Here is a 72,089-nt window from a genome sequence, read left to right as displayed (position 1 = left end):
TTACATTCTGTACCCACAAACTTTTATGCCTCAATAAAAAAAGAGATTTACAAAAAAAAAAAAACGTGTGTCTGAATTTCCATATTTGTTTGGTTCGTGATGTATGTCAATTCTATCATGATTATTTGATCTAAATGGACCATCTTTTTGAGTATGATTATAAGAGGTATATTTTTTATTGAGGTGGTAGGTACGGCTTGTTTGTTGGAATAGTCATACTTATCTCTTATATATTTTTTTATTTTAATATGCTTCGTGTCTATTTCAACTTTTTCTATTTTACTTTGTATTAGTATGGAGTTTTGTTTATATGCCTTGGTCTCAGTGAATGGTAAAAGTTTTTCTTTGAGATCATTGATTTCTGCATCTAAAAGAGACAATTTCTTGCTTTTTTTTAAATGAAAGTTTCCATGAGGCCAAGGGTACAAAATTCAAGTTTACTATTCCATTCTTCCATAAATTCTAGATCGTCTTGATCAGAGGTAGGTAGTTTAAGTAGTCTTAGACCACGAGGGGTTATTTGTTCATCAATATATTTTTTAAGGGTAGCTATTTCCCATTTTAGCTTTATTTCTGAGCTTAATACTTTTTCAAGTTTAGTAAATAATGTTTCTTGACTTAAGCTAGGAAGACTGAAGTTAAGGGTGTTTGATGTCTCTTAAACTGGTTACATTAAACTCGCAGGGACTGAATCTCCATACAAAAGAGCATTTTTATATGATTTACTAGTTAAGAAAATATTGATGTAGCTCTAATACAAGAGACACATTGGAAACTAAATCAATCTCTATTATGGAAATATAGTAGATTCCCATATATTTATTCATCTTTTTTAATTGAAAAAAAAAGAAAGCCGGTGTTGCTGTGATTGTTTCTAATAAAATTAAATTTGAATATATACATCATGATTCAGATAATGAAGGCAAATATATAATCTTGATTTGTTGTATTAGTGTGACATTATGTATACCCTTGTTAGCTTATTTGCACCATCTGAATATTCAGTCAAATTTTTAAATCATTCTATTGAAGCTATAAAGAAAATCTAAAGGTTTGTTGGTAATAGGAGGTGATCTAAATCGTATTTGTGATTTTGACAAAGTTAGAAAATCAGTTAAATTAATCAAAGATCGTAAATATGAAAATAATATTAGAACTAAGGCCAAAACATTCTCAAATTCTCTTTTTAAAAATAATCTTTATGATGTTTGGAGGGTCCATCACCCAGAGGAAAGAGATTATTCTTTCTATTCATCCCCGCATGGTTCATATTCACGAATTTATTTCTATTTATCTTGTTTTATATTTATTTGTATTTTAGCTCTCTTATTCTATCCCATTTTGTAAGTGTACCTATCTATTGTAGACCTATTTAAGGCATCTCTTATCTTAGGTTATAATATTCTCACCAGTGTCTTTTTAGAGTGGCGCTAATCCTCTACACTTTTTTATATTCAATATATTGTTATCATGACTCATTCCAACTCTTCTATATGCTAGCTTGGAAGAGAAGGAAGGAGACTAATCTAGACTAGTACAATAGGAATTTGTGAGCCATACTTATTATGCTGGTCCACTCCCAATCTATTAAAAAAAAAAATGCAAATCGAGGGACACTTAATAAAGAACATTATATCATCAGCACATAAAATTAGAAAGAGTTATAACTATAATAAAATTTTTACTAAACATACTCCTATCGAACTTTTATTTCTATATATCAAAGATTTAGATTGAAGACTGTGGAAAGCAGTAGGTATTAACAGGCAGGGAGATTTATTTAATTTAGATCAAATTATGTTATTTCCTGATGTTGTGAGAATATTTGGTTTACCTACAAAATAATTATTTAGCTATATCAGGATCAAAATTTTTTCCAAGTAAATTTTATATCAGACTTAAATATATGGGACGACAGTATTGATGTACAATCCACATAAAATCTAGTTTCAAGGGAGGAGTCGGGCAACTATAAGCCAGTAAGCCTTACTTCAGTAGTGAGGAAAGTAATGGAAACCATGTTAAAGGATAGGATTATTGAACATCTAGAATCACATGGATTTCAAGATCAGAGACAACCTGGGTTTACTACAGGGAGATCATGCCAAACTAATCTTATTGATTTTTTTGATTGGGTAACTAAAATTATAGATCAGGGTGGTGCAGCAGACATTGCTTACCTAGATTTCAGTAAGGCTTTTGACACTGTTGCACATAGAAGGCTTATAAATAAATTGCAATCTTTAAGTTTGGATTCCAATATTGTTGAATGGGTAAGGCAGTGGCTGAGTGACAGGCAACAGAGGGTTGTAGTCAATGGAGTATATTCGAAGCATGGTCTTGTCACCAGTGGGGTACCTCAGGGATCTGTACTTGGACCCATTCTCTTTAATATTTATTTGTGATATTGCAGAAAGTCTTGATGGTAAGGTATGTCTTTTTGGTAAAGATACTAAGATATGTAACAGGGTTGATGTTCCAGGAGGGATAAGCCAAATGGCAAATGATTTAGGTAAACTAGAAAAATGGTCAGAGTTGTGGCAGCTAACATTTGATGTGGATAAGTGCTAGATAATGCATCTTGGACGTAAAAACCCAAGGGCAGAGTACAGAATATTTGATAGAGTCCTAACCTCAACACCTGAAAGGGATTTAGGGGTAATTATTTCAGATGACTTAAAGGTAGGCAGACAATTTAATAGAGCAGCAGAGGAAATGCTAGCAGAATGCTTAGGGAGAGGTATTAGCAGTGGAAAGAGGGAAGTGCTCATGCCATTGTACAGAACACTTGGAGTATTGTACCCAGTACTGGAGACCGTATATTCAGAAGGATATTGATACTTTAGAGAGAGTTCAGAGAAGGGCTAATAAACTGGTTCATGGATTGCAGGATAAAACTTACAAGGAAAGGTTAAAGGATCTTAACATGTATAGCTTGGAGGAAAGACGAGACAGGGGAGATATGATAGAAACATTTAAATACATATAGGGAATCAACACAGTACAGGAGGAGACTTTATTTAAAAGAAAAAAAAACTACCACAACAAGAGGACATAGTATTAAATTAGAGGGACAAAGGTTTAAAAATAATAATGGGGGGGCGGGGCCTGGCAACCAAGATGGCCGGACGTGCACTCTAAGTGCTCCTGCTCACATGCCTCTGAAATAAGTTTATATTGTGCACAATCACACCGCTGGAACCCTAATCCGAATGCGGATAGCCAGGAACTGAGTGGGACCCTGTGGAAACACAATCTGGGATGTTCTGCGTCCTTCTGATACTGCCAACACATGTGGCCTAATCTGGCTGGCGGCCTGGCGACGGGGGGATGCGGCCGACCCCCCGGCGCGAAACCAGCTCAGCATGACAACCATTATGCAGCCCCACAACCCCATGGACCGGTGGGGGATATCCCGGTCCCCACTGGAGGCACTCACCGCTCCCCTGCTAAAGAATCTCGGAGTGGTCAAAACACTGCATGGCAGGCCCAACATGGTCGCTGCACCTCAACACGCTCCCTTACTGGAGAGCACATCACTTCAGACTTGGAGGGAAAACTTTGACACACGCTTTGAACAGCTATGTCAAGAATTCTGGAGGCGAATCGAGAGACGAAACTCTGCAATCACCCTGTCTGTGGAATCTCCGACCCAGACCTCCAGACTGGAGCGCCGACCCCACTCCGTGGTGGGAACCCATGTGGAGGCACTACCTACTGATAGCCCGATCCCACGGCGTGCTCTCTGCACTCTGAAGATCTCACAGGTCCGCAAACCTACCACACGCCGCAGGAAGATCCCTTTAGATGCTGATAAAGCTCCCATTAAAGCATGGCATTCAGGAGCCACAGAGCCCGGGCACAGCATACTACTCCAGACAAGCAAGCAGGAAGCCTGGCTGAAGGGAGAGCACAACATGGAGGCACATACCGATACTAGTCCAAGCAGGGTTACAGACTATCTAGCATGGCCTATATGTGGTGTGGGGTAGACCTGAGACATAGTCCTCCTGTCAGGGCTGCCATCAGAATTTTGGGGCCCCTGACAAAGCACAAGGTCTGGCCCCCCCCCCCTCCACCCCCTTCCTCCCGGGCCCGCCCACGCCCTACCTAGTCCGCTGACAATGATGCGGGACTGAATGTGGTGTGTATTGTGGAAGTGAATTAGAATGTGTGTAATGGATGTAGTGTTTGTGTGTATTAGATACTGTTTGTGCAGTGAATGCAGAGTGTGTGTTTGTGTAGCAGATGCAGTGTGTATAGTGAACGCAGAGTGTGTTTGAGTAGTGGATGTAGTGTGTGTACAGTGATGTAGTGTGTGTTTGTGTAGCGGATGTAGTGTTTGTATGTACTAGATGAAATGTGTTTAGTGGATGCAGTGTCTGTAGTGGATGCAGTGTGTGTATTAGACACAGTGTCTGTGTATAGTGAATGCAGAGTGTTTCAATTTGTGGTGGATGTAGTGTATGTACTGTGAATACAGGATGTTTGTGTAGTGGATGCTGTGTGTACAGTTAATGCAGAGTGTGTGTCAGTATAGTGAATCCAGAGTGTGTGCATAGTTTAGTGAATGCAGAGTGTGTGTTAGTGTGTAGTGAATGCAGAGTGTGTCAGTGTAATGAATGTAGTGTTTGTGGGTTAGTGCAGTGAATGCAGAGTGTGTGTAAATGTGTAGTGAATGCAGAGTGTGTGTGTTAATGTGTAGTGAATGCAGAGAGTGTGTTAGTGTGTAGCGGATGCAAAGTGTGTGTTAGTGTGTAGCGGATGCAGAGTGTGTGTTAGTGTGTAGCGGATGCAGCGTGTTAATGTGTAGTGAATGCAGAGGGGGTGTTAGTGTGTAGCGGATGCAGAGTGTGTGTTAGTGTAGTGAATGCAGAGTGTTAATGTGTAGTGAATGCAGAGAGTGTTTGAGTAGTGGATGTAGTGTGTGTACAGTGATTTAGTGTGTGTTTGTGTAGTGGATGTAGTGTTTGTATGTACTAGATGAAATGTGTTAAGTGGATGCAGTGTCTGTAGTGGATGTAGTGTGTGTATTAGATGCAGTGTCTGTGTATAGTGAATGCAGAGTGTTTCAATTTGTGGTGGATGTAGTGTGTGTACTGTGAATACAGGATGTTTGTGTAGTGGATGCTGTGTGTACAGTTGATGCAGAGTGTTAGTGTAGTGAATGCAGAGTGTGTGCATAGTTTAGTGAATGCAGAGTGTGTGTTAGTGTGTAATAAATGCAGAGTGTGTGTTAGGGTGTAGTGAATGCAGAGTGTGTCAGTGTAATGAATGTAGTGTGTGTGTAAATTTGTAGTGAATGCAGAGTGTGTGTTAATGTGTAGTGAATGCAGAGAGTGTGTTAATGTGTAGTGAATGCAGAGAGTGTGTTAATGTGTAGTGAATGCAGAGAGTGTGTTAGTGTAGTGAATGCAGAAAGTGTGTTAGTGTAGTGAATGCAGTGTGTTAATGTGTAGTAAATGCAGAGAGTGTGTTCGTGTGTAGCGGATGCAGAGTGTGTGTTAGTGTAGTGAATGCAGAGTGCTAATGTGTAGTGAATGCAGAGAGTGTGTTCGTGTGTAGCGGATGCAGAGTGTGTTAGTGTAGTGAATGCAGAGTGTGTTAATGTGTAGCAAATGCAGAGTGTGTGTCAGTATAGTGGATAAGTGAATGGGTTAGTGTGTAGTGTATGCAGAGTGCATGTTGTATTGGTGAATGCAGTGTGTGTATTGTATTGGTGTATGCAGTGTGTGTGTGTTGTGTTAGTGTATGCAGTATGTATGTTGTGTTAGTGTATGCAGTATGTATGTTGTGTTAGTGTATGCAGTGTGTGTGTTAGTGTATGCAGTGTGTGTGTTAGTGTATGCAGTGTGTGTTGTGTCAGTGTATGCAGTGTGTGTTGTGTCAGTGCATGCAGAGTGGGTGTTGTGTTAGTGTATGCAGCGTGTGTTGTGTTAGTGTATGCAGTGTGTGTTGTGTTAGTGTATGCAGAGTGTGTGTTGTGTCAGTGTATGCAGAGTGTGTGTGTGTTGTGTCAGTGTATGCAGTGTGTGTGTGCTGTGTTAGTGTATGCAGTGTGTTGTGTCAGTGTATGCAGAGTGTGTGTTGTGTTAGTGTATGCAGAGTGTGTGTGTTGTGTTGGTGTATGCAGAGTGTGTTGTGTCAATGTATGCAGAGTCTGTGTTGTGTCAGTGTATGCAGAGTGTGTGTTGTGTCAGTGTATGCAGAGTGTGTGTTGTGTCAGTGTATGCAGAGTGTGTGTTGTGTTAGTGTATGCCGTGTGTGTGTTGTGTCAGTGTATGCAGAGTGTGTGTTGTGTCAGTGTATGCAGAGTGTGTGTTGTGTTGGTGTATGCAGAGTGTGTTGTGTCAATGTATGCAGAGTGTGTGTTGTGTCAGTGCATGCAGAGTGGGTGTTGTGTTAGTGTATGCAGCGTGTGTTGTGTTAGTGTATGCAGTGTGTGTTGTGTTAGTGTATGCAGAGTGTGTGTTGTGTCAGTGTATGCAGAGTGTGTGTGTGTTGTGTCAGTGTATGCAGTGTGTGTGTGTTGTGTTAGTGTATGCAGTATGTATGTTGTGTTAGTGTATGCAGTATGTATGTTGTGTTAGTGTATGCAGTGTGTGTGTTAGTGTATGCAGTGTGTGTGTTAGTGTATGCAGTGTGTGTTGTGTCAGTGTATGCAGTGTGTGTTGTGTCAGTGCATGCAGAGTGGGTGTTGTGTTAGTGTATGCAGCGTGTGTTGTGTTAGTGTATGCAGTGTGTGTTGTGTTAGTGTATGCAGAGTGTGTGTTGTGTCAGTGTATGCAGAGTGTGTGTGTGTTGTGTCAGTGTATGCAGTGTGTGTGTGCTGTGTTAGTGTATGCAGTGTGTTGTGTCAGTGTATGCAGAGTGTGTGTTGTGTTAGTGTATGCAGAGTGTGTGTGTTGTGTTGGTGTATGCAGAGTGTGTTGTGTCAATGTATGCAGAGTCTGTGTTGTGTCAGTGTATGCAGAGTGTGTGTTGTGTCAGTGTATGCAGAGTGTGTGTTGTGTCAGTGTATGCAGAGTGTGTGTTGTGTTAGTGTATGCCGTGTGTGTGTTGTGTCAGTGTATGCAGAGTGTGTGTTGTGTCAGTGTATGCAGAGTGTGTGTTGTGTTGGTGTATGCAGAGTGTGTGTTGTGTTGGTGTATGCAGAGTGTGTTGTGTCAATGTATGCAGAGTGTGTGTTGTGTCAGTGTATGCAGAGTGTGTGTTGTGTTGGTGTATGCAGAGTGTGTTGTGTCAATGTATGCAGAGTGTGTGTTGTGTCAGTGTATGCAGAGTGTGTGTTGTGTCAGTGTATGCAGAGTGTGTGTTGTGTCAGTGTATGCAGAGTGTGTTGTGTCAAGGTATGCAGACTGTGTGTTGTGTCAGTGTATGCAGAGTGTGTGTTGTGTCAGTGTATGCAGAGTGTGTGTTGTGTCGGTGTATGCAGAGTGTGTGTTGTGTTGGTGTATGCAGAGTGTGTTGTGTTGGTGTATGCAGAGTGTGTTGTGTCAGTGTATGCAGAGTGTGTGTTGTGTCAGTGTATGCAGAGTGTGTGTTGTGTTAGTGTATGCAGTGTATGTTGTGTTAGTGTATGCAGTGTATGTTGTGTCAGTGTATGTAGTGTGTGTTGTGTCAGTGTATGTAGTGTGTGTGTGTTGTGTGTGTGTTGTGTCAGTGTGTGCAGTGTGTGTGTGTTGTGTCAGTGTATGTAGTGTGTGTGTGTGTTGTGTTAGTGTATATAGTGTGTGTGTGTGTTGTGTTAGTGTATATAGTGTGTGTGTGTGTGTGCATGTTGTGTCAGTGTATGCAGTGTGTGTGTGTGTTGTGTCAGTGTATGCAGTGTGTGTATGTAAATGTGCAATCTGGGGTGAGGGGGAGGGGGGGCATTTTAACATAATTAAAAAAAAAAATCAATTTAATTAAATTGTTTCTCCCCCCTCCCTGCTTACCTGTGTCTAGGGAGGGGGGAGATTCCATCCCTGGTGGTCCGGTGGCATGGTGGGGGCCCCCGGCTTCCCTGTTACCACAGAGGGGGCCCAGGCAGCACACAGCCTCTGCTCTTCTCTCCTCCAATAACTCTCGCGAGACCCGCGGAGCGTTGCCATGGCAACCGGGTCTCGCGAGAGTTATTAGCAGAAACGAGAAGAGAAGAGGCTGTGTGCTGCCTGGGCCCCCTCTGCGGTAACAGGGAGCCGGGGGCCCGCGGCTGCACACATAGATAGCGATATTCGCTATCTATGTGTGCAGGGAGGGAAAGTGGGTGTCACCCCCTGATGGCGGCCCTGCCTCCTGTTAATCACCAGCCACTCCCGTTAATGCAGGGACATATTGCCTCTCCATATTGCTTTCACCTCCCTGCCCTTTCTTTTCTGTTCTTCTCTTTTCTCTTTAGTTTAACTACCTGACTGGTGAGGTGAACCCCGGTGGCACTCAAGCTTACTAGCTATCGCCCGCTTAGTTTACAGCTGCTTAGTGTAGCTTAACACAGAGCTAGCTCATCATATAAATTAGTTCTTGAATACAATATCTCAGTAACATAAGCATGTTTCACAACCTACCTTAATACTTTTATTACCGTGTCTATGACTTTGCATAGCTCAGTATCTTTCTTAATAGTTAATCTAGACATGTTATGTGTAGCCTGTACTTTACATTACATTTAAAAAATTGTGCAGTATATCCAAATGCCCTGTAAATATTATGCTTTGTCGTAAACTGTCTTGCAAATACTGCTAGGGCATTGTACAACTGTCTGTTAATCATATGCACACAAAAAATAAAGAATTATAAAAATAATAATAATAATAATAATAATAATAATAATAATAGGAAGTATTACTTTACTGTAGGTTAGTGGATTCATGGAATAGCCTTCAATGCTGAAGTGGTAGAGGTTAACACAGTGAAGGAGTTTAAGCACGCGTGGGATAGGCATAAGGCTATCCTAGATATAAGATAAGGCCAGGGACTAATGAAAGTATTTAGAAAATTGGGCAGACTAGATGGGCCGAATGGTTCTTATCTGACGTCACATTCTATGTTTCTATGAATTTCAGCAATTAGGACAGCCAGCATGTTTCAGCCCATTCACTGCCAGTCACGTATGCTGAACCTGTTTTTAATCTTTAAAGATTCTTTTCTTTCAGGAAGTGTTCCGGAGGATTGGAGGAAGGCTGATGTGGTTCCTATATTCAAAAAGGGTTCAAAATCCTTGCCTGGAAATTATAGACCTGTGAGCTTAACTTCTGTGGCTGGTAAAATATTTGAAAGGTTATTAAGGGATAATATTCAAGAATTCCTTGAGAAGAATATGGTTATCAGCAAAAATCAGCACGGTTTTATGAAGCACAGGTCATGTCAAACTAACTTGATTGCGTTCTACGAAGAAGTAAGTAGAAGTATAGATCAGGGTGTTGCAGTGGATGTGATCTATTTGGATTTTGCCAAGGCATTTGATACAGTTCCACACAAAAGATTAGTGTTCAAACTCAAGGAAATCGGTCTTGATGAAAATGCTTGTTCTTGGGTAGAACATTGGCTTAAAAACAGAATACAAAGAGTTGTCGTTAATGGTAAATTTTCAAGCTGGACAGAGGTGGCAAGTGGTGTCCCTCAGGGGTCTGTTCTCGGACCCCTTCTATTTAACATTTTTATAAATGATCTTGAAGACAGCATTGAAAGTCATGTTTCAGTGTTTGCAGATGACACAAAACTTTGTAAAATAATACAATGTGAGCAAGATATTACTTTGCTGCAGAAGGATTTAGATAGACTGGAGGACTGGGCACTCAAATGGCAGATGAAATTTAATGTTGAAAAATGCAAAGTTATGCACTTCGGCGTAAAGAATACACAAGCAACGTATACCCTTAATGGAAGCGAATTAGGGATAACAACACACGAAAAGGACTTGGGAATTGTTATAGACAACAAACTATGCAACAATGTGCAATGTCAATCAGCAGTGGCCAAGGCCAGTAAGGTATTGTCATGCATGAAAAAGGGCATTCATTCTCGGGACGAGAATATCATTTTGCCTCTCTATAAATCACTGGTAAGACCACATATTGAATATGCTGTGCAATTTTGGGCACCTGTTCTAAAGAAGGATATCATGGCACTAGAAAAAGTGCAGAGGCGGGCTACAAAATTAATAAAAGGATTGGAACATATCAGCTATGAAGAAAGGTTAACAAATTTAAACCTATTTAGTTTAGAAAAACGTCGCCTGAGAGGGGATATGATAACATTATACAAATATATTCGGGGCCAATACAAACCATTGTGTGGAAATCTATTCACAAACCGGACTTTACATAGGACACGAGGCCATGCGTTTAGACTGGAAGAAAGAAGATTTCGTCTAAGGCAAAGGAAAGGTTTTTTTACTGTAAGAACAATCAGGATGTGGAATTCTCTGCCTGAAGAAGTGGTTTTATCAGAGTCCATACAGATGTTCAAACAGCTACTAGATGCATACTTGCAAAGACAGAATATTCAAGGATATAATCTTTCAATGTAGGGTAATAACTGCTTGATTCAAGGATAAATCTGACTGCCATTCTGGGGTCAATAAGGAATTTTTTGTCCTAGCTTGTTGCAAAATTGTGCTTCAAACTGGGTTTTTTTTTTTTTTTTTCTCTTTTGGATCAACAGCAAAAAACAGGTGTGAGGAAGGCTGAACTTGATGGACGCAAGTCTCTTTTCAGCTATCTAACTATGTAACTATGTAACCTAAATTGGAAAATGTTCCCAAATTAGTGTATTTGATTGGCTCTTCCATGCATTAATAGTGCAGTTAAGGTTAAAGTTGGATTGCAAATCGTATGTAGTGTGTTTTGTACAAAAAAGCAAGCATGAAATCTGTCATATGCTACTATGTCTATGGAGGTCATAATGATGTACATTACACAAACATTTTCACTTTTTTTTAGTTGATAAAAAAATTGTAGAAAAGACACTATGTCAATCAGTGTAAAACATGCAAAGGGGAATTTGACCCTTTTCTTCTATAAATATTATTCTAAAAAGCCTATCATCCTCACACAAGGCATTGCAAAGGAATATTACAAATTTGACAAAATACAAAAACCAACAACAAAGTGTAAATTAAACACTGTAATAGTAATGTTTTCTCAAATGTCCATAAGACTGTACACAGATCACCACATGTGGTCCATCTCACCAGATGATGGTCACCGCTTTCATCATTTTTTTTGTCTCTAGATGTTCACAAAAAAGAAAAAATTGCAAATCTTTATTATAACAAATCAACAATTTATTCAATAAATGTGCACTAACAAACATATGATTAAAAAAAGGAACACTCCAAACTGGGAGATATATAGACCCTAAATAGGGATATGATTGATAATAGTGATCATAGACATACACAAGTTGGGAATGTCATCCTGGCGGTGCTCATGGGTTGTTGGCGAACTGTGTGCTTCTGGATGCTCTCTTACTGGCAGAAAGGCTAAGAGTTAGTTAAGAATATGCTCCTTTAACAGTATTTTGAGGACTTCTCTATGGTTTCTCAGAAACAGGATAACAGGAAAAACAACTCAGGATGGTAGGACAGAGGCTCACGGAAGGAACAGTTCCGCAAAAGTCATTTGGGAGGTGTGATTGTGTGTTTCCTCCCCTTGGCACAGACCTCATAATGAACTGCTTATTAAATTCATTTACACCTTTATGCCAACACCACCCAGATATTCCCTTCACATTAATCTCCTACCCTCCCATAACAGCTGCCTCTCCTCGTTCTCTTACTGGATAACTGAACAATTTCTGAAATACACTCACTTTATGTTTTTCCTTCTTCAAACATTTGTTCTTTTTTGTCTAAAAGCCTTCAGTTTGCCAAAACACACGCACATATATGTTAAGATTTATATTTAAAAGTACATGGATACTTCCTGTAGCATATGTACATTAAAGGGACACTATAGTCACCCAGTCCACTTCAGCTCAATTTAGTGGTCTGGGTGCCAGGTCCCTCAGGTTTTAACCCTTCACAAGTAAACATAGGAGTTTCAGAGAAACTGCTATGTTTACATAGAAGGGTTAATCCAACCTCTAAATGCTGTCTTCCTGCCAGCCGCTAGAGGCACTTCTGTGACGTTGGATGTGAAATTCACATCCAACCTGCAGAATGTTCATAGGAAAGCATTGAGAAATGCTTTCCTATGGACTGTTTGTATGTGCGCGCGGCTCTTGCCGCACATGCGCATTCCGCTCCACTCGGGAGCTAACGTCGGCGGGGGAGGAGAGGTCACTAGCGCCGAGGGAGCCCGGCGCTGGATTAAGATAAGCTGCTGAAGGGGTTTTAACCCCTTCAGCCCAGCGGGAGAGAGACCCTGAGGGTCAGGGTCCCCCCCAAGGATGACATAGTGTTGAGTTTGTTTTCCTGACACTACAGTGATCATTTAACATTTAACACTCTTAGTATATCTAATAACGCAACAGGTTTTGTATAAAAAACACAACAGAAACATTAAATTGCATTTTTCTTATTTAATGAACATGAGAAAATCTAATTAAAATTAATTGCACTTAAGAGTTTAAGCACATTTTTCTTTTATACATTATATTACGTGGGCACAAAAATGTTGAACATACAATTTAAAAGTGAATGCACACAGTCAACAATGATACATATTTGTGACAAATAAATAATAACTTTCTAAAAAAACACTAAAAAAAAAACAATTTGACTGGCTTAAAACCTTATTTTCACATACAATAGATTAGCAAATGCAGTGTTTCCCATTTAATACCAGCATTTATGAGAACCTTATATGTTTGGGATGCATAGGAATAGGTCTGTTTAGCATTCTGTAATAAAATTAATCATTATTTAATTCCCTTTATTCTGGATGCTAGTGGATAAGACATTATGTTCTTGTGGATAAGACATTATGTTCTTTGCCAGCTCAGATACAGTCACTGGCTGACTATTTCAGCCTGAATTTTGCAATTTTCAAGTTCATCCTCCGTAATTCACTGTTTTTTAAAAAAGGAACAATGCCTACATTCTTTAGCACAGTAAGGCACAAAAAACTGTCCCTCTTGATTTTATATCTAGTTTGTGTGCTTAGCGATTTTGCCTATATGACATTTTCACCAAGTGATAACTGGTAGAGGTAGAAACGCCTAAAGAAAAAAAATCTATATATTTTTTTAAATGACAGAACATGTCAAATGAAAATACCCTAAACCCAGCAATTTCTAAATTAAAGAAACATTTGATATTAAACGTGTTTAAATGTCTACAAGTTGCAGTCTTAATGGACTACACTGCTGCACGCAACAGAAAGTCTTTGTTACATCAGCAATAACTACCGGTATCTAGCGATGTGTTGTATGGGTGGACCCCTTAATGACGGGTGGTTTGCAGATAAAGCTCTATTTTGGCAAATGCCACAACAACAATGTATGCTGTAGCTTATAACAGAGAAGGAGATGAGAAGGTGACATGACTGAAGAAGAAGCACGTAAAAAGATATGAGAACTTTTAAAAAACTGTATTGCTTTTAAAACGCTGAATGGTTGTGGCACTCTGTTACATGCATCAATATAAGATTTATTTTCATGAGGAAGTGCTTCTAGTGACTGTCAGTCAGACAGACACTAGAAGAGTGTTTTTAAATGACTCTCCACTACCTAAATACCCCCCCCCCAATCACTGTTTAGTATATATACCACAATGAAAACATGCATGCATTTAATTATGCATTTTCTTTTAAATTGGAGTATATTTAAAAACAGCCTCCAAAGGTGTAGATCTCTGGTTTGCAGTCTTTGCAAGCCACCCCCTTCTAATTCAACCCAGACTTTCTGTGGCTGTCCATTCACAGACTTCTTAATTCTTGTGTCTAGCACCACTGAGATAAACAACCAGGAAGTAATACGACTGGGTGTTTGATTGACAGTCAGGGGGTGCAACAACATTCATTTATAAAAGTGCCAATTACTATTGAAATCTGCACTTTTTATAAAATGAATAAAAAAGGACACAGTTTTCACACATAAAGCACTAAATCAAGCTTAAGTGCCTTAGGTGCCTGGAGTGTCCCTTTAACCCCTTAAGGACCAAACTTCTGGAATAAAAGGGAATCATGACGTGTCAGACACGTCATGTGTCCTTAAGGGGTTAAGGCAATATGTAGACAATGCTGTTTCTCTGAAATAGCAAAGTTTTACATTGCCAGAGAAAAGGGACGGGATCTATGCTCCAAAACCACTATATTAAGGCATAGTTGTTATGGTGTTCAAAGTGCCCCTTTAAAAGGAAATTGTTAAAGACCTAAGGGTATGTTAAAGAAACACTCCAATGGCTATACTGGGAGAAAATATAAATCACTGTTTAGTAGATACACTCCCAACGAATACATTTTTATCCATGTATTCATTAGGTGTATATCTTAAAACAGTTTGCAAAAGCTGCGGTTCTTATGAACTGCAATCTTTGCAAGCCCTCCTATTTTTCCATGGAAAAGATATTTAGGCTTCTCATTGAGCAAGATGAAGTGCCTGATGGGTGTGTAGTGGTCAGATATAGAGGCTTCTCATTGAGCAAGATGAAGTGCCTGATGGGTGTGTAGTGGTCAGATATAGAGGCTTCTCATTGAGCAAGATGAAGTGCCTGATGGGTGTGTAGTGGTCATGTAACTTGTTAACATGTTGATAATTAACAAGTGAAATGCACACCTCGGCAAAATTTACTGAGCTGAAAAGATAACAGAGAATGCTTCCAGTTTGGTTCAAATCGAATAAAATATGCAATCTTAGTAAACTTACTGGTGACTTCCAGTTCCACTCCACATAATAAAATCACAACCTGTGTGGAAAGGGGTAGACTCCGATTTGGTGGAGAAGTAATGATACCCATGCAGAAAATGGAAGAGATAAGGATAAGACTTGTATCAGCTCTCCATATCTGGACAATATGTCATTAAGTGATGGACACTTTGAAACATATTTTTTCAAGATGGCACTATCCCAGATATCCGTTAGTAAGTTATGAATCCTAAAGTCACTTGGGCAAATTTATTTGAAATGCGTTTTTGATTTAGTTTTGCATGAAAATGTAATTCCAAGGATCAGTAGTGGTAGTAGTAAAAATAATAATAATAAATAAAAATACATTTAAAAAAAAAAAAACAACAACTGTATTTACAATGTATAGGATTGGATGATTCCTAGCCAAATTATTTTTAAAAGGCAAGATTCCTCTCACCCTATTGCTGATATGTGTGAAACTCAATGATCTCTTTTCCCCTTATTTGGCATATTGTTAAATACATCCTTTAAACGTGAGGTCACATACTCTGTTTATAATCTAGGTATACAGTTCTGATCACTGCCCGCTGCCCAATCAAAATATTACTGTTTGACTGAGTCAACGACAGAATTCAATTTAAATAGGAAAAAAGATCCTGTGATTAAAAATTCATCTGTAAGTGTTGGCTTTCCTCTACATCACATTTATATTCAGTTTTTCTCTAATTTATTTCTTCATATCCAAGTTAAGACATTGCCTGAGGTTTTAATGCTAAAATAGATGAATATCAGTCTCTGTGGAACAGCACGGTTTAAACTCATCACATTCAATGATTTTTTTAAACCTATTACGGAATAAAGCAAAAACTCCAATTAACCTATATCTGCCTGGTATAATGATATTTAGAGTATAGATACGGCTAGCCTTATTACCATATCAATATTCAAAAGGTCTGTCTTGCTGTAATTCTGGCTAAGTTCATAAATACTCAGAACTAAACTTTGAAAGTGAGTAACAAAGGCTATAAAGAAGTTTGATGAAGACCGATAATTTACTCCTCGTGGTATGTTACATATTGAACCTTGAGATTAATTTTAGCTGTAGTTGACTGGTTTAATAAACACAAAGGTCAATTTCATGCATTTGGTTCAAGACCCCCAATTAAAGTTTGTTTCACCATACTTTGTATAACGATTTTATGAACGTCTGTAAGTATCTAAGCAGCTCCCTCTAGGTGATCTAGACATAAACTGCTACTCAAACCAGCCACATCAAAAACTATGTTAGGCTAATTCCCATAAAAATTAGTGCCTCCTCGATAACATTCTAGTAATATCTATAAGTTACCATAGTCAAGTGAATCTCTTCAAGATCATTTTACAGTACATCCGATAAATTGCAATAATCACACAGATAATATTACAACTATCTCCACTGATTATTATAAAAACAAATTGTGATGACCCTTTTCAGAACTCCTGGAATCTTAAGCAATTCTACCTATTTGCTTCATATTGTGTCTAGGGGATTAGAATTTGGACCATAGTTTAGAGTGTTCTTTGACATTGATATATCCTTCACAAGAAGTTCTTAACAAATTAGTGACCCCGAACAAGCTATTGGGTTGACCTTTTCTAATTGACAATTGGCACAAGATGTGAAATGTTCACTGTAAATGTACTTGTTCTGTTGGTTCTTAATTAATGTCACAGTTTTTGTTGCAACAAAGTTCTGTTCATATGTTTTGATTTTAGAATGCATGAAATTATCTCTACTTTGACAAAGGAGACTTAGTCCTTTGTGTCAGCATGCATTAAAAACACAATATAACCCTATGCAGTTCTTTCTGTGGGTTTTTCCAGTTAAGAAAAGGAAACATCTTGCTCACAGCCTAAAATAATTGACCCATGTGTAGGTTTTCCAAGTAGTAGGTCTATGTTCTGAAGTCAAATGCTCACTCAAATAATGACCTTTTCACAGGTTTGTTTTCCTTATAGTAAAGCACAAGAACTGAAACTTAAGGCATGTAGGAGAGCTCTTATTGCTCACAAATTATATTTGTGGTAAAATACTTTGCATGGCTCATATGTGTGGAGGATTAACATTGCAGTCTCTCATTTCAATTTTGCCACCTTTTTTATCCAAGAGCTATATTTACTAATGTTGGTATACACTCCAGGGTAGCCTTTTCGTCCACATCCGTACCCCCAAGATGTTATTCCTACAATTACCCATTGTCCATTTGGCCTTTGGCACATGAGAGGACCTCCACTATCTCCTTGACAGCTGTCCACCCGTTGGTCTTCCGAGAGATTTCCAGCACAGATCATCCGACTTGTAAATTTGCCTTTATATTGCAAAATACAAGACTCCTTGGGAAGAAGAGAAACCTCACCTTGCAAAAGCGTCCGAGAATAAGATGTTCCTACAGCAAAACAAACAAATAAAATAAGTAATAACAAGAAAGAGACAGATATGTACTGTAGTTTGGAGTAGTTTTGCTAGTCCAATGATAGAAATGCAAGTATTGATGTATCTTAAAATATATTTTATTTAGTGGACTTACGGTGTTTTGGAATGATGCCTGAGTTGAAATAAAAAGGGCAAAATATTGTGCAGATATTGACAGTCGTGGCGGCCAGATGTGTCCAGTAGGAGCTCCTCGCTAATATCAAGATTTAGGCAGCTAAATCGCTTTAAATGAATAATTCCACAACTTTTGGCTGAAATTATTCTGCATCCTAACACCACTCAACTCATTCTGTGGGACTTTGTCCATATATTACCAAAGCTCAGGTGCTTTGGCTGTGAGGCCTAGTACACCACGGGCAGAAGTGGCCAATTTCCTGATCTGGGGCCTCCTCAGCCTGGACTGGACTGTAAAAGTCATTATAAGTTGCATTTTCAATTGAATTTAGGGAAACCACTTGAAGCATTCGTTTTGTTGAGCTATTTCAATTGCTTTTGTTTCATTTGTTCAACTGAAAGTGTAATTACTGACAATAAACCAGCTTTTCAATAGGTGTTGAATAATTTAGATTACAACTATACTACCCTTGATCTTACATGACTAGGGTGTTCCTAAGTCAAAATGGATACCCAGTCGTGGGCCTTTTGCTTACTGTGATCTGTAAATTGTTTTGGACCTGGCCTAGGCTCCCTGTGTAATGGCACATTTAAGCTAAAATATGTAAGTAGGCCCTGGCATGCTAATCATTAGTTGTTTTTTTTTACCATTCCTACTATTCTCTGACACCCTGTTTTCACGTATGTCTATAATAGCCCTTTCTCAAGAGTGTGCTCCCATGGAAATAGCAAAAAAAAAAATAATAATAATAATAATAATAATAATAAGTTCACGATAAAATTTAATACAAAAGCCCAGAGAGGCCCAGTATTTGTAATATTTTTTTATAACTTGTTATCTCAAGAAAACAAATAGTTTTCTAGAGATAACAAGTCAGAAAAATATTAAAAACACATGAGCTCTCTGGACTTCCATCATTTAAACTATCATGATAAGTATAACATTGTAGTTTTACTAACTTAAACATATACTGGAGATATTTACATACTCCAAAAAAGCGATTACAGTGATTTCTAAATAATAAATTATACCTGTGTCTCCCCATCCAGTAATGAAGCATGTCTTCCGATGGACAGACTTTTCCTTCTTCTCAGGCAGACATATTGGTAGGACATGGTAAGTGAATGGCAAACAGTGCCCATCCCTGCCCTTTACTCTGATTAGAGCAATATCATTGTCAATGCTTCCCGAATGGTAGTTCTTATGAATTACAATCTTCTGCACAAGAAGCTCTCGTTCGAATTCATCTTCCACTCCAGTGTGGTAATCCCCAACTCTAACAGAGTAGCGATGGGCTTGTACACCAAACCTGTACGAGTAAAGAAGAGTCACAAAGTATCAAACAGGAACGTAAAAAGGAGTTGACCGCTGAGAAACAAATAGTAGGCTTGCAACGGGGTAATTATACATTTCCACTATGGACTACTCTAGTTTATATTATTAGACTAGCATCATCAGCATTAGTTTGCTATCCTACTTGTAAAATATTCCTATGTGGGGTCTTTTAGGGAAAAAAGAAATTGATGGTTTTTAGACAGCATTTTGTATTTTCTAAGCTAATTCCTTCTATTGTACAAGGTTGTTGGGTACTTCCTATAGTTGCCTCATGATCTGCTGCTCAGGGATATTCTTAGACATTATACAGTCTATTCTTTTCCTATTGTTTTGTATCCTTTTTTGGGTAAGCAAGAAGAACTGATTAATTTCTTCCAGGAACTTTGCTTTTAATTTGCTGAGGCTTAGGGAATTTGTACCGCTTTATAAGTCTGGTCATACTGATCTCCTTTTCTCCTCTGCAATGTATTGAGTTGGCTATCCACGATGCCTCCTGTGATTTAATACCATGGAACTGCTAACTAGCAGACTTGGGAGAATACCCCTTTTGTCTAAGCAGAAACAGTGAAGATGTCCCATTGATTAAACAGCTTCTTAAATTAGCTTTTTGCTTACACCTTCTGAGGATTCATGCACATTGAAGGATTGATATTTGACACTCCCTAGGGAAAATATTATTTACAGGGACTGACTGGTAGGGAGCAGGCACTAAGATTTCTACTAATTTCACGTTAGGTTTCCTGTCCTTTCATGTGTGAAGAACGAAGCTACCCATTAGTGAATTCTGATACTTTAGAAAATTATAGTAAACATGGAGCAAATTTAGAATTTTGTTGGACTATTGTATTGCTTATCCATTAGGTTTCTTAGAAAGCCCTTTCTTGTGAAAGACCAATACAATTGGAAACGTATATATAAACTGATTATGAATGGCAATATGCCCTGTAATATTATAACGAGTGAATACACGTTTATCTAGGCAATAAGTGCAAACTTAAAAAAACTCACTCAGCTAACCTGACCATTTCATTCTCCATTTCTAAGACATTGGATCATAAATATATACAACTTAAGTGGTCACTCCAACCTTCTATTAAGCTGTAAAACATAAAGTGTTCAATATGTCGTGCTAAAAGAACAGCCAAAGCACATACCCACAATAGATTTCTGTAGCGTCCTGACACCATCATCCGGTTTAATGACAAACATAAACCAGGGTTCTTAATGGTGCCTAACGGACATCTTTTCCTCAGCCAATCAATGCTACGTAAGTTGGATACAATTCACATTGATAATTTGGAAGTGTTAATTAAATATTACCAAATGTGGCTGAGGAAGAGGCAGCATCTGAGCACTGGAAACTTGTTCAAACTGTTTGTTTAGTTTAGGTCAAATCAGTTTGTCATCCAAACCATTTTGAAATTAAACAGAGGGATGGCACCAGTTTACCCAAGACAAGCAAACCATTACAGATGGTTATAGTAGTCATGTTGATTGCAGTTTAATTTTGTTGTGTTTGTTTTTGTGGTGAGACTACTCTGTCAATCTTGAAGAGCAACAATGCGAGAAACACAAGATATTTTGTTTACCTCTTGAAACAGTGAGCCGCTGTTAGAACCCAACAATTGCTTATCAGTGTTGCACCGCACAGTAACCGAGACTCTTTCGGGAATCCCTTTAGCCTCAATGAAGCCTGCCATGGCCAACTGCCCCTAAACAAGAGAAACATGTTTTTAGAATACGATACAATCGGAATATGAAGGCAAATGTGTAATTTGCAGATCTTGCCTCTAATATTTATTGACAGCACCAGTGTGTATCTTTGAATTGTCAAAAACAAAATTTTTTACTGCTTTTTGTACTTGTTTCTTTTACACTATCCCATATTTCTTGTAGCAAGAATATTGTCCCTGTATGTTATATGATTCATGTAAACAGTTATTAATATTTGTGGAGATACAATTTGTCTGCTATAACGTGTAACATAAACATGTTAACATGTTGGACTTCTTCCTTCTCCATTCTCCTATTTCCACCCCCGCACCTTCTATAGAAGGGAAAGGGAAACTGGTGGGTTTTTTTTTACAGTTTTGTCACTATTCCTTTCCTTTCCCAGGTCTAAGTGTACCTCTTTAAGAACATGGAATCAAATAACTGATAGGTATTGCAGGTTATTACAGCAAATTAGTAGCATCAGGTTTTCCAGAGATAGAATAAAGTCCAACATAGAACCAAAATAGGAAAAAACAGTAGGCTAGCAGTGACATAGTCTGCCTTAAATGTACTGAAAATAGGCTGGAGCCCAACACATGTTGCACAAATGAATTCAAAGAGGTGTAGTGAGCGATAAGGATTGCGCTAATAAACTACTTATGGTAGAAATTAGCAGGCTGAGGCTAATGGTATCGGAAGGCAGAAGTCTGAAGGCAAAATGTGAAGTACTAATATTTAATATAGAAAATTATGATAGGGAGAAGCTTTTTGGAACCTTTCATTTGATGAGGGTTAATGTAGTTTTAAAGTACTTGGGGATTATTTTGCCATACAAGCGTAAGGATTTGTATGATTTGAACTTTTCTCCTTTGATTAAACAAATTACTAAAGACTTGAGAAATTGGTCATTACCACAGATATCACGGTATGGCCGGGTAGCGGTGTTATAAACGAATGTCCTCTCCAGGCTGCTTTTTATGTTTCAGACTGTCCCAATTTGGCTACCAAGGTCTTTTTTTAAACAGATAAGGCATATTATTTTAGGATATATTTGGGGAAATAAGCCCCCACGCCTGGCTTATGTTTATCTAATTAGATCAAAAAGTTTGGGGGGGTCTGGGAGTTCTGGACATTTATCGATATTATCAGGCAGTTCATTTGACTCAGATACTTGACTGGTCTCAAAGGAAACCTAAAGGGTGGATAAGTATAGAGCAGGAATGTATAGGAGCTCCAATTAACACAATATCTTGGTTGAAGAATCCAAAATTTTATCTGAAGGAAAAAGATCATCCTACCTTGTTACCTATATTTTGGTTCTGGGAAAAATGTAGGACACTAGGTAATGTTATTAAATTTCCTAGCTTGCTGTTCCCTATATGTCATAATTTAGATTTTCAACCTGGCCATCACAATTATAATGTATTATTCTCTATTAAAAAAGAGGTATATTACTAAAAATGGCCGCACGGCTCCCTCAGTCCCTCTCTATGTGAAGGTAGAATCAGAGCGCCGTGCAGCACTAGTTTTTAAAAATTGGAATCAGATTAAAGATGTATTGCTATAAACTTACCATATATCCCACTGACAAACTAATGCCCCCAAAGTGTAACAATTTGCATCCTTTCAATCATTTATTATACGTGTATCCCAGAATACACTTGAATAAAATAGAAATCACATTCCATTCTTGCATTCAAACACTTACAGGGTTTTTTACTAAAGTGAAGATTCAAAGGGAAATCAAAGTGAATTCCAATTTTAAGGCCATGGTAGCCAAACTTAAAGCATAGCTGACTATTAAAAATAAATACCTTATTGATTTGGTTCCACCAACAATTCTTTTCTTGCGTTGAAGAAGAGGACTGATTCCACACACTGCGGATATACCTGTAAAAAGAGAAAAGTAGGATCACCACTTTTTTTTTTAACATTCTTTATTTTAATTTCCACATATATTATATATATTGCTTGTGGTTGGTTAATTTAGTGACTGTGAAATACCTTGAGATTGGTTTAAGTCAGTGTGGTGTGCCGAAACCAACGTAGGGGTAGGCCTGTAAAAAAGAGGCCCACCCGAAGGGATTGTATAGGTATGGAGAGGGTGAGGTGGGTGGGGATGATCAGCATACGTGACGGCAAAGGTAAGAAGGGGGAGTAGCGTTTTATAGGAACGCTAACTCCTCCCACAAATACAGGCCTGCAGCCATAAAACTTGTAGACAGTGGGAACACACAGTTAAAACAGTTCGGTTTAAAAAAAATTAAAAATAAAGGGGGATACAGGGGTGTTACAGAATGAAGATATTGTTAGTAGAGTCATATAACAGGGTAGTTGCATTATGTGTACATATTACCGTAAGCAGTAAACAGATTATAGAGTTAAATTATGCAAATACGGGACTAGTAATTATGACATTTGTTGGCATGGCATGGGTACACGCTATTGTAGGGTATGGTGAAGGTCGTCAAAAGTGTGGTTGCATGACACTCACAGGACCTCCTGTCTCAGGTTAGGGCATATTGAGTTCCATTCACCTGGTACTTGTAATATCTGCTCTAGGGTTTCACCTAAGTCTCTTAGCGAGCCCACAGTGTAGTATCATCACTTTTTAACTAAGCTATTAGATTTATTTTTGCATTGATAATGTGCGCAACAATATGTGTAGTCATAATATTGACCAACTACTTATATAATACATTTTCCTTAAGAGGACTCAGATTTTGAAATGATTATTCACTAAAGTTTGGGTTGTGGGAAATGTAAGTTGCTCAACTGTAAACAAAGCTGAATTGTTCTTCTATTTAGGCCTTAAATTTTAAATTCACTTTGAATTATCACAATTTTCTGGAAGACAGCCACTAGAAGTCTTTAACCCTGCAAAGTAAACAAGGCAGTTTTGCATTGCAAGGTTAAAGTGACAGGACCTTTGCATCCATTCCACCTCATCTCAATGGAGTGGTTTGCTACACTTTAATGGTCCTTTAACTAAGTCCTTTAATTATTTTTATATATAAAGTGCCAGCAAATTCTGTAGCACTGTACAACAGGTGGACTAGCAAACAAAATGTTGAAACAAGACAAGTTGAACGTACAGGAGCAGAAGGTGCTGAGGTCCATGCTTTTTTTTTTTTAGTTTATTTGCAGAAGGAGTGCTGGCTGGCAACAACCAGAACCTGTAAATAATTAGGTTTGAACAGAGTCTCTAACTGAGATAAATATTTATATTATCCAAGAACATGAGAGCCCACTTCAATATCTATTTGTCCGGCCTCTTGCTTAGCATATTGCTATCACAAATGTTGCACTTCCCCGTTAGCAATATAAGTTTTGTCCAACATTAGAAGACATTCATTTGTTGAGCATGTCAGCTGAAACACTCATCCAATGAATGCCATATAAAGATGAATTTGATCCAAAGTATAAGCAAGTGCAGATTCCACAATAACAATATGAAGAATGTCTGGCTGGTTGCCTGGTTTGTGTCTAACTGGAGTTCATCACCCACATAATGGGCACACTAACCTGTATTCTTTTTTTGGATGACTTTCTTCTCTTTGTAGTCACATATAACTCCAGCATCTTCATTGTGCCAGCAATTATGTATTCCACTGTCCTGCTTGTTGCATTCTGCCAAGGTGTTTTCGGACCCGCTGCAATCTACATTATCCAGGTGAATCGGTCCTTGTCCTTCACCGAAATATGCCATTGTTCTTGCTTTGGCAAGACCTCTGAATGAGAAAATCATAATGTCCCCAAAAGATACTGTCAACTTCAGCTTTGCCGTTAAACAAAATAGCCCCTACTTTGTCTCATTGTATATTTTATTTGCATTGAAATAGCAGTGAAATTCCAACAAAGTCAATACGAGTATTTTGTGCAGAACTTTTTATGCACCAATCAGAAGTTACAGAGCTCCTTTCAGGCAACTCATAATTATTACCCCTTACTATACAGCAATGAAAAAAAGGGAGACTATTCTAGTTTATAGCTAGGTGTGAAGCATGTTGGGGGTTCTGTGTAAAAATAAAATAAAAAATAAAAAACAACAATTCTGGGACAAAGTTCTAGTAGTGGTCCATTCAGCATGAAAACCATTTGTATATCTTTGCATCTCTACAATACTTTCAGAACTTTGCTGCATAGTTGCTTTTTATCTAAAATAAATTCTCACTGTTTTGAAAACTTGGTTTCAGGAACAATTCTCAAATACCACTTTTAGAACTGATATATATAACATGTTGCCATTATATCATTTAATTAAGGATCCAGCCAATAATATTAATCTTTGAGAAATTTTTTATCATTTACTCCTTCTTTGTCATTTTGTTGGCAAATATTTATACAAAAAATTGCAGTCACTAGTCAACAAATGCAATTTTGCCGTATTTACTCCACCTGTAACCAAGCTGTCTGCACACCACAACTGCATCATTGTCTGTCCAACCATCATCACATACACTGCCCCATTCGCCATCGAGGAAAACCTCCACTCTGCCTTCCTTCGTGTTTTCTCCATCCACCAATCGAACAGGAGGTCCTGGAGATTATTAAATTAGCATTTAGACATAAAAAGCTGTATTTTATTTTAGAACTATTTTATAATTGATCGATGATGTTCTAGGTATGGCATGCAATAAAACTGATGCAAAGACTGAATAAACAGTCTTACTAACCAATCCTGGACAATAGTTAGTATTGCCAGTGTTTGGATATTGACAAAATCAGCTAACTGTATCATCCCTGCTAGTCTCATTCTTACAATGATGCTGAGTGAGAGGGAAATTTATACCAACCAGTCTCCTCAACTCCCCTAAACTTTTTTTGGGTGGAAAGAAGGGTTTGAAGCATTGAGGACATTGGGAAGTCTGTATTCAGGGTTTGAACTGAACAAATTTGAATATTTTCGATGTTTGGTTTACACCCCGTGTCACATAAATATTGTCCCAAATCCTGACAGTGAATAATGACATAATAACTCAATTTAAAGTGTTGCTATGCTCCTTGTGAAATACCAAGGGGTGTCTACATTTAATAAATAATATATGACAGTCGCCATTAATCATATTGTAAAAATGCAGAAACAAAATGCTTGCCGAACACTGTGGCTGAAATAGACAGCAAAATCGATTGTGAAAATGTTAAAGTGGACCATGTGAGATAAGGAATTTTGTCTCATTTTCAACAATGTATATTTTTTCATGAAGGCAATGCTAACATTTCTTTAGTTGGAAATCTGAAATGGGCACATCCCTAATTGGTCGCCAAAAATTTCACAGACAATTTGAGACATCTGGGGCATGAATAGGTGAATCATATTTTACTATCTTTGTATATTTAACGATTGCCTTCTTGTTAGTGCATGAATTCGAAGGTTAGGCAGACAGCTGATTTGGTTTGATTGCAATCTACCTTGTGTTAAAAAGAAACATTAAAGTCTAGTAATACATTAACAAAAAGAATTTGAAAAATCATTCTCTGAGATTCCAGGAACATACTGGAAAGGTAGTAAACAAGATCCCTTAGAGATTGTTAAAATCCAATGTTTTGCACCGGAAGAAAATGTGCACAGTGGTTAACTTAGAAAACAATAATCCACCACTGACCCACTCTGAAGGTTTCCTAACTAGACCTTACCAGTATGAGACACTCATAGGACAACACGCTTTTAGATAATAAAGCCCTATCGGTCCACATTCTCTCAGCCACGCTTCACAGGAGCGCGTGGTGTTATTCATACTGTAAGACATACTGTAAGACAATGCTTAACTAACACGTAAGCCATAACGAGCCTCACAATAACACTAGATACTAAACTAAAACTAGAGAGTTTGATTGTTTGGCTTTAATATAAAAATAAGTGCAATGTTTTTTCTGATTTACTGTTTTACTGATATGTCTTGCAATCTACCATGTAATGGCATGTACATATTTCTATGCACTGCAAAAATAAAGAATTAAAAAAACAAATCAAAACAATAACAAGAAAATTATATAAAATAATGTAACGAATAAATATTTTGTTTTAATTAGAATATTACAGACAGCATAATTAAGCATCACCTAAGCACAATTTTTATATTACCAGTGGGCTCTTCCACGATCTCATTGTTGTCATTTGTACATTTTACTCCAACATCTTCAGAATGAGAACAGTCATGTTGACCCCAGCTACTATGTGAACATTCCAGAATAGAATGCTCCAGACCTGTGCAGACGACATCATCCAAAAATATGAAGCCTTCACCTGGGCCAAACTCTCCCTTTGATGCCACAATAGAAGGACCACTGTAAAGATGGTATTTGATACACTTTAGTACAATGTAGACAAGATTACTTATAACACAAGTAAAAGAGCTCAATTATATACGTGTAAGCAGTTAATAAGGTTCTCAAGGTCAGGAACATGTACAGATTATTTTTCATTTTTCTGGTTGTTTTCAGCAGACTTTTCAATAACATTTTTTTGGGGCGAGCAGTTGTTGTATGGAGCTTTCCTCCATTCTGACATACATTTGGAGTTGACCTTCTCTGTCATTGGCCAATGTTCCATCTTTACTGCTACTGTATTCTTATTCCCCTACCTAATGGTAAGCAGTGTTTATTTTGGCGAATAACAATTTGAGTCAAATTTTAGTCTACTAAAATTTTTTAGATTTTGTTGACTAAAACTAGACTAAAACTAAAACAATTCAGAGACCAAAATTAAGCTAACTAAATCCGGAGTACAAAAGGGGAATAAAATTCGGGTATACCCAGTGGAGTGGAAGCCAAAACCGAGAAAATCTCTTCATAAATAAAATGTAACTTTTAATAGATACTAAGAAGGAAAACCTATTTGAAAGTAAGATAACATTTAACATTGTTTAGGTAGCAGACCATGTTTCTAGTGGAAATTTTAAAAATTCGTTACATACTAACCGTAGTTTACCAAAGAGGGCATTATTAGCCATCTTTATCGTTAGGACTCTCTTGGCTCTATTAAAAGCAGAGATCCTTTCATATAAGTTTTCCTTCATAGTGAACCATAATTGTTTTTAAGGTGGTGGTATGAATATAGTGATGTTTGTGGTTTTATACTAGTATCTATTAAAAGATACATTTTAATTATGAAGATATTTTCTCGGTTTTGGCTTCCACTCTACTGAGTACACCGAGGATTTATCCCCCTATTTTACTCCTGACTTAGTTAGCTTAATTTTGGTATTTGATTCAATAGGAGTTATCCCCTAACAGAAGATATACACGGACCTACAGTCAATTTATTGTTAAAAACAATTCAGATGACTAAAATAAAACTAAAACTAAAATGGCATTTTAGTCAAAAGACTATGACTAAAACTGAATTGAAATTTGCCACCAAAATTGACACTGGCATGTGAAGGAGCCACAGAAGGACTGTGAAAGGGGCAAAAGAGACAGACCAGGGCTTGGGAGAGAGACACCTAGAGGACCTGGTAGGAAACAAAGAGACACAAAGGGGCTGGGGAAGGGGCAAAAGAGACAGACAGAGGTTTTAACTAACCTTATTAGATTTTAGTCATGTAAAAAAAAATCTCCAGTAGATTTAGCTGACTAAAATCTACTGGAGATAGGTCAACTAAAACTAGACTAAAACTAAAGCAATTCAGATGACTAAAATACGACTAGAACTAAAATTGAAATTTGACGCCAAAATTAACACAGCTGGTAAGTCAGTTTTTATTTTAAAAAATTGGGATTGTCCTGGTGTTCCAAGACTATATGTAAGAGCTAGAAAGTTTACTTGCAAAGCCAAGCTAAGACACTAGGTAGTGCCAGAGAGTTGTGTGTGGATCATAGTTCGTACATAGTCATTTATTCTTGAGGTTACAGACACAAAAAATAACTCTAGTAATAATGTTCTCCACTAAATATGGCCTTGATGTAATATTGTTGTACAAGCTTTCCAAATGATCTAATATTTTTGGATAAACTTTTAAATTGATTTTTTTGACATAAATAAAATATCAGAAAATATATCATACATATAAACTATGTCAATACATTTTTAAAAAATTACAATATTACAACATTTCAATATTTTTTTCACAATATTAAATAATTGTAAAAACGTATCTAAAAATATTAAATAATTTGGAAAGCTTATCCAAAAATGTGAAATTGAAGTCTACGTCACTACTTTATTTGCTGGAGACATTATTGTGTTGAAGACTATAGTAATAATTTTTATCTGCACCATCAGATGGCCATGAGCTTACCTAGAGTTATTTTGTATGGTTTTAGGTAGTAGCTAAAGAATAACACTTTAACCCCTTAAGGACACATGACATGTGTGACATGATATGATTCCCTTTTATTCCAGATGTTTGGTCCTTAAGGGGTTAAAATAGAGGCTAAATCAATAAACGCAATACCATATTATACTCATTAATGGTCATTTATATTCAGCATTTTTAGCAGCATAATTGAAACTTTGAAACACACCTGAATCCAAGCTGTCTGCAGATCACCTGTGCATTAAGTACTGTCCATCCATCATCACATACGGACCCCCAGTCACCTTTGTAGTATATTTGGACCAGACCTTCACCAGCATTGCTTCCTCTAAATAATCTGACTAAGCCATCTGCGGTCATAATGCAAAATATACTTGTCATTAGAAACAAGGTAATTTTCGAGTGTAAAAAGTGATTAAATTTTTTTTTTATATTTGCATTAAAATTTTATTAAAATACTGCTTGAAAACCGTTTCCTCTGTGGCATCCCAACCACCACTCCACTTCTTTACTTTTGTGGCAGTATTTACCTTAAGCGGGGGCCAGCCAGGGTCCTCAGCTCGAGCCATGCGTGGCTCAATCTCCTCTTCTCAGCAGGTCACGTGCACTGACTGCAGTGAAAGGTTATGCGCCCCGCCTCGCACTAGGAGCACGGCTGGTGTCATGGGAGTCATAAGTAGGTGCAGGCTCCTATTTGCCCACGTCATTTTGGCGCCCCCCACAAACATACATTTTGGGGGTGTAGGCATCACGTGGGCCAATGAAATGTTAAGTAAGGCTATTTAAACTCCCCTAGCCCTGTCCACTTTGCCCTATCGTGGTTTCTGTTTCAGTACCCTTTGGTGCTTTCCTTGATCTATTGTGTTTATTCTGGTATTTACCTTGGTTTTGTTCCTGACCGAGTTTATCTTTAACCCTATCCTGTCTTGTTTGCCCTTCTGACTGATTACCATGTACCTGACTCTGGCTGGTTCTCGTTTTCCCTGTCTCTCCATTACCCTGACCTCGGCTCGTGTCTGACTACGCTTTATCCCTAAGGCCTGGTAATACGTTAAATCCTTATCTTGTGGGGCGTGGCTTGAACGCTGATGGCGCCGGCCGCTTGATTTCGGAGCTCCGACCCGCGCAGCGATAATAAGGGCACAATCCGAAGCACAGACTCTCCAAATGGGGCGCACCAAACGCCCAGACGCTCCACAGACACCCAGGGGACAGTTACCCGCTTCACAGAGCGGACCGCTGGACGGATACCTCCGCACTCCGTTGCGACCGTCCCAAGCTGAACAAGGCCCCAAGATGGCCGACGGGCCGACCACGCCACCGGAGGGTGAGACCCTCTCGCTAGCAGACATCAGGGCGGACATAAGAGCCCTGACTACCCTGACTGCCAGCATGGTCACTAAAGCAGACCTAAAGGCCTCATCAGATACCTTACATGAGGCTATTCGTGCCGAGGTCGCAACGCTGGGGAATGAACTAGCAGCACAGGGCACCCGTATACAGGCCTTGGAAACAGCGGAGCAAACGATGTCGGGCCGCATAGAAGCTAACAACCTGGCTATAAGCAGACAAGGTACCATCCTATTACACCTTAGGAGACAGGCGGAAGACCTGGACAACAGGGGCCGCAGGTCTAACATCAGGATACGTAACCTCCCTGAACCACGCAACGAAGAAAACGTGGAAGCTACTCTCACTGCCCTATTCAGGGAGATTTTGGGCCCTGACTCCCCGCCGACCTTCCAATTCGACAGGGCACACAGAGCGCTCCGGCCCCGCAATGCAGACAACTCGCCCAGAGATATCATTTGCTGCCTACACGAATTTAAGGTGAAAGATCTCATAATGTCAAAAGCAAGATCCAGACAAACATGGCTATTTCAAGGAGCCGAAGTCGCCCTTTACCAGGACCTCTCACCCCTCACACTAGAAGCCCGCAGAGCTCTACGACCTGTAACGCAATTGCTCAGAAGTAGAAATATACCATATAAATGGGGATTCCCCTTTAGCCTGCTAGCTCGCCATGACAATGAATGGGTACCTGTGAGGTGGCCAGACGAGGTCCCCGTGTTCCTGAGGAGACTAGGCCTACCACCGACCGAAGTTGCGGACTGGATACTGGGACCCCTAGAACAGCGACCAGGTCCCGTCGCTCAGAGAGCCGCTAGGAGACGCAGAGAGGACTCACCACGCAGATCCCCAGCACACAGGCCGCGCAACCCGGCCCCGCATGCTGAGGACTAGCCGGGCGGTCTAGCTTGACAGGTGTGTCTCTCCCCCCTGCCCGATGGTCCGGGGATGATGCCGCACCCGATTATGGGACCCAGATGTCATTCCTCGCCCAGAAACAGATAAGTACTTTCAACCACCCCCATTTTGGGCCGCACACTGACTGATAACTTTCTGCGATAGACATACACCCGTCCCTCCCGGGACCTAGCCCACCGCGAGGTATGGCCTCTACTGATAGCATGCACCACACCCATAGTTGCAGCTAAGATAACGGTGACACCACGCACTGTATAGTCGTGGATGAGCACTCTCCACCACCCATAATGAGTCGTATACCAACTGCCACCCTCACACTTGTGAAAGTGACTCATCCCCTCCGGGGACTCTCTCCACCATGGGGCATAGCTTTTGATGGACACACACACACTAAGGAACATCATGATGCCATGTGGATACTTTGGGAGGGGGGACTGGGGATTCCCGCATGGAGACGGGGCACTGAGCTGAGTGGGGGGTGTTCTTCAGGGACCCTATCTATTTCAGCGTTGCAACAGTAAAGCGGAAGATTTATGGTGGGCCACACATACTGATGGCTGTATTAACGGATTGCACAAGAACCATGACATTGTTGGGTGGGGGCACATGTTGGGAGGGGTGGGGCTCCACTACAATGGGGACAAATGTGTCAATTGTCATCCCGATTATGTTGAATTATTTGGTTCACAATACTGATCGTTATAATTTGCCCTATGTATATGCATGATTCTTCGCCTGACGGGTGATCGGGGTTGTTTGACTGGGCTGGGTGGGGGGTGGGGGGGGGGGTTTATTCTTATTCATGTTTATGTACCTTGGTTCATATTTTTATGTTGCTTACTATGTTGCATTGTGGGAAGGTAGACCGTGCCCCCCCCGCTACCCCTCTGCCCCCGACTGACAAGCTCACTACTTTATCTGTATGCTTAGATGACCCTACCAGCTATCACGCCGAAAGCCCGGACTACAGGGGACAGGGGGACCACATTGGGGCGAGACACACCTGACGGACATCTCAGACCCCAACTGGAGAGTACGCATAGGCACCAGACCCGATCGCTATGTGCACACCTACTGACTCATGCTTAGCGGAACAGGAACCCGACCCAACCCATACGGAACACACACACCTGACCGTCGCCACTAGGCGAGAGCCACGACCCGACTTAGACCCGAGTACACCAAGACTACTGGGGGATCCGCGCTTGCTGCCGCTCCGGTACTCACCGTGTAGTGGTACAGCGTAGGCCGCCCACCCAGTTACAAGGGACTCTGCCTGACAAAGGCAGTATCGACCCCACACGTTGGGATACTCTGGGGTAAATACCCTCACTCATTAACACACATTAGGATACTAACACACGGAGAGCATAGTAGTTTCTGGTAGAGGACCGACACACACACCTTCGCCTCGCACCCTCCCCTCCTGGGCCCCCAGGCGACCGCTACCCCCCCCCCCCCGTGAACACCGCTCCCCCCCTCCTTCCTCAGTCTTCCTGTGCGGCTGGTGGTCCGGCGGGGCTGGGCGCCTGGCCCGTGCATTGGCAGATCGAAGTTGACACCCCCCCTCCCACGATGGCCTACTCCCCATCACCCTTAACCGTTCTCACGCAGAACTGCAGGGGACTCAATGCCCCGGAAAAGAGGTCCCATCTCTTGAGGACCCTCAGGAGCCAACGCATCTCCATCGCGCTCTTACAAGAAACCCACCTAAGAGCGACGACGAATCCCCTACTCAGGAGCAGGTACTACCCGAACAACTTTTACAGCAACCACCCCTCCACGAGAAAGGCAGGCACAGCTATACTGATCGCGGCCGATCTTCAATTCACGGTCTCCGACCAGATAGCGGATGCCGACGGTAGATTTCTGTTCGTGAAAGGGGAGATAACAGGGAAAAAATACACGCTCGCGAACATCTACGCTCCGAATGCAGGACAGGCGAGCTTTATTCGCAGGACACTTTTGAAGCTAACCAAATTTGTAGAGGGAGTCCTGATCCTGGGGGGGGACTTCAATGTCCCGCTGGACCCCCTGATTGACACATCCACGGGACGGAGCAGTGTGCCTAGCTCGACGATCAGGACCATCCTGAAAGCCCTCAGAGACCTTCGGCTCATGGATGCGTGGCGAGCACTACACCCAATGGAGAGAGACTTCACGTATTACTCCACGCTGCACCGTCGATACTCCAGAATCGACTATATCTGCGTACAACAGGAAGGACTGACCTACCTAAGGTCAGCTGCTATCCAAATGTCACGGTAATATACCCCAACACGCAGGAATAGTACAGATAGTCAGGAGACAAGAAACCAGGGGTCGTCTTACCGGACCTTAGAATGGCCGGACTTGACGAGAATAAGCAAGACAGAGTCTAGAACAAGCCGAGGTCAAGGGAACAGAGAGACAGCGTAACGTAGAACAAGCCGAGGACTGGTACACAGAGGACAAAACAGCGGATAAGCAAGCAAGGATAAAGAGAGAGCGGAGTCAGGAACAAAGCCAAGGTCAATCACCAAAAAACCAACTGAACGATACAAGCACTAAAGGGAAACTGGACAGAAACCACGATAGGGCAAGGAGCAAGGGAAACAGGTGAGTATAAATACCCTAAGGTTCACTTTGATTGGCCCCTGTCATATCCACGCCCCCAAAACGTGAGTGTATGGGGAATGTGGCCTGACAGGGGCCAATGGGAGACTGATTCTAATTTAGTCTCCCACTGTCCCTTTAAGAGCGCGCCCGAGACGCGCGGCGCGCTCTTAGTGTCGGGCGGGACACGTGACCGCTTCTCGCGGTCACTGCCCGCCTGACTGATCATATCGTTGGCTGAGCCGCGCGCGGCTCGTGCAGGAGCAGGACCGCGCGCGGCGAGAAGAGAGGACCCCAGCCGGCCCCTGGAGAGGGTAAGTACCGCTACACCAAACTACTCCATGGTCAGATCACAGTGCAGTAAAAGTGGAGATGGAGTCACCCTTATACCGCCCGACAAAAAGGACGTGGAGACTAAATGATGCCTTGCTCTTAGACGAACCGACGAGACTGCAAATTGCGGGGCACATCCGTCAATTCTTTGAGGAGAACGCGACTGAGGAATTAACGGACATGACGATATGGGAAGCGCACAAGAGTGTCCTCAGAGGTCACCTAATTCGAATAGCAGCACGGAAGAAAAGGGAAGAAGGACAGCAGATACGCGACCTTACCGAACAGATAGCGGCCTTAGAGCAAAGCCATAAAAGATCTCCACAGGATCAAACTTATAAAGACCTTGTCACACATAGGAGAAGACTAACTGACATCCTAGAACGCAAATATACGAGACAGTTACAACGCTCCAAAGTTTTCTTTTACAGGCATGCAAACAAAGGAGGTAAACTGCTGGCCCAAATGCTAAGAGGCCCACAAAATCGAGCCCAAGTCCACTCTCTGCGCACCAGACAAGGAGTACTGACGCAATTCCCCGAGGCTATCGCAAAGGAATTTGAGATCTTCTATACAAACCTCTATAACTTGGACAACTCACCTGAGGGCCCCGCTGCTTCCAGCAAACTAAGGAACACCATAGAATACCTGAGGGACTTCAACCCTGATGCACTCACCCCTGAGGAAGCTGAATCACTCGACGCACCGGTTACCGAAGAAGAGGTCAAACTCGCCCTCAAGGTGGCCAAGAATGGTAAAGTGCCGGGCCCGGATGGCTTTCCGGTGGAGTATTATAAGAAATTCGGTGAGGAGTTGGTCCCGAAGCTGGTCAACGCACTGAACAGCCTCCGGGAGGGCGCATCCTTTCACAAGGAGTCCCTGGCGGCAACGATAACGGTGATCCCGAAACCGGGTAAAAACCCGGAACAGGTCGGCAACTATCGCCCGATCTCGCTAATCAATGCTGACATCAAGCTTTTCTCTAAAGTCCTATCCTCTCGACTACGACAGTACGTGCCGCGACTGGTCCACCCGGACCAAACGGGATTCATCCCGGGCCGGGAAGCCAGGGATAGCACCCTCCGGCTCTTCGTGGTCCAACATGCGGCGAAACTCTATCGGAAGAAGCTACTTCTGCTATCTACGGATGCAGAGAAAGCTTTCGATAGAGTGGACTGGCGATTCATGATGGAAACGCTAAGGAGAACAGGCATTGGTGACCAAATGAGACACTGGATCGGGACGCTATACCACCGGCCGAACGCTAAAGTTCGAGTGAATGGGGCACTCACGGAGAGCTTTCACATAAGGAACGGGACCAGACAAGGCTGCCCACTCTCACCGCTTCTCTTTGCACTCACCTTGGAACCGCTCTTGGACAAAATACGTAAAAACCCCAGAATTCTTGGCCTTAGATGTGGGACGCAGGAACACAAGGTCGCTGCGTATGCAGACGACATGATGTTTTTCCTGGCTGAACCCCTTGAATCAATCCCTCACCTTCTGGAGGAATTTCAGACGTACGGGGCTATATCAGGGCTCAAACTTAATATGCCCAAATGCGAGATCCTAAATGTGACGGTGCCGGAGGAGGAATGTGGGCAACTAAAGCAACAATTCCCGTTCCACTGGTGCGCAGATAGTATGCAATACCTGGGACTCCAGGTTACCCCTGCAGCGAAAGATCTATACGCACGCAACTACACGCCCCTTCTGTCCGCAGTGTTGAGGGACCTTGGGAGATGGAATTACAACCACATCTCCTGGCAGGGGCGAATCGCAGTGGTGAAGATGAATATCCTCCCCAGGATACTCTACGTCTTCCACACGCTCCCATGCCCCATACCCCAAACCTTCTTTAAAACGCTCCGGACAGCGATACTCAAATGCGTATGGAAAGGGGATAGGGCCAGGATAGCTCACAGTAGGCTGAGCCTTCCCAAGTCATGGGGGGGACTCGCCCTGCCCGACTTCAACACATACCACCAAGCTACGGTGCTGCAACGTATTAGGGAACTCCATGTAGCCACCCCTCAGAAACGATGGACCACACTATGTAGAGACCTCACCCACAACCAGCTGCCTCAATACATCTGGCACGATGGACGCGATGCCACAACACCGAAGGGGGATGACTCTCCCATCACACATATGCTCCAACCATGGAACAGACTGAGGAGGACACCCTACATCTCCCCCTCCCCCAGCCCACTGATCCCCATTACCCATAACTCACACATAGGAGATAACCTCCCGCCATCAGCGTGGCCATTGGAGGCCCATGAAGGCTACATCCCGTTGCAACTGGCGCTAACAGATTCTGGATTGCGAACCATGCGAGATCTATCGACCGAACGGGACACCACTCCACTACACCAATTCCATTATGCGCAACTCAGGCACTTCTACCATAATCTCCCGAACAGAATCAAACTACACAGAGGCCTAACCTGGTTTGAAAACCTCTGCCTCCTGACGCCTGAATCGAACGGCTCGGTCTCGATTATATACCAAAAACTGATAACGGGAGGAAAAGACACAAACGATCTGTTTAAAAGGCAATGGGAGGATCTGCTGGACACTACATTCACGGAAGATCAATGGGCACAGATCTTACTGCGGCAGCACAAGAGCTCATCAAACACAGCTTACCAAGAAATGAACTATAAGTTACTATCCCATTGGTACCGTACGCCATCCCTCCTCCATCGAATTAACCCAAACATACCGGACACCTGCTGGAGATGCGAATCAGGAGTGGGAACCATAAAACATATCTGGTGGGACTGTACTGAGATCAGGCCGTTCTGGAACGAACTCGAAATGGAGATATGTGAAATTCTGGGAGAACCCGCAACCCTAACGGCGTGCCTAACACTATTACACCACACGGAAAGCTCACTGTCGACTTATAAGAGATCGATCCTCAGACACCTGCTGAATGCAGCTAAGGCTCTGATACCGCTGCTGTGGAAAACACGGACCCGTCCGACCATCGGACAGTGGAGACTTAAGGTAGAGGATATCCACAGAGCCGAGTCTACAATAGCCTGCCTGATGGGGAGACAGGAGAAACACGCAGAACAATGGGCGCCATGGTACCTATACTGCTCATAGGCCCTGACTATCACCTGGCTGGGGGACCGATCTGCCGATGTGGGGGTGTGGGGACGCCCAGAATCGCCGGACACAGCCCCCCGGGTCGCATCCAGAACCCCCGCAACCTACTGCTGAAGTCGCACTGGGGGCCTAGGGGGGCTCACACCCAATTTACATTTCACAGGGGTAACTAAATAAAACCCCAACATTGACAGCAGGGACATATCAGGGCCCCTGGGCGGAGATCGGGAGACGAATTTCCTAGCCACCAAAGCGAACACCATTCAGGCGCACTCCCACTCCCACGATCCCATCCCTGCTCCTGAGACCTTTACAATGAAGGGCCCCACTAGCTTGCGAAGCATACATCCTGCCTCACCAGGCATAGCATCAGCCTAATGATTACTCATATACCTACATAGCTGTTTGTCACAGGTGTGCACTAGAGATCAGGGAGAGAACAAGACGCCCGAGACAGACCCAAACCTACCCACCCCCTCCCCCTCCCTTTCCCCCCCCCCCCCCCAACCTGTGGGGGCTAGGATGTCCGCCTACCCTGATACTTGAACGAAGGGGGAATACCTAGTGGAGGGTGACGACGCCCCACAAGACTTACCGCTCCTCAGACACGACACCACACACACTGACTATCACAACTGGCGGCAACGCCATACTAGACACCAAGCTGATCATACTACCTATGCTGACACCGACAAGCATACACGTTTAAACTAATGTTTAGATATTGAATTTGCTATTGAAATATTCTTTACCAATGCCACGATTCTCATACTGTAGCTATGTTGACCCATACTCGTGGGGACCCACGGGTCCCGTAGTTAACTAACAATTATGTTGTTCTTAACTGTTAATGTATATGTATTAGGATTGACTGGTTCTTATGCACACCAGGAACAAACGAAGCAAAATGGACATTCTCACGTTATATTCACTCGTAAGCCTTTCTGATGTGGATCTGCGTATCCTTCATCCCCATTGCTGATGTGACTTACTTGGAGACCTGCGAGTCCCACCGCTAAAATGTTTGATACATATGTTTGCTCCTTTATTTTGTCAACTGACCACAATAAAAAGTAACTTTACAAAAAAAAAAATCCTTATCTTGTCCCTTTTTATCTTACACTATGCGTGTTGGGGTATTACACCGTGACAACGTTTTGTTGAACTTCATATACCACATCCACCCAACCTTTTATATTGATCTGTGTAGACATGGTACATGGTAGACACCTTTACTTGCGAAGCTGTATTACAATTATGACAAGGTCTCCTTTGTCTCTTTCCCACCACCCACGCACCTACTTTATACCATTTTTGTTATTTTTGTTATTCGTTTGATTGTGCTTCATATTGTTGTTTCATATTTCATACAGCCCTATGGAATTTTGCTGGCGCTATATAAATTAAAAGTTACAGAGTACCAGCCCTGTACTAGCCATCGCCTGCATTACTAAGTAAACCCAAAGAATGCTATTCCGTCTTTGCATGGAATTCCTATCATGCTTAGCAGTTCTTTAATACTAGGCTCTATTACAATTAATTAAAAAGAACTTGCTATTTATTTTACGTATGTAGTAGTTAGGGTCATCGAGCTGGAGTTTCCATAATGCACATCATGAATCAGTGTACAGTACACAAGCATATAGCTATTCTTCAGTATATACAAATGAATCCAGCTAACACTATGGGGCTTAATGACTTTACTTTGAATTTGGGAGACAATACAATGAAATTTGCACATTTAAAGTCAACCTGTCACTGTTTTTTTAATTTTTTTTTTATTATTTTTTTTGTCCCTTTTATGTATAAGAAAAAGTAAGGACTATACATACATACATATATATATATATATATATATATATATATAAATATATAAAATAAAATACCGGCACTCTAGGTCTTCCAAGCAATGGCGTTTATTTTCTGTTAATCCAAAGTCAACGTTTCAGCCCTAGTTCAGGGCTTTCATCAGGATACATAAAAACGCCATTGCTTGGAAGACCTAGAGTGCCGGTATTTTTTCTATTTTATACTATTTCTTTGCTGTGCACCAGGCCATATATGAATAAGTTGGAGTGCAGGAATTTTTTGTTTCACTATATATATATGTAGTAAGGCCCTTTGGCCTGTGTTTGTGGGAGGGGCGTATGACACACCCCTTCCCTACTTAAGGGACACCCCTTACCTGGCTCCATACCTTCGAGGTCAGCGTTGCATCACCCTCCCACCCACACCTCTTTATCAACTCCTTTTCTTACATTTCTTCTTGGTGGGCCCTCTTTATTTTCAGGCCTACCTCATCGTCGGTTCCGGCACACCACAACCGACTTGCTACTTTTATACCATCCTAAACTTATTAAGGTCTTATTTCTCTTTGCCATCATGAGCCCTTCACACAAATATATATATATATATATATATATATATATATATATATATATATTCCTCCTGCTCTCATCAAAAAAGTAATAATAAACAGCAATATGCCTAGGTGCTAACCCACGGTATCACGCTGTGCATAAGAGAGAAATACATCGGCAGCACTCAAATTACTTATCAAGCAATATAATGACCCCATGGGATCGAAACACTGATGTATTTGGGCATGTATATATTTGGGCATGTATGGGAATGGTAAAGTTTTGATTAATTTGAAAGTCCTTTGATTGCTACTGATTTATTTTCTTTTTTTTACTAACTTTTTCATTATATTTCATATTTTCTCATTACATTGAACAATATAATATTATGTAGTCCCCACTTTTTCTTATGTATAAAAGGTTGGATTTATATATAGTATTTAACACAGTTCAATACATGATTTTAATTATTTTAGATATACTGTTGTAAGGTAACATTTAAAAGCATACACAACAGTAAAATATTAGCGTTAAATGTCTTAATTGACTGAAAGTAGTTATTTTAATAAATGTATGTTGTTTTATATGTTATAAAACATTATATAGAGTAAGACAAATATAGGATAGTCTCATAGAATTCCATGATCTCAAAGAACGTGAGTGCAATTTTTAACAATAGCATTTTATGCAATCCTTGAGCTAATTTTAGGAGACTAGTTACCAGCTCTATTATTTATACCTAGACAATCCAAAACACATACCAGTAAAGGGATCACAAGAAACTCCGGCATCTTCAATATGGTCACAGTTGTGATGCCCCCATTCGTTCTTCTGGCACAAGTCCAGAGATGACTCATTTCCTAAACACTCAACTTCATCCAGGAGTATGGAACCAGATCCTTTACCATAATGAGCCCAGACCAAAGCTTTTGGCTTGCCACTGAAAATAACCATTCATAAATTATATGTAGAGAATGTTTACATATCCATGTCCAGACAGTGTGACCAATGAACTTAAATAGGTGATGGTATATATACAAAAAGAACACTATTTCAACACAAGTGGACAACAACTTATATTATGTTATTGGAAAAATCTTAACATGAAACTACTTTGCAGATGTAAGAAACATCATTTCAAATGTAAATGTTGAATGAAGACAAAAGTTAGTTGTCAGGGGTCTAGGTAAAAACCTTTTGCATGCAGTCTGAACAACTAAAAGATAAAGCAATTTGTATCTTACTTATTGTGTGTAATCTAAAATAAGTGGAGGACAAGTGTTTCACACTCATTGAACTGACACAGATCAATGAGATTCATTGCTGTAGAATTATTAAAGCAACTCTCTAGGCACCATAACCACTAAAGAGTGCAACCAGTAATCTATCAAAGCGTATACTAAATTTTTGACATTTACTTTGCTGTGTCGGGTGTCTGAGGTCCTAATGTGAGTTCTAACTTTTGAATGATTGAACCAACTCACCAGGTTTGGTCATTATTCAACTGTTTACGTCTGTTATGACTTGGTATGATAATGCAGAATTTTTGCTTTATTGAACTAACTTAGGCTAAAAGGATGGAAGGTGCCTGACATAGGTAAGTGTAAAATTATATAATATGGTTTGACAAATTAGCGGCAGACAGGACTTCTGGCACCACAGTGCAGAATCTGTAGTTTGAAACTTTAAGGGTAAATCCTTACTGGCACCTAAAAGATCACATCTAATGAGAACTGAGACTAATGAGAAGCACAAAGAGTTATCATAATTTAGGAAGAGTGCATTTTACAAGGAGGTACTATATTTAGGTTGGCAAGATGGAAATGATTAATTTATGGTTTGTATGCTATTCTGTGACGGGGAAATTGAAAATCCTTGGTGATGCAACTGACTGTAATTGCACCTTTCCCCACAGGCAATACTGACACATACCAACACACTTCTTGGAGCCTTACCAGCGGTCCTCCATTAGGGTTAACTGGCCTCAAAGCGCTGGAGCCAGCCATCAATGGGTGCCTACTGATATTTAGGTGTATGTCACTCTGGTGACTAGAATATTTGGGAATGTAACTTAGGGGTAAGTTATTAGGGGGTAACTTAGGAATTTTATCAGTCATGTAGTGCTCTTTTATACACCCAGCCACCAACCTCCAGTATACTCATAGGAATTGGCTCCCATTCCATCAGCCATTTGCTCAACATAGCCTAGATATCCTGGCACATGCCCAGCATGTTGCTGGTTCCCATTGCATGTTGTTGCAGTCTTCTATCAGGTTCTTGTACTTGCTTGTTTTGGCTTTATGTTGCACTCTGTCTGTTTATGTGGTCTTTAATATAGATTAATACCGGTGTGCCCCGAATTCCTATTTGTCTTTACTATGTTCATGTTGTCTTGTCCATGGCAGGACTAGGATAAAATCTGACACAGGGGTTTAAAGGCTGAGCAGCCTAATATGAGGGGGTGAGACTGGTGAAGATGTGTGTTGTGTCATCACCAATGAGATGTGCACTACCCCAAAGTGGTCTAGTGGAGCAGTTCTCTTGTCTGCACCTTTAGCAAGTGCAGCCTGCCACTTTCAGTCAGCTCTAGGTAGCTATCAGAGAGTTACTGTACGATCTGATTAGCAATCCAGAGCCTTGTATTTGGTCTACACCCACAGCAAGTGAAGACCACAAGCACACACTGGCTCCCTCGTCCCCACAGTGTAAAACAGGGGTGGCTTGAGAGGGAGTTCTTCCAACTGAGGTCTTTGGGTCGGTTCTCAAGACCACAACCCTTGGTCATCACAGTCCATCAGGCTTTTTCACAGTGGCGAATCTAGGCCTGGTCTTAATCCTTCACTACACATTGTCTAGTGGTTGGGCACAATGTTGGGACCTATTTATCACTTTATCCAGTAGTTGGCTAATGGTTTACCACTGAAAAAGCTCAGGCAGCTAGGTGATTAGTGCTAAATTAGCAGGATGCTGAAGAAGATTCTGAGGGTTCCAGTGTAGTAGGATTAGGTCTGGAGACAAAGTCAGGGGCCGGACAGAGTTTGTCTTCTTACACACAGTGTCTGAGAAACCCTGAATGGTAACCATGCTTTGCAGCCCTCACGTTCAGCAATGTGAACAGTGATTCTATTTGCATCAGTTGCATAACTACCCACTGCCCACCCATCCCGCTATTAGACCTTCCAAATTTGTCATGTCTGTCTCACATGGCTACAAACTTTGTTTTGACTTATTTGTTTCTCTCTCTGCAAACTACTAGCTTTGAGTATTGATTTCTGTGTCTTTAATGAAAAAATGAAAAAAGTATACTACCACTGAGAATAAGGAAAAAATTATAAAGAATAATATAACTCACCTTAAACTCAGTTGTCTACAGATAACTTCTGCATCCTTATCATCCCAGTGATCATCGCAAACTGTTCCCCACCTTCCTTGATAAAAAATTTCCACTCGACCTTCAAACCGTTCCTTCCCTCCCACCAGCCTAATCGGGGGTGTCAGACCTGCTCTTAAGAAAATGAAAATTAATTACAGCAAATAAATAAATACAAATAAAACAGTTCTGGTATTTTAAAGAAAAGTGCAAAAAAATTAACGCACTCTCTTTTGGCTGGAATCCTACTTGGCAAAAGACATGTTTGTGGGATGTGTCAATTTGAGATTTTCAGGAACATGGAGGATTGTAAATGTACAATCAGAAGGCAACGTCCAATGCAGTAGGTTTGAGCACAAATTCATAGGGATGCTTCCAAATTTTCTGGATAAATATGTTTGCAAACATCATAAGTCTATTGGCGCTGACTACTGGTTTGTTCCAAAGGGAGGCACCCCAAAACATTATTGTGTGTTAATTCTTCCAGTTTAACCTAACTGGAAGAATTAACACATGATAATTCAAAAGTTCTATTTCATTATGACCTGTGAGGCATCAAAAGGTCTCCAACGCAGTAAAAAAGAAAAAAAAAAGAAAAACAACACAGCATTCAAAGACTCCTTGAAGTGGCCATGTAGCTTAGACAATGTCCCTTTTTGTCATTAACAGAGCAGCAAATAGTAGCAGCAAAACAAAGTACTGCACACAAATGACAATCCTTATTAAAGGACCACTATAGGCACCCAGACCACTTCAGCTTAATGAAGTGGTCTGGGTGCCAGGTCCATCTAGGGTTAACCCTTTCTGCTGTAAACATAGCAGTTTCAGAGAAACTGCTATGTTTATAATAGGGTTAATCCAGCCTCTAGTGGCTGTCTCATTGACAGCCGCTAGAGGGCTTGCGTGCTTCTCACTGTGAAAATCACAGTGAGAAGACGCCAGCGTCCATAGAAAAGCATTGAGAATGCTTTCCTATGGACTGGCTGAATGCGCACACGGCTCTTGCTGCGCATGCGCATTCAGCCAATGACGACGAGAAGGAGGAGGAGAGTCCCCCGCCTGGCGCTGGAAAAAGAGGTAAATCTAACCCCTTCCACCCCCTAGAGCCCGGCAGGAGGGGGGCCCTGAGGGGGGGGGAGGGGGACCTAGAGACCCTATAGAGCCAGGAAAACGAGTATGTTTTCCTGGCACTATAGTGGCCCTTTAAGTATGGAAATGAAGTTCTCATTTGCTACACCTTGGAGTTACATATTGTATGTGTGTGCCAGTTTTATGAGTAATAGTGGCACTGTATTAGAATGTTGTGGACTATTTGGTGGACCCCCCTTGTCACTCATGTGTTCTAAAGATTTACCTTCAGGAGGAGAGCAGGTAACTGCAGCAATTGATCCATAGTTGCATTCCTTGTTCAGTGCCGGGACGTAACTGCAGTGCAGCAGAGCCTTCTCATCCCCTCGACAGTTTGCAGCTTGCAGGTGGACCGAGTTCATTAGAGAACCAAAACCAATGCTCTTCCTCGCCGTGCCAATTTCACTAATACCAGCAAGAAGGAAATGCAAAGCAACAAAGATGTATTAATGGGTATCTGTATGTTATTTAAAGGAACACTCCAGCATCATAGTGTGAACATTTTATTTTGATTAATTTTCCACAGTGCCCTATAAAAGCCGATTACCTCTAAACCAGCAGAAAGAGCAGTGACTGTCTCTTCTCTGTAGCTCCGCTGCGCCTCAAATCTGTTTTGGGTGAGCATTCAAAGCATGTGAGGAAGAGTATCCTCCCGGCAGCCAATCAGAGTGCAGTCCAAGAACTTTATAAAAGTGACAAATTCTCTAGAAATAAGCACCTTTATAAAGTGAGACAGAAAGGACACTCTATTAACCCCTAAAGCACTTCATTGTTTGGGGTGTTACAGTAAAGGTTTGGATTGTTCCTTTAAATTGCAGGTCCAGTATAAAAGAAGTTTGATTGATGTAAACAGTTAGAACAAAACCAGATATACCATTCGGCTTTTGACGTTTTCACGCAGTTCTACTGTAATAAATACTTTCTATGTCTTTTTTCCCTCACATCTATCTACTCTGGATACACAATGAGTGCTAGCAAAGTAACGTTGGAGGTTTGGAGTTCAAAGTCTATTATGTACAACCATGTATGAGGACTTGTTCCAACACGTATAACTGTGCGGCAGGTGTTAGCAAGTATTAGATCCGTTTGTAGATCTCCAGAGGAAAATGTAATGCTGTGGGAGGCTGACAATGATGTTATTCTCTGAACAGACATTACGGAAAGACATATAGTAATAAGAGAATGGATATGTTTCACTAGGAACAGGTACAAACGTAAGAGATCACGGTCCTCGTTCACATCAATGAGAGCTGCATTTTTCCATGGATGTGATCCACAGAGGAGAACATGGAATGACATGACTGAGGCACGGCATTCTTCAATTTCTTTACAGGGAGGCTTTGGAGGCTGTCATGATTATACACTACAGTGTGAATTGTCAAGGCAAGTTCTAACTGGGTTATTTACTACAGTGAGAATTGTGAATTTCAGATTTAAGACCTGCGTAGGCGTACTGATAATATAGCTAATATAGCTATAATATAACTGGGCTAGAGAATAATTCCAGTTCACCTATTTTGAAATATACCTTAAATTTGAAATTCACTTTTAATTCACTTTGATTTCTCACTTTAGTAATAAATCCTGTAAAAGTGAAATTGAAATTTTAGGCCACAATAGACGAAATGTAAAAATTCCACATCTCATGTTTTCATTTTTTTTGTTTCAGTTATTTTTGGTTAAAGTGTCTTAAATTTTTTCAAATGTGTCCACGTTCATTTTGAATTCCTAGCCACTCACACTTTACCCGGCCGTGCATGTCCCGTGAACTTTAACCAGCCGTGCATGTCCCCTGAACTTTACCCGGCCGTGCATGTCCCCTGAACTTTACCCGGCCGTGCATGTCCCCTGAACTTTACCCGGCCGTCTATGTCCCCTGAACTTTACCCGGCCGTGCATGTCCTCTTCATTGCCAAATTACTTTATATTGTATATGAGCAGATTGGATTAAGCACTAAAACAGCAAGTTAATAAAATTAATATAACATTGGTTTAGAAAATGTTCTTTGTATTCAAACCACTAGAAATATAGTATACATGCTGTTAATTTTTTTTTTTTAATTGTATTTACTTTGTTGCTTTGTTTTGGATCAGTATAAACAGGGCATCTGGGATGATTGAATTTAATTGATGGGAGTCTATTTTTCTACTCAGTTTAATAAGTAATTTCTATAATGGAATCCACAAGACTGTGATGGGCAAATATACTCTACAGCCAACTTTAATTATGACTCATTGATATACTAAACTGTAAAGAGACGTCCAAGACAATAACTGCCTGAAATCTACTAATATGTGAGTGTTCAAACAGGACAGAATAGGCAGAGCATTTGTTCCATAACTGTACATATATACCTTGCCCTGCATTTATATACCAGCATTTCATTAAATTAGAAAAATATGATCCTAACCTGATTCCAAGCTGCCTGCAGACCACAGTTGCGTCCCAGTCGGTCCAATGATTGGCACATATGGTACCCCAGAGCCCGTTTAGATACAACTCTACTTCACCTTCTTCATTAGACTTACCACGAACCAGTCGAAGAGCACCTATGGGAAAAGATAGATAGTCTTGTTTACTAAAAAATGTTAATAAATAAAAGACCAGGACCCAAAGAAGCCTTCTGGAAATACAGGTGGGAGTTATTGTAAAAGACAGATTAAGTGTATTTGGTTCTGTGTTGCCCCTAACAAATATTGTAGCAGGGTAATTAATATGTGCCATTTATGCATCCCATACCAAAACAGTATATTATATTGTGACTTACAGTTACATAGTCCATTGGTGCAATCAATTTTACCCAATTACAGAACTGGAAAAAAATATTTATTCATATATTCATTCATATATTCATTCATATTCACCAGATAGTTTTTTTCCAAATAACAAAAAATTGTTTACATTAAAGGGACACTATAGTCCCCGAAACAACTTTAGCTTCATTGAGCAGTTTTGGTGTAAATATCATATCCCTGCAGTATCACTGCTCAATTTTCTGCCATTTAGGAGTTACATTGCTTTCTTTGTGCAGCCCTAGTCACACCTCCCTGCATGTGACTTACACATCCTTCCTAAACACCTCCTGTAAAGTGAGATCTAATGTTTACACTTCCTTTATTGCACAGTCTGTTTCATTTAGAATTTCTTATCTCCTGCATTTCTAATAGCTTGCTAGACCTTGCAGCAGCCTCTTGTGTGTGAATAAAGTTAACTTTACAGAGCAGGAGATAAGAACTTCTAAAGTAAGTTAACATCTAATTGGAAAAAAAATTAATGCAGACATTTCATGCATTTTTTTTTCCATGCAGGCTGTGTCAGTCAAAGCCAGGGTAGGTGAAGCTAGGGTTGCATGGACAGAAACAAAAGTGATTTAATGCCTAAATGGCAGAGAATTGATCGGTGAGACTCCAAAGGCATGATATATATGCACCCAAACTGCTTCATTAAGCTAAAGTTGTTGACTTTAGTGTCCCTTTAAGTTATAAACGTCCATTCTAATGACCCATTTGGGGGACAAATGTTCAATATGGCACTCATCTCACTGACAATTTGGTCTACCTACTATAAAATCTGAGCATGTCCACTACACAAATTATCACTAATTAGTTCACATATGTTTAGCGGTCAGTGGGCGCTACATTTTTAAAAGCCACATTGATATCCAGCATGATTAAAACATGTAAATATCAGGAAAACAGCAGAATATGCCTTACCATGACTGCAATCACAGTGAGCCCAGCTGATTACCCCTGAGGTTTGCCGATAAAAGCACCAGGGAAGAACCCCTCCATCAGGGTTCCTGCAGTAGTTATGGTCCCCCAACCCATGACCTGGATAGAGCTGAATATAGTCAGGAAAATATGTCCAATTCAGACAATCTGCCCCAGACTCAGTTACAGAGATGGATCCATTGTAATATCCTAAGGTAGTCATCCCATCAGAACACAAACTGTAACCTGCAAACACAAAATACATAGGATTATACACGAAAGTGGCAATTGTCAAGAATTAAAAGTAAATTTAACGTGAATTTAAGTTTTTTGTCGAAAATAGCTGTACTGAAAACATAGCAGGCTTGCAGATGTTTTTTTGTTTTTTTCCAGTTTAGCTGCTTTTGGCTTGATAGAGTATGAAAAAGAACAGGAATCATTAGAAACATATAATTATATGTATCACAGGATACATGGAAAATAGTTTGCCATTCATGTAAACCTAAAACTTGCTATGGGGTTGATTACCCTAGTGGAAATACCTAGGCCTCTTCCTTGCGCTTGAATTCTCAAAGAGTTATAATACAATTTTCAAAATGATATCTATATATCATAACTCCCAAGTGTCCCTGTTTTGGAGCAACAGTCTCTCTGTCTCTCTTCTATTCTTGGAGTGTCTGAGTGTATAACAGAGCACCACAGCAATATCACTGACAGTAATGTGTCTTTAAACTATGGTTAGAAATGAGTGTGTTCAAATAAGATACATTTTTCAAGTTATACATAACATTTTAGGTGCCTAAATTGTTATCACTAATTTACTTAAAATATCTCAGAATAGCCCCACCCCTGGCCACAGCCTCACTCACAACCCTAAAATGTAAGTGTCCCTCGATATATATCCCGCCAAACAAGAGGAGTAGCAGTTTATGTGATGGAGAGATATGGATAAGAATAATTTGGTAATCCGATACTGAAACCAGTGGCATAGTGTGGGTTTCCAGTGCCTGGGGCAAGGCAAACATTACACCCCCTAACCCGTTGGTTGTAAGCACGACCCGACTACCTTAGCAGGCACCTAGATAGCATTGCTTCTCCTTACCTACCAGCCTTGTCTCAATGATGTGTGTGACACGGATAGTGGCGTTGCACAATTTTTTAAATCAATTTCACGCCTAAAGTAATTACATAGTTACATAGTTACATAGCTGAAAAGAGACTTGCGTCCATCAAGTTCAGCCTTCCTCACATATGTTTTTGCTGTTAATACAAAAGTGTATAATGTGTATAGTCTATGATAAGGGTGACCAAAAGGTAGATCCCCAGATGTTTTAAAACTACAGCTTCCATGATGCTTTGTCATGCTAAAGGCATGCAAAGCATCATGGGAGTTGTAGTTCTGCAACATCTGGGGATCTTCCTTTTGGGTACCCCTGGTCTATGATGTGTGAAATATCAGAAATTCAAAATGAGTTAAAAGTCAACTGCAAATTTTAGGCAAAAGTAGCTGAACCAGATGCACAGCTGACTTGACAGCAAGTGTTATTACTCAGTCTGAAACACAATATTCACTGTAGCCAAGTAATTCTACTTCTCCCACAATGACAGTATGTGTTACAACATTGAAAGGGACATTCCCGGTACCCAGTGCAAGAAAAGGAAAAACTATAGATAAATGTCTGCTTACAGTTATAGGTTAATGGTTACAATGCATAAAAAGTATATATTTTTTTTTTTTTTTTTTTTTATTTATTTTTTTTTTTTTTAAATTCTTTATTTTTGAGTGCAGGGTTAGATACAGTTGTACACATTGACTTGTTTACTACTACATACCGTGTTATACATTTGGCACAGGCAGTCAAGAGGTACTGCACTTTTTTTTTTTTTTTTAAAACAAGATAGGAACGTAGATAATACAGGATATAGCATAATTGTGATGTACAAAGTTTAAACAGTTGAGTGTCATTTTAGGCTAGCTTGTCTAGTTTCTTGATGTTTTAGCTGTAACTGGCTCCGACATTGACATTTAAATGGTTAGTACTATGTCTTAACGCTGTATGAGAAGTTAAGTAGCTAGAAGATACATATGCTGGAACCGAGAAGGAGTTAAACTAAGATGATTACTGCAAATTTCAATAACAGTTAAACAGTAGGAACAGGCTGGGTCACATAATGCAGTATAACATCGGCTTAAGGTGTATTATTAGGCTGCAAACAGACTAGCTCTATTAGGTAAGCTAATTAAGCAACATGCTGTAATTCAAATATTAATATTTCAATCATTCGCCTGTCACAGGGAGGTCAAGGCTTGACAAATTAAAAGTAAAGATTAAAGATTTGGCGGGACATAGTCCTCAATGGCTGCGCAGATGTGATATCATGTTCGCGGTCCAGGCCACCGTGCGGCAGCGCGAGTCAGTGGGCATCAGCCTACACCTGTGGTCGGCTCTGGCAGGACACATACCGGAAAGTCCCATGGGGCCTTAGCTCCGCAGATCATGGTTGTCGCTCTCCGGTGAGCAGCTGTACCGTGAAAGGTAAGATGTGCGCCCGGTTGGTCGCTGTCTCTTGGAGCTTGTGTGCAGCTTGTGTGGGAGGCCGGCTCATCATCCGCGTTCTCTCGGGTGTTGGGGTCTGGGTGTTCGCCCATGCGGAATGGCGCCGCTTGGTAGGTTGCAGACGTCCCTGGGCGAGGAGCGGTTCTGGGGTGAAGGGTGCTCCCCTTCTGGTTTACCCGGGAGCTGGCGCCTGGGAGATGCATTGATTTTTCTTGCCGTTTGGGTGCCTGGCGTAGCCACCGTCGGGTAGCTGCTCTGGGTGCCGCTGGCGGGTGTCTGTTTAAGTGGAGGCGGATCTTAGGGCGTATCCACGCCGCTGCTAGTTTCATTGCCGTCTTGAAGGTCTGGTCTTTAGTGTGGAGTGCCGACCAGAGGCTCGCGCCAAGCCGGTCGAAGAACTCCAGAGTGTGTACTGGCGGTTTGATGAGGGCTCTCCCCTTCGCGGGCCGCGTCTGAGCCGCCATCTTGGGTGGGCCCATGCATTGCCGCCTCTCTGCTGAGTGTGTCGCTTGGTTGGGGGTGACCGTCCCCAGCGAGGACCGGGATAACCCCCGCCGGTCCATGGGGGGGAGTAGCAGGGCCGTGTGTGTGTCTCGAATCGGAGCGGATCCCTTGCCGGGTGATCGGCCGCCTCCCCCATGCTGCAGGCTCCGCTCCATTGTAGGCCGCATGGCCGGTCCAGGCTTCACCAGGTTGGATCGGTGCCGGACTGGTATCGCCTTGATCCCTGCGTGGTGCTGCATCTTGCTCCAAGCACCTTAATTTGCTAGCCCCTGTGGTTTGGGCAGGATTAGTGGATTCGTTTCTGCTGGTGCTGGAGGATTCAGGATGCACGTCCGGCCATCTTGGCTGTCAGGCCCCGCCCCCCGACAGAAACGGTCTTTTAAACATTCCATCCGCATCGCTCTCGTCCAGGGGTCCTGCCCTCCTGGGTGGTGTGTGTATTCCTCATTTTCGGATCCTCTACCAGAGGCAGTGGCGTACTAAGGGGGGGGCGGGGGGGGGCGGTCCGCCCCGGGTGCCATCCAGTAGGGGGGTGCCACACTCTGTCCCTCCTGCTGGTCGTCCTCTCCCTCGCGGCTCCGGCCAAAAAGTATATTTTTAAAGCTTGGCATAGCAAATCCATGTTCTCCGTTTAATCCTCAGTTGTGAAAGACTTTAGCCATAATTAAACACAAATTGATTTCTCAATTATGTAGACCCAAAGCCTTTCATGCTCAAATTCACATTTCACTCTAATCAGTACTCATTGTTACTGAATTACCTGTAGGCTGTTCACGGTCAGGGAAATTATTCCGTAATAACGTCATAACGTTTATTTATTATTCCAGAAATTCTGACCTTGATATACTAACTTGTTGACGAGCATTTAGTAGCCATATGTGGATTTTTAAGAACATTTTAATTTTAATTACCCCTATATTTTCAACGCTGGCAATACAGATTTGGGGATGGTCTTAACATTTTTACAATCTTTAAGCATCTTTGTATCTAATGCAACAATGATTCTAAGTTACTTCATTGGGTTGGGGTGTGGGGGGAATTCGGAAGGAGATGCTTTCAAAATGATGTGATCTTTAAAACAGATCTGACACTTTTTTTAAAATTGATTTGCTACGTCCAAATCTCACCCCCCCTCCCCCCCACCCCCCAGACAGCATTGTTGTTTTTTATGTTATTTTAAAAATAATGAATGTTTTGAGTTGTACATAAGAAAACGTAGTCTAGCTCAACATCCTTTGTCAACTTTTATCATTGGATGTTAAGTTCTTACTCGCCCCCTTCTGGCGACATGTGATTTGCGTCAGGGTCTTGTAATCCACTGTCTGTTCAGACACTCGATGTACTGGAAAGGCAGAAAAATTGAAAGCCCGCCATCTTGGAACATCGAGGAAGAAGACCTAAATGATACCAACACTATGGTAGAAAAGTTAAGTAGCACCTGTCCTTGGGCCACTAAATGTTGTGGATGGGTCAGGGGAGTTTGAAGGAGGGATACATAGGCTGGGGGACAGGAGGAGGATTTAATGATAGATCCACTTTTACTGCAATGATTCTAAGCCAAACTTTGCATAACAGTTTAATTTAAAGGGAACTCTAAGTACCATAATCACTACAGCACAATGTAGTGATTATGGTGCTATAAACCTACAGGCATTATCTGGCTTTCTGTCAAACTGCTTTGGAGGTACTTGACAAAAACAAACTGGCCACTCTCTAGCACCTAAAGCCCCATTTGCAGTTGTACTGATAACGCAGGAATCAACCATCTACACTATCAAGTGTGAATCCATCTAAGCTACAGGGCAGTGATAAGGTAAAAGCACGGAGGGGGCACTTTAGTAGTTAACAAGTTTGAGAAGCTCCTCTACAAATGTGATAAAGGCCAGTTAAAGGCCAAGTGAGTTATCTATTTGGAAGAATACTGCTCATTGCGGTTACATTAGAGTTCACTGATATACCATTCTCGCCAGCGCTGGACTACACTTCCCTTTGTATTGGCACAAGTGATCAAAACATTTTTGGAGACCTGAGCAGGTACTAACTGAAGGGTAAAGCTACTGTGTTTCTCTGAGCTTTTGCCCATTCTGAGAGTTCTGTTATTCTCTGTTTTTCTTGTAATGCATTTGCTTGGACTCTCCCTAAGCTAAAAGGGTAAACCAGACATGGACCCATGGGCGTCCACAGGGGGGCAAGAGGGGGCACTTGCCCTGGATTTTTAAGCTTGTTCCCTGCTTCTCTCTGCTGATTGAAACCGCAGGGGAGCAACACATGCAGCCAGAGACAGCCTACAGATCAGGTAAGTGAGGTATGGGGTGGGGTGGGGGTAAAGATAGCCTCTATATTAGGGGAGTATGGCATGGGGGGGGGGGGCAGCAGCCTATATATTAGGGGAGTATGGCATGGGGGGGCAGCAGCCTATATATTAGGGGAGTATGGCATGGGGGGGCAGCAGCCTATATATTAGGGGAGTATGGCATGGGGGGTAGCAGCCTATATATTAGGGGAGTATGGCATGGGAGGGGGCAGCAGCCTATATATTAGGGGAGTGTGGCATGGGGAGGCAGCAGCCTATATATTAGGGGAGTATGGCATGGGGGGGCAGCAGCCTATATATTAGGGGAGTATGGCATGGGGGGGCAGCAGCCTATATATTAGGGGAGTATGGCATGGGGGGGCAGCAGCCTATATATTAGGGGAGTATGGCATGGGGGGGCAGCAGCCTATATATTAGGGGAGTATGGCATGGGGGGGCAGCAGCCTATATATTAGGGGAGTATGGCATGGGGGGGCAGCAGCCTATATATTAGGGGAGTATGGTATGGGGGGCAGCAGCCTATATATAAGGGGAGTATGGCATGGAGGTGCATCAATCTATAGATTAGGGGAGTGAGGCATGGGGGGGAAGCCTATAGATTAGGGGAGTGAGGCATGGGGGGGCAGCCTATAGAGTTTTGGGGGGGCTAAATGAAGAGTCAGCAAGGAGCAGGAAGGGTCTGCAAGGAGCAGGGGCAGCAAGGAGCAGGAAGGGTATGCAAGGAGCATGGGCAGCAAGGGGCAGGAAGGGTCTGCAAGGAGCAGAAAGGGACAGAAGGTGCACAAAGGTAAAGGAGCAGAAAGAATCAGAAGGAGCACAAAGGTAAAGTAGGAGAAGGAGCAGAAAGGAATCAGAACGAGAAAGGAGCAGAAGGGCGCAAAATAAGCAGAAAGGAGCAGAAAGGTAAAGGAGCAGAAGGAGCCAAATATAGAAGACAGTGTCAGAAGAAAAGAAGACTGTCAAATGAAGGAGAAGAAAAGGAGATTGGAGCAGGAAGGACAGAATGCCGCTGGGTAGGGGTGTTGCTGATTGGCTAGAGCGGTCAGCTGGCACTCTAAGCCAATCAGTAGCTCCCCATTCAAATAAAAGTTAAAAAAAAATGATGAGCCGGGAACTAGCGATTGGCTTAGAGTGTCAACTGTCAACTCTAGCCAATCAGCGGCACCCATGCCAGACGTCAATCTGCACTTCCTGACACTCCGTTTCAGATGCCGAATACCACTGAAGGACCTGGAGCTGGAGGAAGCCTTTGGGGTTAATTTGAGAGCGGTTTAACCCCTTAAAGGAAAGAGCACCCAGGGGCTTCCTGGCATCATAGCATTTTCATTTAGATGAAGTTGTTATGGTGACCAGAATGTTCCTTTAATTTGCTTAAAGGAACACTATAGTGTCAGGAATACAAACATGTATTCCTGACACTATAGTTGTGAAAACGCTATTCACCCTGGCTTTATGTGATAACGACTATGCTCCTCCCCTTCATGACACTGTCAAAAAGGGGCCAAGCATAGATGTCATTACAATTATGCCCCCCCCTGGAAAAATTCCTGCGGACGCCCATGCATGGACCCTGTGTGCTCACTGTGCCTAGATGGGTATCAGCTACACCTCGCTGACGACTGGGTTGCTGTATCTCTCGTACAAAGAGGACTTGCTTGCATTTCAGTCCAGGACTGCCCTTATTGGCCCTGAGGTTCTAGTTATGCCCTTCATTCAGTACTGATATGCGATGGGATAGCCTGCAGGACAACCTGTTTTTTGAAGCTCCTGCACATTGGAATGATATTCCCACTTTTCATATGTGAGCATCATAAAACAAGTACAAAACCATACAGATGCCATAAATATATACTTTACAATGCATCATTTTGTAAATATTGTATACATTGCTTTTATAGGCAGCAATAAGCAAAGTTAGAGCATTATAATAAATACATTTATTACCAACAGAAGTAATAGTGCACAAAAATAAATCATCTCACTAATGATAAGGGATGGATCCAGAGCCCAAATTCATTGCTGAATTTTCTTTCAGATTTTATATTTAAAAAACTGACATGCATTTGCACATAATAAAGACACACACAGACATACATACAGTGATAAATACCTACAGCTACACCCACACATACACAGATTCGTACATACGACCAAATACAAATATCTGCACCCACATACAGACAACCTCACAGACCTATACAACCACACAGAGATACGCAGATTCATATTTACAACATGGCTACAGACATTTGATAGAGTGGTCATGCATTGAGCCCCTGTTGCTAGCCAAGTATAAATGCTCCTGACTTCTCTAGGGGAGCATTGGATGCCTAATGTGTTTGTTAAAGATATGACTACTAAGACTCCAAATCAGTGAATGTAAAAATGAAACACTCGTTATGTTATGTTATTTCGATGGATAGAGTTGACACTAAAGAGGTCAGGAAAAGTTTAGTATCTGTGAAACCAACACGTTCTTACCTGTAGTTTGCACGGGCTTTTGGCCGTCCAGAGAATTTACAATATTCTAGGAATTCAAAAAGAAGAAAATATAACATAGTTAGAGAGAGAAACTTCAGAAAAAAAACAGACAATAGTAAGATAGTCTGCTATCTTTCAAGGGACATTCGGTAACAACTGCTACAATGATTTCAACCAGCATCTACAGGCTACCACAGTATTCTCTAAATCGTATTCTCATTACTGTAGAACATTTATATTTTTAATGATTAATGTTTTTATATATATATATATATATATATATATATATATATATATATTATCATGTTAGCATTCAAACAGTAAAGTTTACTCATGTTTTTAGAGAACACCTTTAATAAACCTGGATTTTTTTCTGTTGATAAAGCGCAAAAGGATAGTGACTCTTAAATGGGCATTCTAAGCTATACATTTTTAAAAATTATTTTAATTTATTTATTTATTGGGGGTTGGAGGTTGGTGTAGAAAGTTTACTCTGACCAAGGGCAGTTTTTTTTTTTTCAAATAAATATATTTTAAATAAAGTTATATGGGTTAAAAGTGGGGTCCTTCACAAAAGACTCTAAATCAGGGCTGCCCAGTAGGTAGAATCCCAGATATTGTAAAACTACAACTCCCATGATGCGTTGTCATTCTAAATGCATTTAAAGGCATGCAAAGCATCATGGGAGGTGTAGTTCTACAACATCTGGGGGCTCTACCTATTGGGCAGCCCTGCTCTAAATACAGACAGATGGTGACATGTAAAAATGTACATGTCAATGTAGGTAAACACTTACATGCCTATGAGTTTTAATGTGTCATTAATTGTTCTCTCCTTTGCTTACCTACTCTGTTTCTGGTTTTCAAACACTCTCGGTCATTATCTGAAACAGTTTTTTTATTGCTTTTATAAGTGTGTTATCTGCTCTGTTGTTGTTTCAATCACTTTATCACACCTTAGGTTTTATGTGGATGTTCTAGTTTAATCAGATAGCCAGATAGATATATTTTAAGAAAATGGGGGAATGACTGCCCATGGTTTGTTAGTCCAATAAAAAGGTATAAAAACATACAGCAATTTTCTATAGCTTTATTCTGTACATTGCATATGATCTATAGCTCAACATCATTATATGTGGGTGATAAAAATATGTGTCTCGCACTTACAGAAGTTAGTTTGCTTTTAGTATTAAGCTGTCTTCTTAGGTCATTTTGTTGAGTGACTGTTTCAGGACACAGAAATTGATACAATTTGGAAATGATACAAAGTCCTCAGGCAGAGGAAAGCATATTTTACAGTAAGAACATTAAAGGACCACTATAGTGCCAGGAAAACATACTCGTTTTCCTGGCACTATAGTGCCCTGAGAGTGCCCCCACCCTCAGGGTCCCCCTCCCGCCGGGCTGGATGGAGTGGAAGGGGTTAAACTTACCTCTTTTTCCAGCGCCGGGCGGGGAGCTCTCCTCCTGCTCTCCCCTCCTCGGCCGAATGCGCATGCGCGGCAGGAGCCGCGAGCGCATTCAGCCGGTCTCATAGGAAAGCATTTACAATGCTTTCCTATGGACGCTGGCGTCTTCTCACTGTGATTTTCACAGTGAGAAGCACGCAAGCCCTCTAGCGGCTGTCAATGAGACAGCCACTAGAGGCTGGCTTAACCCTAATATAAACATAGCAGTTTCTCTGAAACTGCTATGTTTATATAAAAAGGGTTAAACCTAGCTGGACCAGGCACCCAGACCACTTCATTAAGCTGAAGTGGTCTGGGTGCCTATAGTGGTCCTTTAAGGATGTGGAATTCTCTGCCTAAAGAGGTGGTTTTATCAGAGTCTGTACATTTGTTTAAACAACAATTGGATTAATACTTGCAAAAACATAATATTCAGGGGTATCATTTTTAATTCGTGGGATAATAGCTTCCTGATTCAAGGAGATATCTGACTGCCATTCTGCGGTCAAGAAGGATTTTTTTCCTAGTTTATTGCAAAATTTAAAGTCCTTCAAACTGAGATTCTTTTTGCCTTGTTTTGGATCAAACAGCAAGGACAAATGCGAGAAAGGCTAAACTTGATGGATGCATGTCTCTTTTCAGCGGTTTAACAATTTATATATTACACAGACCTTGAGATTATTAACTTGCACACTGATGTTCAGAGGCCTGGTGGCATCCAGTAAGCCATAAACAGCCCTGTTGTGCTATTTATTACATAGATAATACTATTACATAGATAACCCAGAGAACATACAGCCAACACATGTGGAGATTATATAACCATGGCTGAATTTGCCTGTTGACAGAGTAAGTACTGCCTACAGGAGCCAGTCTGCAAGGAGTGCCTATCTTGTCAAATATGCTTTTTTTAAATATATATTTTATATAATTATTTTTTTCTGACACTAGCTCTTTATTTAGAGTGGAAGGTTTTTTCCCCCACAAGATGACTTGTTGAAGAATTAAATTACCTTCCTGGTACTTACTTTCTCCCCCTAAAGTGAACTGTTTGTATGTTTTCTTTTTTTTTTGGGGGGGGGGGGGGGGGAGAGTGGAGTGGAGGTAGGGTACTCCTGAGAATTGTGTACCTTCAGGTGCACAAGATCTCAATCCAGCCCTATATATAATAACAATTATATAATAACTATACAATTGCAACAGAAGAAGCAACATTTCAATGGGCAAAAAAGGACACAATTCATTGACCAGGGCTTAGGGATTTGGGTGCGCATGGCCTATCAACTATTGTGGCCTATCAAAAGTTATTACACAAACTTATTCCTGAACATATATACCGATCAGCCACTCATTAAAACCACCTGCCTAATACCATGTAGGTCCCCCTCATCCTGCCAAAACAGCTCTGATGCGTCGAGGCATAGACTCTGCAGGATCTCTAAATGTGTCCTGTGGTATCTGGCACCAATACACTAGCAGAAGAACCATTAAATCTTGTAAATTGCAAGGTGGAGTTCCCCTGGATTGGATTTGTTTTACAGCACATCACATATATGCTCAATCGCATTGAGATCTGGGTAATTTGGAGGCCAAGGCAACACTTTGAACTATTTGTAATGTTCTCAAACCGTTCCTCAACATTTCCTTAGGTGCTACAGGTCACATTTACCTGCTGAAAGAGGCCACTGCCAACAGGGCACCATTGAGATGAAGAGGTATATGTGGTCTGCAACAATCTCTAGGAAGGTGGTAAGTGTCAAAGTAACATCCACATGAATACCAGGACCCAAGGTTTCATAGATTTTCAGCCCCATTCCAGCTACAGTAGCTCTTCTGTGTGATCAGGCCAGATGAGCTAGTGTTTGCTCCCCATGTGCATAAATGAGCCTTGGGTGCCCATGACCCTGATGCCAGTTCACCCACTGTCCTTCCTGGCACCACGTTTGGTAGGTACTAAACACTGCATACCGGAAACACCCCACAAGACGTGCCATTTCAGAGAAGCTCTGACCCTGTAGTCTAGCCATCACTATCTGGCTCTTGTCAAAGTCACGTCTTTTCGCTTGCCCATTTTTTCTGCTTCCAACACATGAAATTCAAGAACTGATTGTTCACTTGCTGCTTAAAATATCCCACCCCTTCACCGGTGCCATTGCCATTGTAACAATATAATCAATGTTATTCAATTCACATGTCAGTGGTTTTAATCTTTTGGCTGATCAGTATACGTTGCAATTTCAATATAATTTAATGTGATATACTCATTCTGAGCTCTTGGAATTATGGGACAGGTGGATAGTTCTCAAAGAGGAACATGGGAGACTACAGGGACTTCAAAATAGGTTTTCTTTTTCTTTAATTTTTTTTAAGATCCAAAAACTGAATTTTCTTATCCCTTATCTTGTTGTTTTGGAACAGCATTGTATCATGCTTGAAATACGTTTACGTTGTGTCTATAAAGAACATTTGTCATACACAAACCTTGGTACAGACACAGAAAGAAATAAGGGCAAAAGTTATTAGGGTAACTCTTCGCATTACAGTTTTGTTTTAGTACATCCTTTTGCAATAAATCATATATCCCTCTGGCGGAGAAAGAGTTAAACGCAGAAATGTTTTCCTTGCTTTGTAAATACTATAAATACATCCTAATGAAAACTTGAGCCTAACACGGCGCATTAGATGCTGCATATATACCTTTAAATAACCGGAAAAATAAATTCGATGTATGTAACTATGCAAGTAAGCAGACACTGCTCTGCGTTTTGTGTATCTTTTTGTCATGTTACACTTTTTATATTAATTCAGCTAATTTAATGTAAAGAGAAGGAGCTGGTGGAACGTGTATACTAAACAGATCATGTAATTTATAAATGTACATCAACTATTCTCAATGTTATATAATAAATAAAACAATGTCACCTTCTCCGGAACAGCGTTGTATTTGGAATTTACAGTTATGTCTAGAAGCAATGAGATGTCACACAAAGTCCCCAATCTGATGACAGGGACAAGGAATTTACAAATGCAGATTCCAAAGATAATTCATCCCTAGCCCAGCCCAGCACATGTGCTTTTATACATCCCCCAAAAACATTGTCACAGTCCAAAAATGATTAACCCTCTCGTCGATTTGCATAAAGTAAGACAGCTCATTCCTCAATCTACGGCAATAAGGCCCCAGCACTGTGTTAGCTTATATGAGACAGCAAGATCGCTTTTTTCCCCTTTGCTTGTGCAGGCCCTTACATTTGCTATATCTGCATTGCTGTTCCCTTTCTTCAATCCATTGTTAGGAGCTTAAAAAATACTTCTTTACTGGTTTACAGCTTTAATCTAAGCACCATAACCACTTAGGTCACTATTTTTGTTAACCATTTTGCATTGACTTCTGTTACAGGTGCATATTCAAAAAAAAATGAGTTTTATTAGTACATGTTGCATTTTACATAATAATGAAAGAAAGCAAACTATATTAATAATACATGCACAAAATTATCAGCTAATTTAACAGGGAATTGTATGGTCATTAGTGGGACAAAGTACAACACACTAGTAATATTGTACAGTCAGTAACTTATTAATAGGAGATATGGCTTTGCAATAAATTCTTACCTGGCAATGTGCAAAATGACAACAGACACTCCAGAAAATGACCAGCACTCCTTGTCTGCCCACAGTTCTCATTTCTGCTAAGCAAGGTGGGCTACAGCTGTGCTCCTGACACTTTATTCTTAATGGGGTCAGCTCCTCATTGAAGTCCTGCTCACAAAGCAGTGGTGGTACAGGCTCAGACAGCACTAGCAATGCTGTGTTACTGCTTTGAAATACACTGTGTCTAATAGCTGCATGCCTGCATCCTTGGTCCTAGCAGAGCTTTAGAATTGTCATCATTGAGAAAGGCACTAGGCAAGTGCAGGCTAGCACTGATTCACTGTGAATACACTGGGCTCTCAGCTGACTTCTCCTCCCACTGATCTACTCTAGGCTTTTATTTCCCAACCAGCTTCTCCACCCTTCTATTCTCTTTGAGAAATGTACTATCAACCCTCTGTTACCCCACCCTACCATTCCATAGGATATTTTGTTGCTATGTTAAATGAAGCATTGTATTTTATCTTTATTTACATACACTCCCACTTTGTCAATGGTTATTAATTGATGGTGAATATTTCTGAATTGCTGCTTAGACATTTTGCTAATTGAAGCCAAGTTTCCATTTTTTCTTTTGTTTGTTGTTGTTTTTTTTCTTTTTTTTATGAAGGAATTGAGCAATGTTATTTCTTAATTCATATTTTTTTGTTTGTTTATGCAGCCTTTATAATATTGAATGAGTAGATGACCATGGCCACACCCTGTAACATGTATATACAAATACAAGGAGTGGACAGAATATTGATGTAGAATCAAGGATTTTTTTTATGGAGCAGGACTCCCCTGTGTTCTCAGAGTTACTCATGGCTTTCTGATAATCTCTGTATAAGTTGGACAGTAATGTTTATAGAATCATTATCATTCTGAAATATAGTACATCATGAGGCATCATATTCTGCACTTGGTAAACTGGGCTTATAATTTGTGGCTATGTCAGAGCACAATGACATCCAACTGTTAGCCCAATATGAGCAACTGCTGGCAAGAGATATTGTGGGGTTAAAGTATCCTTTGTCTTTCTTCAAATGCAAACCCATCTGGATCAGAAGTTGGGTGATTCAACCGACCATTGCTTTATGCACTTTACCCATGTTCTGCATTATTTTCTGTGCTCTTGAATACCAGAGGTTTTCCAAACAGCTAAATTCCATAAACTCAGCTGTGTGTCCATCACGTTGTTTAGGTTTTGTTATCAGTGAGCGTCTTCTCTGAACCACTGTTTCCTTTTGCTGATGCAGTTTGTCTATTTGTGTCAAATGGTGGAACCATTATTTCCCAGTAACACAAGATACAATTCTATAATTTTGTGATTGATGCACCTATTGTTCGGTCTCTGACAGCTTGTAATTTTTCTGTTTCTGAATTAGTTAACAATTCATCTATCAAACCGATACACTAGACCTCATCACAAACTGCTATTGCTGACCGACAATCAACCCGATATAACCCTTATTTATATATTATATGATCTATATGTTATATCAACAGGTAGATTGTGATCTCAAATCCTGCACTACAGGGGGGCAGAGCCTGACTGGCGAGCTGAATGGCAGCATACCTCAAGAGCTCCTGACGCGATAAAACTCGCCTTAAATCACGCCAGTCAGCAGTTCACACCGCTGGATACTACACACTGCATAGCGGAGACCAAGACGAATAGACCGATACCGAATAATCGATGATCAGACCGGTGCAACCACGCTGACACCCGGTGCGGCCTACAAGCACAATTGGCGCAGAGAGGGACGGCCGCTCTCTGGACGCTAACATACAGGTACTCGAGCGGATTTCTGCACCTGCACCTCCCCCCCCCCCCTCGGACCGGCGGGGGTCATCCCGGTCCCAGAAGGGCACCCATTATTACCTCTTTATACTCAGCATCGACGAATACCACGCGACAAAATGGCGACGGTAGTCGCTGCTACCTCTTCCATAGACAACATCCTAGCCCGACTGGACTCTCACTTTGCCAACTTCTGGTCAAATCTGGAGGCAAAACTACAGCCCCAGCAAACTGGCGAACCGACCACATCCAAGCCTAGAACCCAGCAGACCGGCACGTACCGGGCAGGCTCCCTGGCTAAGCTCGTGCCCATCCCGCTTAAGCTGCAACATACTTGCTCACAACGGCGGACGGGGGCACAGCAACGACACGGCAACCATACATCTGTTCGGCCCTGCCTAGAGGATCAAAGGCTATATGTTGGCCCACAAAGTGCCGACGCCACTCCAAGGCCCCCGAGGGGCAGGCCTGTCCCATGAGACCCCACACACATAAGGCGGAAACCAAGAAAGCACCAAGAAGCTGGTCATCTGCGGCGCTGGGGGAAGACTGCAGCGGAACCCCGGAACAAGGTCCAAGTTACAGGGGCAGCGACCCCCAAAGTGCTCAGAGACGGCAACTCCCAACAACGACAGTACAGGTTACAATATGGTGCATACATCCAAGTAGCACTCGGAAAGGGCGACGCACCACCTGCGGGGATACAACTATGGAGAGCCCTGAAATCCCCCCTCAAGCTGGGAATCGGCTGAGAAAGCACTAAGATCACAGATACTGCGGGGCAAAATGAACTCTCTGACTCACCCGCACCCGCATTGCTGGACTCATGTAACTAACCATTTATATGTGAACTAGCAGGCTGATTCTGTTCATTACGTTATAACTCTCTTGATAATCTTAACATATGGTCTAACACATAATCAACTAAAAATTAGCTTAATAACATTAATTGTACTGTACTTAGCATGTAACCGAACGGGAACTACATAAGTAACTACAGCCATGTATTGCCTAGCATAGTACTCATCACTTACTTATTACTTAAGTCAGCTTATTAATGTTTTGCTTATTTTCCCTGACCCACCCGAGTAATATCTCTACACTAATGTTCCCTCCTAATTGTCTTACATGTAGATCAGCCTGTTACTACATAACCAGCTCTATTCTCAAGCATGGTAGACCAGTCGATTGATATAACGGGTTCCCCAATGCTCACTAACCGCACATACCAGGCTAAGCAAAAACTAAGCATGTTTAACAACTTTCTTACTAACCTGTCCACTATGTACTAACACTTAAACTGTACTACCCCCCACAGGGCCATTATACGGTTTGCGAACAGTTTATTATTACCACTATCGACATACAGCTCTGCTAGCATAATGTCTTGTTCACTTGTTTATCCTCACGATATGATAACCATACTACTGTTATTATTACTACTATATGATCGTAATATGTAGCAACGTAACACCCCACTAGTTTTGTTTAAAGCGAAAAGGTCTAACCAGTTAAGTTTTAAACTGTACATACACTCACGCCATTTCTAAGCATGTATAAGCATCTAGGAACGCATCTATGGCGTATAGATAAGCCTGTACCTAAATATCAAAAAATGCGCATGTAGCGCTGCCACTGTTTTAACTCGTTGATTTGCACATATACGCTGTTGTGGCGTTCGTCAATATTTCTGTAACCACCTGCACAACAAAAATAAAGAATTCAAAAATAAATCCTGCACTACACTGTGGGTTACATTATAAGGTGGGAAATAAATGTCCCAGCCTGCTCTCAGTTCTGGATTAAGAACCTATTGGGCTTTATGATGATGCTTATGATGGGCCTAATTACAGAATTTTATAGACTGTAGAACTGTGCACGAATGTGTATCAGTTGGCTTTAACAAATCAAATTTCCTTTAATTTACGTTTGAACGAATAGATCCCTCTTTGATTTTCCTGTGAAGTCATATTCAATAAATAGGACTCCACCGGTAAATCCTAGACTGATTGTATCATTCGGGCATAGATTAAAAGGAATTTGGTTAGTTCAAAACAGCTGAACTCCACTTGTGTGCAAAGCTAAGAGACAGAACACACTAAAACCTTCCAAGTGACTTGTATCTGGAGGAGGAGGTTCTTGAAAAGCAAGAATACATTTTAAGCCTACAAAATCCCAATGTCAGTCTCTCTTTTCCATCTCTCAATACATACTGACCACTTTACAAGCCCTGCACTCTCACCTCCTCTCCCACTAATCACTTAGTTCACTCCTCCTTCCCTTCTGACTATCGGACTAATACTTGCTCCTGGTATGCAACCAAGGACAGAGAAAGTGGTGCATAGCAGATATGAGCATATGATGCCACACAATAACAGGAAAATGTTTATATATTAAGCTCATTGGCCTATTCCATGGGGATGGGTCTGGAGCTACAGCTCTATTAGCCCCTATGTTATTCTGGTTCTGCCTGCTCCAGATAGGTGGGAGTATCTCTGCCCACAAGTTGACATGACTAATGTATCCTAACTTCTGAAATGAACTAGCCAGCAGAAAGGCTGTGGAGACAGATGGTGTGTGAATATTCCGCCACAGCTATTCTCTTTGCATATAATTAATGAAAGAGGGGCTGAATTAAGGTCAGCAACTGCAAACAAGCAGGTGCTTGTTGGAAATGAACAGACAATAGGAGTACCGCATTGCACCGCGTGGATTCAAACCATATAATGCAGAATGTAATGCCTAGTGTGACATCAGCAGCTACTCAGTATGGAATCTGAAAATATCTTCTGCAAATTAAAATAAAAGATTGATGTGTGCCACCATATTCCGTAGGGGAAAAAGGCACCAGACATTTAAATTGTATTGTTTTTAATCTAAAGGTGTCATTGATTGCGATATCCTTTGAGAAATGTATAGCTATCCCAATGGCACTATATGGGTCTCGTGAACAAAACTCGTATAAATAAATTGATGATTTTTACAATAAAAACAATTGACAAATGTATTATATAATACCATACATTCTGCAGAACTTTACTACATATATAATCATATAAATGATTTGGTACAATAATGAGTGGATGAACCTTTTAATACAGAGTGCATACTCTGAGTGGTATTGTCCACTAGTTATTTTTAGCCTACATGTTCTTGTGTGGTTGTCAAGACAGTGGTCATGAAAAAAATATATAATTTCCCCCCCCAATTGTTATTTGATCTTGGCTCAGCTCAGATATAGTATCATTGAGATCATAAAAGTTCAATCTAGTGTGAAAAGTGATTTCCAGTATGGCACATATACCTGAGGTATTTTAAAAACAGGGCAACTGGTTGATGAATAAACTTTAAGTAATGAAACAGAAATTAAATGAAATACTCAGTCCCTTCAGACTTGATTAGAATTGATTAGCGTTTTGTAAATGTGGAATGTATCAGATGCCCCATGCATGGCAGTTCCTTATCTATGTTTACAGGTACAGTATATAACATATAATTGTTACACCCACAACACAAAATACCTACATCTAACAATTGTACATGTAGCCCCATGGGATTTTTGGGAGTAAGTTTTCTATATCCAAGCCTGTCATGAGAAGGGGTTTTACAGCAGTACTGGTTTGGTGTTTCCTTATGTTTGTCCTGCCCACAAGAATGCTTCTAGAGAGGGTTCTAACAATGTGCTCAGTCCGGATACTCTTTCATCCAATATCATCCACAATACTATACTAATGTTGAAATAACTCATCCTATACAATTTTCTTGGTTACCAATGGCCCCAAGACTTACTTTGAGCTTGTATCTGCCAGAGTATGCAACCATTGCTATATATTGAGTAAATGTGCACAATCAAATTATAGAAATAGAGTTCAAAATATGTTTCAGATATAAAACCTATTACATGAAGAATATTGTCTATGTTCTCCACTCTACTCATGTTGGTACTTCTGCAGTATTGGGGTCCACTCATCAAAAATGCTTCCAAACCTCTGGCATTTTCCCTTGTCTCCGTCATTCATGAGGCATCCAGTTGTTTTGGATATGTGTGCAACCTTCTTATGTTTATTATGTAAATATACAAACAAGTGCACACAAATGCAATAAGGTAGAACAGGCTCTACACTTAGGTGAAGGATTCCCTTAACACTCACAATACAATCAGAGAAAGAGAAAAAGTACAAGTGGGGCTCTGACATACCTGAACAGATGAATGTATTGATAGAAATGCTTTTACAATAATCTGCAAATAATAAACAATCCAATCATAGTGCAGATGGTTCTTATAACCAAAGATAAATAAAGTAGTACAAATTAACAACTCACAAGTGTAGAGCCAAAAAGTCACCTGGCTCTAGTGTGAAGCGCCTTGGGATCTTTCAAGGGAGATCCACTGCCCACTTTTTGTCTCCTTCTGGTCTCCTCCACATCCAATTGGGCATATAGAAATGGACAGGATGACTCCAAAGGTAAATGTAAAGAAATGTATTAAATAAAATCAAACAATTCAATTAAGAAAGATCAATTGATTTACTTTATTTTGATTCTCTTCTGTTGTACACATGACGTCTTAACAAAAAAATGATGGCGACCTTTCCTGGGAGTGTATCGCATACCATTGTTATTGTTGACCTGTGTTACCCCACAATGCCTCCTCTTTCTATTCTGTATCCCATAACGCATGTGCCATAATAAAAGAAAGATTTACCAAAAAAAAGAAAGATCAATTGATAAATATAAAGTTAAAAGTTCTAAAATAAGTCCAAAACGCGTTTCGCCATTGATTGGCTTCCTCAGTTGGTGTATCTTTCATGCGGCATCCTTTTCCTATTTTATACAGCCTTAATGATAAAATTGCCGGCATCTGTGGAACCGGAAGTTGGTTCTGTGGAACGCACGCAGATTCAGTTGGAACGCACGTTCGTGCATCGATCATGTGACTCGGCTTGCAATTTCCTTTTTCTTCGTGGAACGCAACATATGCGTTCCACCTCCATAGTTCTTTTCAATATACTATGTTGAATAGCCAATCCTTAGCCCAATCAATTCATTTATCCTCATGGAAAACGAGGAAATGAAAATAATTAAAAACATTATTAAATAAAAGACTTAATACATAATTTTACACACAATAGCAAGTTCTTATTCTTGTGTTTAAGATGTTAATTATCTATGAGTATAGAGATCGTTTGAAGTATTCTAAGTGTATTACATAAATGGATTAAACCAATCCCTTACTTCTTAATATAACTGAAGTTATTTTTAAGAACACATCATAAAATAAGACTTCATACATAATTTCATATAAGACAACCAATTTATATTATTGCACTTAAAATATTGGTCATCTGCAAGCTTAGAGGTTGTTTAAAGTGTTCAAAGTGCATTACATAAATAAATTAAACTAATTGCAAAGTACTATGGAGGTGTAACGCATATGTTGCGTTCAACGAAGAAAAAGGAAATTGCAAGCCAAGTCACATGATCGATGCACGAACGTGCGTTCCAACTGAATCTGCGTGCGTTCCATGGAACCAACTTCTGGATCCACAGATGCCGGCAATTTGATCATTAAGGCTGTATAAAAGAGGAAAAGGATGCCGCATGAAAGATACACCAACTGAGGAAGCCAATTAATGGTGAAACGCGTTTTGGACTTATTTTAGAACTTTTAACTTTATTTTGATCAATTGATCTTTCTTAATTGAATTCTTGTTTGATTTTATTTAATACATTTCTTTAATTTACCTTTGGAGTCATCCTGTCCATTTCTATATGCCTAATTGGATGTGGAGGTGACCAGAAGGAGACAAAAAGAGGGCAGTGGATCTCCCTTGAAAGATCCCAAGGCACTTCACACTAGAGCCAGGTGACTTTTTGGCTCTACACTTGTGAGTTGTTAATTTGTACTACTTTATTTATCTTTGGTTATAAGAACCATCTGCACTATGATTGGATTGTTTATTATATGTAGATTATTGTAAAAGCATTTCTATCAATGCATTCATCTGTTCAGGTATTTCAGAGCTCCACTTATACTTTTTCTCTTCTTCTGTTTATTGACCATTCTAAGTCAAATTGTCCATACTCATTTTGTCTTCCTATATGTTATTTTACCCATTGTTCTTAAGAGCATAAGTACTTTCCTGATATTTATCTCCATCATCCTATTGCAGAGAATGACTTTTGTCTTTGTTCCTATTTCACATTGATGGTCGATATATACAACTGTAGAGAAATTATCACATTGCGTTTGTTTGGAATGATGTACAATTACAAGCTATACGTCTTTTATGGCCATAAATAGTCCTTGGATTTGACACATATATCCTGCCACAATGTCAATTGATTTATGTTATATGTCTGCAAATATGGTCAATCCAAACTCTTAACGAGGCATCGGTCTTAATGACTGCCCAATACAGTGTTTTAGATTGATTCTGAAATAATTGTCTTGTCAAAAAATACCACATACCTGCTACCAGACTTGTCATTCAGACTTTCAGTTGTCAGCTATTGCTCTAGTGTTCTGCCAGCTTAGATCCTAGACTACTCCTATGTCTAAGTCCCCTGTGCTCATTATAGGTGCAGCGTGTGTATAATGTATATGAGTATTGTTATCTGTTTTGTGTGCTCTCCTGTCCTGCTGATGCTTGCTACCAACTAGGCGGATTTCCCATCCCTTTATAAATATGCCATAATGTTATTATAAGTATCTGTATGTTGTCTGACATGATTCGGTTATTTGTATTTTATTGAAGTTGTCATAGTAATCTAAATGTAATGAGTATATGTGCTAGTCCCAAGTGAAAATAAAGCTGAGCATGTTAGTTCCTTTCAGAGCTGTGTGTTCTGTGTGGATTTTTAGGGATCGCAGTAACAGAGTCTTTGGGCCTGTTGGCTGGCTGCATGATCCCTCTAGCCCGGGGGCAAAAAGAGAGCTAGGCCTGAGAGCTGCAATTGTCTTTATAAAGACAGGAGCTATTACATCTTCCTGGAAAAAGGACTGCAGAGGAACAGGCAGACGGGACGATACCTACCTGGAAGGAAAGCTGCAGAGGAATAGGCAGAGGGGATGATACCTGCCTGAAAGAAAAGAGCTCCAGAGAGACCCCAGTCAAGCTCTGGTGACTGGGGCTGAAGCGTTCCTGGGTCCCGGCAAGTGTCTATGAAGCAGACGGGGCGGAGGTACTCGGTTGGAGTACAGGAGCTTTGCCACAATTGGTGTAGGAAGGGGATGGCTTCCTAGTGATTAAGGGACCTCAAAACTACGACTGGTATCCCTCTAGCCCAGGGGGCAATAAGAGAGCTAGGGCTGAGAGCCGCAAGTTTCTTAAAAAAGACAGGAGCTCTATCACTGCAGGCAGAGGTGCATACCGGCCTGGAAGAAGAACTCCACAGGGGATGATACCTGACTGGAAGGAACGCTGCACAGAAATAGGCACAGGGAAGATACCTGCCTGGAAGAAAAGAGCTCCAGAAAGACCCCAATCAAGCTTCGGTGACTTGGGGATGAAGCATTCCTGGGTCCCGGCAAGCAGTTAGGAAGCACACTGGGCAGAAGTACAGGAGCTCAGTCACATCTACTACTTCACCTCATCTTAAGGTTTTCTCTCAATCTCAGTGTGTCCACTTGCACTCCCTCTTCCTGTATCATAATGCCCTCCTGTTCTCCCCTTAAGCAACTTACCATCCCTTCTCACACTTCATGATGCCAGTTCACTGTCCTATTTTGCCTACTTGAATGCTGTGGAAATTGTTAGCCTAAATAATGCATGCAGTAATAACCACATCTTGCTTTTGGTGGGAGATTTACATAAACTAATCTATCAGTGGGGTATCTGATTCCCAATGAATGATCCGTAAGCCTTATATTATAGTCTTTGTCCGATTCCCCACCTTGCCAATATCCATTGGTATAGTAATGTATGATGATTGCTCCTTATATTAACTACCTGTCCTCTCCACAGTTGTTGCACAGCATTAGAACTTCCAGGCTTGTAGTTTAAGCTTCTTTCTGAACCTACCGAAGTATCGTGATGGAGTCCAAAATATCATGTACCCAGGATATTAAAAATGACTCCATACTACATCTACAGCAGCCACATACTTTAATTACAAGTACTGATATTCCACCTAACCCTCTATACATCTAAAACCTGGCTATTTGAGAGCTCTGTTTATACCTATACCTGGGTTCCCTCTACTGGTTCCTGACTAACATAACTTTATTCATAATTGAAAAAGAAGAAAAACATTTTAAAATAATTGCTTTCTGTTTATCAGACATTTTTAATTCTTGACTCACTGTTTATTTTGTAACCAGATGATTTACTAACTAGTAACTTTTTATTTTAGTTTTTTATCCATATATAAAAATTACTGCTGTGATTAATTTCTTGTGTCTTCCATGTCTACCTCTTCTGAACTTATATTATTATTATATTGTCGGTATCACTATATACATACAAGTTTTCTGTATCGAAGGCTAACTTTATTTTACATGTAGATTAACGTGGCGAATACTGTTTAAGCAGTGTATATTTCATGTTTAGCACCACATTTGTTTAATGGAGCTTTCAGGCTCGTAGTCTATCTAACGAACAAGAAATCCTGAATATCAGAAAGAAAGTACATGTTTTAAAAACATCTCTAATCTTTTCCCTATAAAATCTGCAAAAATGTATTTCCTTATCTTTGCATATTCTTAACGGGACACTATAGGAACCCAGACCACTTCATCTCATTAAAGTGCGGGGGCGGAGGGACACTATATTGTTCCTTTAATTATCACACTGCTCCAGAATGACTAAAAAACCATAGCAGTATTAAATTGTATGAAACATCAGCAATCAAATAAATAAAACATTTCACCAATAAATCCCAGTACATAGTTGTTTTAGACATTTTTATTATCCTGTTACCTCAGTTTGAGACCTGATTCCTTAAAGGGTTATTTCAAAATTTACATTTAATTCAGTGCTAGGTGAAGCTCTTGTCGCTGATGTTCCTTCTCCATCCGACGTTACTACAGCCCTCACATGGTCCACTCACAGGCTTCTCATAGGTAAGGGGAAAACAGTGGTCAAGCTATCAATTTAATGCATGGAAGCGGAGGGACTGCGCGGAAGGTGGACGGGAGAGTAAGCTTTGGGCAGAGCAGAATGTCTGAAAGGGAGAACTGCCGACAGACATAACATATGCACAGGATTGACATTAGGCAGCACGGAACAGAGTTATAGACTGCCAAAGGCACATGTAACTAGACTCTGGCACAATAATTAATACATCCCTGCCCGTGCAGCGCTTCAGTCAGAAACGCCGCACAAACCGCTCCTATCATAATGACCCTTTTAACCCCTTAAGGACCAAACTTCTGGAATAAAAGGGAATCATTACATGTCACACGTCATGTGTCCTCAAGGGGTTAAATCATCTACTAGAAGATTGCAAGCTCTTATGAGCAGGGCCCTCTTTAACATATTGTTCCTGTAACATTTTGTAATTGTCTTACCTATTGTTGAATATTCCCCTTTCCAATATTATAAAGACCTTCGTAATATGTTGGCGCTATAGAAATTATAATAATTTAAGTGGTCATGGTGATTAGCGCAACCGTTTAACCTTGCCTTTAACCCCTTAAGGACACATGACATGTGTGACATGTCATGATTCCCTTTTATTCCAGAAGTTTGGTCCTTAAGGGGTTAATATTTGTTTGAAAAATTAAAGGGGCACTCCACTGCCCACAAACAAAATAAATGGAAATCAATGTTTAGTTGATATAGTCCCAAATGAA

The 72,089-nt window shown here is 40.8% G+C and overlaps 1 protein-coding gene across 1 annotated transcript; it reads right to left on the bottom strand.

Annotated features, from left to right (window-relative positions):
* Positions 1-16,190: 16,190 nt before the first annotated feature.
* Positions 16,191-60,847, bottom strand: LOC134574978 (neurotrypsin-like). The gene is made up of 15 exons (XM_063434089.1): positions 60,472-60,847; positions 55,409-55,454; positions 47,555-47,797; positions 46,252-46,390; positions 44,067-44,245; positions 42,695-42,842; positions 40,104-40,282; positions 28,875-29,016; positions 26,494-26,696; positions 24,807-24,948; positions 23,934-24,139; positions 22,223-22,298; positions 20,285-20,407; positions 18,392-18,669; positions 16,191-17,198 (listed from the first exon to the last, which is right to left on the bottom strand). The coding sequence occupies exons 1-15, from the start codon at positions 60,541-60,543 to the stop codon at positions 16,888-16,890; spliced, it is 2,487 nt and encodes an 828-aa protein (XP_063290159.1). The 5' UTR covers positions 60,544-60,847; the 3' UTR covers positions 16,191-16,887.
* Between the last annotated feature and the right edge of the window lie 11,242 nt (positions 60,848-72,089).

Source organism: Pelobates fuscus, chromosome 10 (assembly GCF_036172605.1).
Source record: "Pelobates fuscus isolate aPelFus1 chromosome 10, aPelFus1.pri, whole genome shotgun sequence".
NCBI classification, from domain to species: Eukaryota; Metazoa; Chordata; class Amphibia; order Anura; family Pelobatidae; genus Pelobates; species Pelobates fuscus.
Note: the sequence above shows the minus strand (reverse complement) of the source record. Positions and strands in the feature narration are given on the sequence as shown.

Excerpts from the sequence above, each read along its gene's own strand:
- LOC134574978 (XM_063434089.1), bottom strand. The coding sequence starts at position 60,543 with ATGAGAACTGTGGGCAGACAAGGAGTGCTGGTCATTTTCTGGAGTGTC. Across the intron at positions 42,843-44,066 it reads TACCTGCTCTCCTCCTGAAG|GTCTGACACCCCCGATTAGG; the intron begins GTAAATCTTTAG and ends TCTTAAGAGCAG. Across the intron at positions 26,697-28,874 it reads TGCAGACAGCTTGGATTCAG|TGGTCCTTCTATTGTGGCAT; the intron begins GTGTGTTTCAAA and ends CCATCTTTACAG.